This window comes from Mauremys mutica, unplaced genomic scaffold, assembly GCF_020497125.1.
Source record: "Mauremys mutica isolate MM-2020 ecotype Southern unplaced genomic scaffold, ASM2049712v1 000322F_np12_subseq_208620:291580_obj, whole genome shotgun sequence".
NCBI lineage: Eukaryota > Metazoa > Chordata > Testudines > Geoemydidae > Mauremys > Mauremys mutica.
Window position 1 is genome coordinate 1 of NW_025422911.1, and position 71,436 is coordinate 71,436.

Genomic DNA, 71,436 nt, shown 5'->3' on the forward strand with positions numbered 1-71,436 from the left:
CCTTCGTGGGTAAAAAGCCCACTTCTTCAGATGCATGGAGTGAAAATTGCAGATAGAGGCATAAATATAGATTGGAACATGAAGTGACGGGAGTTACCATACAAGAGGAGAACCAGTGTTGAAGGCTAATTCAGTCAGGGTGGATGTGGTCCTCTCCCCATAATTGATGGGGAGGTGTCAATACCATGAGAGGGAAAATTGCTTTTGTCGTGAGCCAGCTACTCCCAGTCCTTATTCAAGCTCAAATTAATGGTGTTAAGTTTGCAAATCAATTGCAACTCTGCAATTTCTCTTTGAAGTCTGTTTTTGAAGTTTTTTTGAATGGCTACTTTGAATTATTGGGTGTGAATGTGTAAATGTGCTATTGACTATACAAGTCCCATATGGTCTCGTGATTTGGATTCCTGGTTTTCACCCAGGTGGCCTGGGTTCAATTCCCAGTGTGGGAACAATGCAGAGCTTTTGCTCAGAGGGGAGGCAGGAAATGAAAGGAATGGGAAGGGATCCTGCCAGCAGGGGAGTTGGACAGTGTTGGAAGGGGACCCCAGAAGTGGGGGTGGGGCAGTGGTCTGGGGAGAGATGAGGGAAGGATCCCAGATCTGTGGGAAGTTGACATTCTGGATAACAGGCCTGGCATGGGGGGTGGGAAGAGTGAGTGTGTCCCTCTAAACTCACCACCAGCAGACTAGGCAGGCTTGGAAGAATTATGTATTTGTTGGTAAATGTCAATTTCTGTGTAAACACAGAACCCAATGGCAAAATCTTTCCATCGATAATCATCAAAACTAACACATGGGCAAAGTAAGAAACATGTTGCTCGAGAACTTATCCTATTCTAATCCTCTAGGGTTCCCTTTTGCCTTAGGCACCACCACGTGGGCATTTCATATCCCTCCTCATTTTCACACAGACACACAATTTCCTTTGCACAGATCCATGAACAGCAAAACCTCCCTGTGTCTATTGTCTGAGCCAGGGCATTCGATTCCAATGAAACCTTCTCTCCTGCAATGGCAATGGTCAGACAGAGGGGATGCGTCCACGTTCCCCCCGGGAGTGAGATATTCACTCTCCTCTTCATGCTGCTGTTGTTATTCCATGAGTCATCAAGGATGGAATAAAAAGCTGAGTTTACTCCAGGATGAGGAAAGGAAGGAGCCACCAACGCCCTCAAAAATCTCAGTGCCCAGAGAAAACCTGCCTCTGTTATTGGACTCACAGATGTGCTGGCGATACAACGGGAAAAGGGACTGTCTGAATTGCCAAGGCAGGGAATGAACAATCTACAGCAACATCATTAACCACAAACACACTCTAATCATGCTCCAGCCAGTAGGGAAATGGGCAGGAATTCTTGCTGTTCAGCCATGGCCACACGTACAGAGCTGCACAGCAGTGAGTGTGCTGGGGAAGCTGGTCTGAGCAAACAATTTGTAATGACCCTTGAGTGAGAACAGAACCAGAGTGTAGAAAGGCCCCTCTGTTAACTGGTTGTGGCTGAGGCCTTAGTTAGCTGGGCTAGAAAACCATGGGGGCAGTTCTGTGAAGGTTTGATCCTTGCCAGCTAGGCAAGGCTGGTGTGTGGTGTCTCCATGGCTGTACTTTCAGGGTCTGATCACAACAGTGCCACAGGGAGCCCAGCCTAGACATATTCAGAGGCTAAGGCCAGGTCAATGTTTCAAACAGTGAGTCTAGGCTGCTGCAGCTCAGTAATGGAGATGCTCTGTGCCAGGGTTTCTCAAACGTTCTTTCACTACAACCTCCTTCTGCCAAAATAACTTAATACGTAGCCCTGGAAAGAGGGACCAAGCCCCTCCACTCGGGATGGGGGGAGTGCCAACGACTGAGCCCCAGTGGGGGGAGGGCAAAACCAAAGCCTGAGGGATTCAGCCCTGTGGGGGGAGGGGCTCAGACTTTTGGCTTCAGCCCCAGGACCCAACAAGTCTAATGCCAGCCCTGGTGACCCCATTAAAACAGGGTCACGACCCACTTTGCGGTCCTGACCCACAGCTTGAGAACCACTGCTCCATGCTGAGGGGGGAGAGTTTTCCTGTTGGTGTAGTCAATCCACTTCCCCAGGAGGTGGCAGCTCTGTCAGGGGGAGAAGCTATATCGGTGGGGGTGCAAGCTGTGGTGTTTACCACATTTAAGAAGTTTAATCAAACCCCATTTTTAAAACCACCTGTGGTCTGGGAATGGCAAAGGAGCTTGATGATGCAGGGTCTGTCCTTCAAAATCCTGGAGATCATGATTCCGTATTCCTGTTGTAATGGGGGTACAGCTCAGTGGTAGAGTGTTTGATTGCAGATCAAGTGGTCCTTTATTCAAACCCAGGTGCCCTCTTAAAAAAAAGAAAAACATTTTCATTTCCATTCTCCATTATGTTCAGGAGCTCCACCATACGAGGATGCTTGAAATGAATGTGAACACTCAACATTTCGCTGTCCAAATGCCTAAAAACCTAGCAAACCTGTCCATCAGCTGAAATCAGTTCCAATCCTCTAAGTGTCTAGTTTATGTTTTCATCAATTAAACAAAGGGATCATTCCCTGAAGCAGAGCACAAGTTTGAAATACAGGCAGCATAGAGCCAATATTCATAATGTCAACTACAAAAAATGATATACATCTAGAGATAGCATCATTATAATCAGCCAATCAGAATCCTCTCCATAGACCCCTTACACGACCACTTCTCTGTAATATTGGCTGCAAATATAGAACAGTGGTCGCAATGGTGATCTATACAGTTACAGATTATTTCAATAATGTCACAGGAGGTGACACAGCAGCAGTGAGACTGATACTGGAATACTGCCTTCAGCTTTGGTGTCCTCGTTTGAAAAAGATGTTGTGAAACTGGAGCTGGGGCAGCAAAGAGCCACCAAATGTTGTGAGGTCTGGAGGAAAATGCCTTCTAGGGAGCTATTGAAAGAGCTCAACCTGTTTAGCTTATCAAAAGAAGATTGAAAGGTGACTTCACTGAAGTGTTGAAGTGCCTTAATGGAGAGAAAAGATTGGATATTAAAGGACTCTTTAAAATAGCAGAGAAAGGCCTAACAAGACCCAATGGCTGGAAAGTGAAAAGAGACAAATTCATATTACAACTAAGTCACAAACATTCAACAGTGAGGATGATTCACCACAGGAACAAGCTACCAAGGAAAGTGGTGGATTCTCCAACTCCTGATGTCGTTTAATGAAGACAAGATGCCTTTCTGGAATGTCTTTGCCTCAAAAGTAGCTCCTGTCCTACAGGAGGCCTGTGATATGCAGGGGGTCAGATTAGATGCTCTAATGGTCTCTTCTGGCCATAAAGTCGACTAATTTCTGAAAAACTGAGTGTAGCTTTGGGAGCAGCGTCTGATGTTTTCCTGTCTAGCCGGCTTGCTGCCTAGAACGAACGCTCCTTGAGTGGGGTGATCCACAGGGAGTAGCTCAAACCTGCAAAGTGCCTGGCCAGGGGCAGGACATTGGCACAGCAAGGGAGGGGTGTGGCAGTGACATCACAAAGGCCTTTTGCAGGACCTCAGCCTATTGGTCCAAGGTGGTGGGGAGGTGGTGACCTCACAGAGAGATGCTGACATCAGCCAGGCAGGACAGGGGCGAGGGGCCAGGGAAACCTCAGAGACCCCTGTGGCTTTGCTCCAGGAAGTCTCCTTCTCCAGGTCTCTCTTTGAGGACTGAGGGAGTATTCGGGTTCACGGACGTGAGCGCCAGGAGGAACCTCTTTCGAGTTTTCTCCTTCCCTTGTAGTGATTTTACTAGAAAACAGCCGCCCCTGTTTAGAAGGTAAGAGTCTCCTTTCTGAGCCTTAGCTTCTCCCTCTTTCGAGTAGGGATAATAATGATCTGCTCCTGCCTACCTCACAGTGGGTGGAGGCAGGGCCGGCTCTAGGTTTTTTGCCGCCCCAAGGATAAAAAAATTTGGCTGCCCCCACCCCAGCCCTGGGCTCCTCCCCACAACCCTGCTGCCCGAGCCCTGGGCTCTGCCCCCCCACCCACACCCGCTGCCACCCCAGCTCTGGGCCTCCCCCCCACCCGCTCCCCCCTGCCGCCCCAGCCCTGGAACTCCCCCCCACCTGCACCCCCCTGCCGCCCCAGCCCTGGGCTCTCCTCCACACACACCCCATGCTGCCCCAGCTCTGGGCTCCCCCTTCCGCACCAGTGCTCCCCAACCCACACACCCACTGCTGCCCCAGCCCTGGGCTTCCCCCACCACCTGCACCCTCCTTCTGCCCCTGCCCTGGGTCACTGGTAACTTGCTCCCAGGGCAGGTCATTCAGCAGGAATTTTGGATGTGCACAGAATACAGACAGGACTGGTTCCCGCATGGTTACAGAACTGCAGTAAAGTGGAACAATTTTCAGCTTGTGTGATTGGAAGAGATCTGGATGCATATTATAAGACTGTCCTCCATAAATGAGGAAAAGTTGAGGTGCCTTTATTATTCTTTGTTTCTATGGGGAATTTGCCAATGCAATTTCACTGTCTTCCTTTTAAACAAACAAAACTAGAAAAAAAATGGCAATGGCTGTTGAAAATAGCAATTCCAGTCCTAAAACCCCCTGGGAAGCATTTCTTGCTCAATTTTATCTAGTAGGATGCCCCATGGAACAAGGGGAGAGAGAAACCTGCATCGCTGAAAGTGCAGCCATGGAGACACCACACAGCAGCCTTCCCTAGCAGGGGCAGGGGGGCGAGAAGGGACGTCATCCGAGCTCCCTGCATCCAGGTCACTTTCCTCAGCCGGGCTGCATCAGGGGAGGGCAGAGAGCAGCAGCTTCTGATGCTCCCCTCACAGCCCAGCCCAGGTGGGGAAAGTGACCAGGACGCATGGGGCACATAGTGCTGCTCCTCGCTCCCCCCACCCTCTGTGGGGCCACGGAGGAGCATTGGGGCAGGAAAGAGCAGTGAGCACCTTTGCACGGCCACACGGTGCTTTTGTGTATTTGGTTGTCATGGTTTTGTTGCTATGGCAACTGAGTTAGATTATTATGGGTTAGCTCAACCGGTTTCAACCGGCTGAGGTGCTCTCTGTATATATGTAAATAAAATGGAGGTTTTGGTTAGCTGCCTGCTCTCTGGCCTCAAGTGATTGCTTCCTACACCGGCTGCCCCAAGGATATAACAGGTGCCCTTTGACCCCCTGGAGCCCTGGGCGGCTGCCGGGGGCCCCACCCCTAAGGCCGGCCGGGCTCCCCAGCACGAACAGCAGAGACACAGGGAGACTGGCCACCCACTGAGCAGAGGTAGCCTGGGCGGCTCGTAATGGAGGCTCGGGGGGGGCTCAGCCTCCCCAAACCTTGCGTCGCCAAGGGGGCAGTGGGGCCCATGACTAGGGGCCCTGGCCAAATTAGGCCCCCCTGGGAAAGTCTCCCCCATGTCAGCCCCAGGGCTGGAGGAGCTCCCACTCCCTGCTACGGCCTGGGGGCTGCAGCAGGGGCACAGAGCGTCTCTGGTCTCGGGGCCGCAGCGGGGCTGGGGTAGAGGAGTGACAGGGTGGGGCCAGTGGGGGAAGGGGTGGAACAGAGGTGACAGTGGATGGGGCCGTGGGTGGAAGGTGTGGAAGGGGGCGGAGCCACACACAGAAGTGGGGGGGTTCATGGTTCCAGTGCTGGGGCCCCCGCACTTGTTCTCCCTTTCCCTGGGCTTTGGCATCACTAGCCCCTGCTTAGCGAGTAGGGGTCAGTGGTCCCCAAAATGTGGGGTGTGACTCCTAGGGGGACACAGAGGAAGATTGATGGGGGCACCTCAGGGCCTGAGCCAGCCCCCATGGAGGGCAGGGAGGGGGCCCCACTCAGCCCCACTCTGTCCCAGCTCTTCCCCAACCCCACCCTCAGCCTGGGCCCCTGGCTCCCAGCCCGGCCTCGACCCCCTTACCCCTGTCCGCACCCCTCTCCCCAGCAAGCAACGGCCCCACTCCCAGCCCCGGTTCTCGACCGCGGCTTCCGAGGGACCACAGCCATGGACACGAGGGCGCAGTGTGAAATGTTTGGGGACCACTGGGTTAGGGTGACGTCCTCAATCACTTCTCTGCAGTCCAATGAAAGCGATTCCTCACCCACCCACCCCTCCGTCAGGACGGCCTAGGTACGTTCTGCTGCCCTTCACTCGTACAGGGAGGAGAATAACATTTCATTGCACTCAATCCTAAAGTGATGTGTAACCCACCACCACCCCAAACTGGTCATTTTGGGGAAGCGGCCCCACCATGCTGCATAGCTAGGCAGAGTAGGGGTGTCTATGCAAACACGGCCTGTTCCTGAAGTCTTCCCACAGCTCCTCACTAGATGTGACAGGGGAGCTCATTCAGCCCCTGCTTATGCTTAGTATTTAAAAACTCCTTAGTGGCCCTATCTCTGCCGGCCTTATATTTCTCCTCCTGTCCCAATCTTAGCAGCTCAGATGAGGTGGCCAAGTGGTTAAGGTGATAGACTGCTAATCCATTGTGCTCTGCACGCAGGGTTCAAATTCCCATCCTCATGGGCTGCATTTAGTCTTTATTCTCCTTTACAGACAACCATCTCCCCCCTTGGTACAGTGACAGATCAAACAATGTTGCTTCTTGCAAACAAAAACCTTCTCAGAATCTCAGCTGCCCCTCCCCCCTTGCTTCAAATAAAATGTCTAAATCCCAGATTTCTAAAAAAATTCTCTAGTCCTGCATTTCTTAGTTTTTATCTCAAAAGGGAACAGCCTCATAATCTGCCCCAAACACCCTGGGACCTCCCCAAATAATTAAAATACCCCCAACCTGAGCAAGGCCACAACAGTGAACCAGAGCTAGTGCCTAGGCCAAGCTGTTCTGAAGGAGACAACTCAACCATTTTCTCTCTGCTTCCCTTGGCAAAGTCTGACTGAGAAAACAAAATTCCCCAAACTGAAAATTTTCTGCTGAAAAACCACTACTAGTGTGTTTGGGGACTTTGGTTTGAATATACTATTATTATTCTCTTCTGATTTCTGAATCAGTTTTGTCATCCAGGTGTATTTCCAGCTGTTGAGTTGTGGGGGAGAGAGGCCAATTCATAATGTCTCTACCCCCCTTTCATACTTTCTTCCAACTTGCTAGGAAGTACCTTTGCTATGATGTGAGTCAAGCAGTGTCCATTGTCGCTGTGCTATCTCAGAGAAGTCTGCATTGTACCCGGTTCCTGGGATAGTCCTTGGGAGTGTGGCTCCCTTCAATGGGCCAGCAGCGGGTCTGGCTCCTCCATTGTCACACCTGAAAGGCTGGTGGCGGGCATTTCCCAACCTCATCTCAGTCACACACACAGAGCAAAACTTCCCAGCCAATGCTACACACACAATCCAACACAATAGTAATGTTCAACAGACCAAGCCTTTTGAAATGATACCTCACCAGGCAGACTTTGTACAAACCGTATCATCATTATATGAGAGCAGTGAATATGGGGCTTCCAGGGTGCTGCTTTGAGCACAGCGTGCCACCCCTGGGCTGACATTGCAATGGAGACGTACCCTTAGAGTCCATCTCTCCTGGGATAAGATGGCAGCAGGGCTGGCCTGGGTCATCTGACTTGGGCTCATGGAGCTAAAGCTGAGAGGCTAAAAACTGTGGGGCGGATATTTGTGTTCACACTGAAGCCTGGGTTCGGAAACCCTCACCCCTCGTGGGGTCTCAGAGACTGGGCTCAAGCCCATCTGTCTGCACTGTAATTTTATAGTCTTGCAGCCCAAGCCCCATAACCCTGAGTCAGCTGACCCGGGCTTTGCGACAGGTGCCCTGGGTGTGTTAATCGCAGTGCAGACATAACATTAGGCTACGTCTCCAGTGCAATGAAACACCCACGACTGGCCCGTGTCACATTAATCAGGGTCATGCGGCTTGGGCTGTAAAGTTGCAGTGTCCGTGTCTCGGCTCAGGCTCAGTCCCCTGCTCCAGGAGCCCAGAAGGTTGGGAGGGGGTTTAGCAAGTGGAAATGGTAAAACCGCAGGGGAGTATTACCCTGGACTCATGGCATTTCTCCATTGGTCTGTCTGCTCTGGGGCAGGGACAGAAACACGTCCTGCTGCTTTTGTTATTTCAAAGGGCGGTTTAGTATTTTCATTCTCAGACACGGTTCACTAAGCAGGACTCAATCCTCAGTGTAAATAAACAAGCCACCAACACATCAGGGATTCCAGTAACAGGGGCAGGTTTTCTCTGGGCACTGAGATTTTTCAAGGAGTTGGTGGCTCCTTTCTTTCCTCACCCTGGAGTAAACTCAGCTTTTTATTCCATCCTTGATGATTCATGGAATAACAGCAGCAGCCTGAAGAAAGAGGAGAGTGAATATCTCACTGCCAGGGGTGAAGGTGGCCACGTCCCCTCTGTTTGACCATTGCCATTGCAGGAGAGAAGGTGTCAATGGAATCAAATGCCCTGGCTCAAACAAGCGACACAGGAAGATTTTGCTGTTCATGGATCCATGCAAAGGAAATTGTGTCTCTGTGTGAAAATAGGGAGGGAAATGAAACACCCACATGGTGGCATCTAAGGCTGAAGGGGCCCCAATAGGATTAGAACAGGATAAATTCTCAAGCAGCATGTTTCTTACTTTGCCCATCTGTCAATTTTGATTATCATCAATGGAAATATTTTGCCATTGGGTTGTGTGTTTACACTGAAATTGACATTTACCAACAAATAGGTAATTCTTCCAGTCCTGCCTAGTCTGCAGTTGGTGAGTTTAGAAGGACAGAGTCACACTTCCCGGTCCCCATGCCAGGCCTGGGCTCTCCATGCTGCCCACTTCCCACAATGCTGGGATCCATCCCATATCTCCCCTCAGACCTCTGCCCCCCACCCCCACTTCTGGGATCCCCTCCCCACACTGTCCAAATGCCCTGCTTCCAGGATCCCTCCCCATTCCCTTCCTCTCCTCTGAGCAAAAGCTCTGCACTATTCTCACACTGGGACTTGAACCCAGGCCACCTAGGTGAAAACCAGGAATCCAGATCACTAGATCACATAGGAGAGGGATTGTGCTGTTTGTCTACTAAGCCAACCCCTCCTGAAAGCAGCACTGCCACCCAGCAGGGGTTGCACACAGGGCTACATTAACCCTTCAGGTGCTAAAGTTTCCCCTCTATCCATTCCCAGTGCCTGTGATCAGGAAACGGACATCAGGGCTCCCAGGTGCTGCACAGACCATGATTGAGATCAGGACCCCATATTGCGCTAGGTGCTGTACACACCCAGGCCAAGACTGGGACACCCAGGGGGTTCCTCTCAATTTCCCTGAGCCTCTGCTGCCCAACTGCTTCTGACTCCATCTGGATCACACCCCCCCCCCCGCATAGCCCGGGGGCGGGGCAGCTCCTGGGGGCGGGGCTCTGGCACATTGTGACGCAGGAGCCCGGGCCCAGCAGCTGCTCCCTGGTGGCCACGTGCTGCCAGCAGCGCTGGAGCCGCCCGGGCCGGAGCGGAGCCGCTGTTCTCAGCTGCAGCAGGAGCTGCCCCCGGCCCCGCTGGGCTCCAGGTGGGGACAGAGCCTGGGGCCCGGGGCTCCCCTGGGTGCGGCTGGCGGGGCAGGGGGGAGAGGCCGGAGCTGCAGGCGGGGAAGGGCGGGGGGGCAGGCGGGGGGTTGATCGGTCTCTGGGCACCAGGGGAGCCCCAGGGCAGAGTGTGTGTGTGTGAGTGTCCCGGGCCCAGGCGTGCACATGGGGGGAGCCCCGGCACCCCAATGCCCTGAGCCCCGGCTGGGGAGGCTGCTGCCCCCCTCCCGTGGGGGCTCCGCGGGGGGGGAGGCTGCGGCGGCTGCAGGCGGGTGCTCGGTCCCCCCGGGAATGACCCGCTGCCGGCAGCTTGTGGTGCCTCCTCCGCGGAGCTTTTCCCCGGGGGCGGCCTGGGCGCAGCTGCGATCAGCTGTTTGCTGGGCAGGCTCCGCTCCGCTGCTCCCCCCCCCCGCTCCTGGGGGGCTGAGTGAGCCCCCCCCAAACAGCCCCAGGGGTCGGTGGGGGGCGGGGCCAGCAGCAGCAGAGCCCCCCCGCTCCCCTGGGGCTGCCCCGCCCCGCTCGGGCTGGGGGCTCTGCCAGGGCCCCCGCGTGAATCACTGCTCCCTGCCCGCCAGGCTCGGCTCCGGCCACAGCAGCGGCGGGTGCCCTGGGGAGCCCAGCTGGGCTGGGGGAGGTTGGGGGGAGGAGAAGCTCCAGATACCGGTAGGAGGCGGAGGGGAGAAGCCGAGCTGGAGTGGGGGGAGGAGAAGCCCCAGACTGGGCTGGAGCCACGCTGGGTGGTTTGGGGGGGGGAGAAGCCCCGCTGGGTTGGGAGGTTGCGGGGTGGGGGGGAAGGCCAGGCCCCAGCAGGAGTCCCACTGGGAGGGTGGGGATGGAGGAGGGGAGGAGCCACCCTGGGGCAGGCAGGAGAACCCCGGACCCTGGCAGAAGATGTGGGGCTGAAGTCCCCGGCTCGGGAGCCCCAGCCACCTTAGTGGCAGAAGTTGCAGGGCTGAAGCCCTGACCCCCCTCTGCGTGGAGCTGGCCTGAGCCCCCCTCGCTCCCATCCCCCCAGTGGAGCTGGCTCCCACTCTCCGGCTGTGGAGAAATTCAGCCCCAATCTCCCCATGTTGGTATCTCCATTCCCCCCCACCCCATCACCCAGCCATGGATGGATTTAGCCCAGGAGGCAGGGTCAGTGTTGGCCCCATTGGGCAGGTGGGATCTAGGGCACAACGAGGTGAAGTGACTTTCCCAAGGCTAAGCAGTGAGTCTGTGGCAGAGCAGAGACTCAAACCCAGAACACCTGAGCCCTGTGCCTTAACCACTAGGCAACCTTCCCCCCGAAGGAGAGGGAACCTCCTCTGCCACTTTGAGTGTGTGGGTGGGAGCAGCCACTAGACAGAGCTGCCAGGAGGTGGGGAGGGGGGCTGGATAGTTGGGCTGGGTGATTAGGGGGTGGGAGGGTCCCAGGAGGGGGCAGTCAGGGGACAAGGAGCAGGGGGGGTTGGCGGTTCTGAGGGGGGCAGCCAGGGGGCAGGAAGTGGGAGGCAGTGGATGGGGCGGGGCTAGAACAGGGCTCCCTGGGTGCACACCCTAATGAAATGTGCTGCACACGCCTATGGTCACGGGGGGTGAGCTACTCGCATCCTTTTCCTGTTCGTGCCATTTCTTTCCATCTCAAAACCTGATAACAATTCTCTCTGGTTCTTCCCCTTCTCTCTCCCCTCCCCACATGTGGCTAGAAAATCCAAGGAGATTCCCTCGTTTTCCCTAAAATTACTGACTCTCTAGTCTCTCATTTTCCCTATTTTCTCCATAATTCTTCAGTTCTCCTCAGCTTTGGGATGTGAACCCAGCCCGTTTATCTGCAGCAATTTGTCCTTGGGTAGGTGGAATTTGCTGTCCTGTGTCACTCCCCCAGCGTGGGTGGGGGTTAGTAGGTGCTGGCTGGGGGAGCCCGCAGACGCGGCTGCCTCTGGGGGGGAGATGGGGGGGCCGATCTCTGCCAGCGACAGGACATGGCCGCACAGGAGGGGAAGGGAGGAGCCAGTGTCCCTATGGAACCTGCCCAGCCCCTTTGGTTCTGCTCCTTTTCAGCATTTTGTTCAGAGACTTTATTACTGGGGAGGCTGAAAAATCTCCCTGTGGGCTTAGCCTGGCAGGAGGGGCCAGGTCTCCCCGGCAATAAAGAGCTGGAGCATGTTCCCAGCATGGCAGAGCCTAGGCTGTGTCTCTGCAGGGAAAGATCCTGAGGGAATCGTGATGTGACATGAACTAAAGCCTGTTCTGAAACCTCCGCAACTGCCCTTCTCCCCCTGCCAGGCTGCAGGATGTCGTCCATGTTTCGCTCCAGCTCATCCCATCCTCCCATGGGACAGGGAAGGGAAATGGCTGCAGAGGAGCCAGCTCAGGTAGGGGTTATGGGGGGGTTGCTGGTGGGTTCCTGCTGGAGGGAGAGGGACAGCAAATGCACCGGAGGTGGGAGGCTTGGACAGTCTGGTTTGGAGGTTGGAGCAGGGCAGGAGATTCCCAGGGTGGAGAATGGGAGGAGGCCAGGGTGTAGCAAACTTGTTGGGACTTGTTCAATATGTGGCTTCCATTCTAGGAACAGACCCACGGGGTTAGAAGGTGGAAATGCTCTAATTTGTGGGACAGGAAACAACCCCCCTAGGTGGGGCTAGGAAAACGGGCCAGACTCCCAGGGCTGGAGCCCGACCTGATTAACCAGCGGCTGCTGTGAGATGTGAGGGGCACCCACCAGGGAGGCTTGAGGGGGTTCTTAACCTTTTTCACAGGCCTTGGGTGGCAGGCCAGTCCTCACCCACAGACAACTTGAAGCATATTCTCACTAGTAACTGCACACCGCACCATAGTAACTCTAGCTCAGGAACCAATCCATGCACCAAACCTCGATGCCAACTCTGCCCACTTATCTACACCAGCGACACCATCACAGGACCTAACCAGATCAGCCACACCATCACCGGCTCATTCACCTGCACATCCACCAATGTAATATATGCCATCATATGCCAGCAATGCCCCTCTGCTATGTACATCGGCCAAACTGGACAGTCTCTAAGGAAAAGGATAAATGGACACAAATCAGACATTAGGAATGGCAATATACAAAAACCTGTAGGAGAACACTTCAACCTCCCTGGACACACAATAGCAGATCTTAAGGTGGCCATCCTCCAGCAAAAAAACTTTAGGACCAGACTTCAAAGAGAAACTGCTGAGCTTCAGTTCACCTGCAAATTTGACACCATCAGCTCAGGATTAAACAAAGACTGTGAATGGCTTGCCAACTACAGAACCAGTTTCTCCTCCCTTGGTTTTCACACCTCAACTGCTAGAACAGGGCCTCATCCTCCCTGATTGATCTAACCTCGTTATCTCTAGCTTGCTTCTTGCTTGCTTATACATACCTGCCCCAGGAAATTTCCACCACTTGCATCCGATGAAGTGGGTATTCACCCACGAAAGCTCATGCTGCAAAACGTCTGTTAGTCTATAAGGTGCCACAGGATTCTTTGCTGATTATACCTCATTAGCATTGACGCACAACCTGTATCCTGTGGTTAAGGCACATTTGGAAACAGGGGTGCCTTTCCAGAATTTTTTTTATTTAAATTAATCTTCTGGCTAATTGTTCACTGTTGTATCGGGAAACAGAGACGAGACAGAGCTGCAGTGAGGCGTCTCTGGATAGTCCCAGACCGCTGTTTTTATTCTCTCTCTTACAGACCGGTTACTCAGTATTACATGATTGACATCACACAGGTTACTTATTACTATATGATTGATACACCTGTTTACTTCATTCTGATTGATTAAGGCTGGTTTCCCTCACCGGGCCATTGTCTTGTGTGACTAGGCTAGCATAGCAGAAAGTGCATAATATACTGTGCTAATAACATGGTTCAGTGCAGGGACAGCGTGGTTTGCCAACATCTGTACCTACACTGTACCTACATCTCCCTCTATTTTGTTTTGTTAACTATGACTAATACTTTCGGGGGGGCTCCGGGCTAGTCCATGGACAGCCCTTAATGAAGAGAGAAACAAGTGAAGGGATACACTGGATGCCGCAGCAAAACAGCACGAGTAACAGTACAGTGAGTCCCCCAAAGGTGACAAGTTGATGCAACCACCCAGTGTTAGGAAGCCATGAGGAGAGCCAATCCCACCATCCCGAGAAGGGGTCTGGATTGTATCTGATTTGATCTGTTAAATTTTTAATTATCTTGAGTTGATTTTCAACTGAATGATGATGATCAGAAATATTAAAGCAACACATATCATTAACCTTTTCACATCCATAATGATGCAGCATAAGTAATTAGCATTTAAGCTGGCTATTAGCGCAAGAAAATAATTTTCTGTAGTTTTATCCGCCTTATTTTGCTCTAATACATGTTCAGCCTGCCGTGATAAAGCTTTGACCTGCCCCCAAGTTATGGCAGTGTTAGGTGTGCCACGCTTTCGGGCCTTGTCAATCTTGTCCACCCTATCTGTCAGGGTTAGACTGAAGTCCGGAATGGGATTCTTTAGCCCCTGATGCCAGGCCATCTCTCCACGGCTTCACAAAGCGAGCGGGAACCCACACAGGGCCGGTTTCAGTTGACACTGCTGCGTAGCCCCGGCCCCAGGTGATGAGTGGCACAGGCAGGCTCCACTCTGGTCCTGGCAACTTGCGATATATCACCTTTGGCGCCGGAAGGGGCTCGGTCTGTCTATAATGGCGCTGGGCTCTAGATAAAAACTGATTATTAAACAAAGTTAAATTCAAATGATTCAGAGTAAACAAGACACGAGCCAGCCATTCTTCCTTATCTGGCAAGGATAGGGGCACTCCTCCTTTTTGTTTTTGTTTAGTAAGGGCCTCCTTTAGGGTGCGGTTAGCCCGCTCAACAATGGCCTGACCCCGGGAATTATAAGGAATGCCGAATTTGTGGAGAATGCCCCACCGGGCACAAAATGCGGCCATGGCGGAGGAACAGTAAGCAGGGCCATTGTCGGTTTTTAACTCAGTGGGGCTGCCCATTACCGCAAAACTGCGAATCAAGTGATTGCAAACATGTTTGGTAGCCTCCCCTTTTTTGGGCAGTTACCCAAGTGTAACCAGAAAATGTGTCGATGACAACGTGCAGGTATTTCCAAGGGGAGAAGGGGGGAAAAAGGGTGACATCCATCTGCCAAAGTTGATTGGCTCCGAGACCACGGGGATTTACCCCTATGGGAGGACCCTGTGGGTTAAGGGTACATTGAGGGCATTGTTGAACAATACCTCGAGCATCAGATAGAGGGATCTGAAATTGTTTAGCCAATGCCTTGGCATTTTGATGGTGTAGGGCATGACTTTCTATAGGGGTACAAGGGAATGCCCTGAGTTGGGCATCCGCCTGGGCATTGCCTTCTGTCAACATGCCAGGGAAAGGTTGGTGGCTTCGAATATGAGCAATAAAAAACTGATCGGTACGGGAATGAATGAGATGTTGCAATGCTAAAAACAAAGCTAGCAAATTTTTATCTAGCGCTGGTGATACATAGCTACCACTAATATTTGAAACAACATTGGCTACATATAAACTGTCAGTGATAATATTAAACGGTTGCATAGAAAAACGATTAAAGGCTAAAATTACTGCAGCCAGCTCAGCACGCTGGGCGGAGCTTTGGGGTAGGGTAAACAGAGAACACCAGTGGGTAGTAGATGGGTCACGCCAAGAGAGAACCCCACGGTTTGGACTCCCGCCCGTAAATACTGTAAGCACATCTGGCAGCGGGGTTGGGGAGAGTAAATAGCAAAAGTTAAGGGGTAATCGCTGCGTCATGCTGAAACGGGGGTCCTTCAAAGTGTGACAGGAGAAGACCCCAGTAAAGGCTGAGCATGCACACTGAACCTCGGGGTTAGTTTCACAAAGAGTTTGCCATAAATGCAAAGGGATCAGAAGTACTATTTCAACGGGATCAATGCCTAAAAGGACCCACGCTCGCTGGCGTCCCTTGGTGATAAGGGAGGCAAGCATGGAGGGAAGGGGAGTAAGGGTGTTTGCCGGGGTATGGGCGAGATAAAGCCATTCAAGGATTCGTACCGTCCCAGCCTCGGGTGCTTGAAAGAGGGCGGCACAAGGCTGGGTCACCCCTTGAAGACAAGCGAGACGTGGAGGCTCGTTATCCACGGCACGATCCACCCAAACCTTTGCGAGAGATTGATTTACCTGCTCAATGGCATCTAATTGTGTTTTTGTGAGAGAAATGATATCGGAGGGGTGACGCCCCTGCCGAAGAGCATCAAATAATGGACTTAACATGTTAGTATCAAGGCGATAATAGGGACGTACCCAATTAATAATGCCCAGGACTTGTTGAAGGGTGACGTAATTAATGTTGGTTTTCAAGGCAATTTGCGGGATAATCGGAATGGAATAAGCGGCCATCATTTTATGTCCCAGATAAAGGAAGGGCTCTATACATTGTACCTTTTCTGGGGCTATTTGAAGGCCGTATTCCTGGAGCATATTTTGCAGGTCAGTTTGCCATGAAGGAGGGAGTTCTGGCCCTGCTATGAGGATATCATCCATATAATGGTAAACCTTAAGCATAGGGTACCGTTTGCGAAAGGGTAAGAGAGACTGATTCACATAATACTGACAGAGGGTGGGGCTGTTTAGCATACCCTGGGGAAGAACCTTCCAATGGTAGCGTTCTGTTGGCTGACTATTATTCAAAACAGAGATAGTAAAGGCAAAGTACTTTCGATCACGGGGGAGGAGAGGGATAGAGAAAAAACAATCCTTAAGATCGATTACTGCTAACTGATAATCATGTGGTATAACATTCGGATTCGGGGTCCCACATTGAAGGGCTCCCATAGGTTCCATAATTTTGTTTATAGCTCGGAGATCATGTAATAATTGCCAGCGTCCAGATTTTTTCTTAATAACAAAGATTGGAGTATTATATGGGCTAGTAGTAGGCTCAATATGTCCCTCGGTTAATTGTTCCTGAACTAATTCCTTAAGGGCTATTAATTTTTCCTGAGGGAGTGGCCATTGCTCAACCCACACTGGGACATGGGTTTTCCATTCCAGGGGGAGGGCAGTGTGTAAAAAGCACTGATGTGTCATGGCACCACTAGGGAGGCTCCCAGCTGAGACAATAGGTCTCGCCCCCAGAGATTAATGTCAATTGGCAAAATGCACGGACGAATTTTTGCAACCTCTCGCCCTTCCTCACTATCCCATACTGAGAGCCAATTGGTGCTTTGTCGGGAAGATTGCGGGCCTCCCACTCCCCAAACAGAGGGGGAAACTTCGGAAGGCCAGGAAGGGTCCCAATGCTTTTGTGCAACTACTGAAACATCCGCTCCAGTGTCTAGCAACCCATAGAGCTCCTTACCGTTGATGATATACTTACGGGTCGGTTTGTGGGTTCGGATGTGTTGTAATACTGCAGCAATCTGTGGATGAAAAAGGAGACCTTGCTCCAGATTAACGCGAGTAGAACCAAATCCGCCGGCACGACTCGCTTGGCTGGGTCCGGCCGGCGCTGTGTAAGGTAAGATTAGCAGTTGAGCCCAAGAATCTCCCGCCTTTAGCTGAAGGGGAAGATGACTCCAAATTTGAACATAAATAACTCCGGTGTAATCAGAATCGATAACTCCGGGCACAATCATAATAGACTGACTACTGGCAGAAGAACGAGGCAAAATTAACCCAAATGTGTCTGGGGGAAGCGGACCAGAAAGCTGCGTAGGCATGAGGAGTACGTCACCAGGGAGAGGGGATTGCATATCTACTGCATTAATAAGATCCAAACCAGCACTGCCTTTTGTGGCTGGTCGAGCAGCTGTGGCAGGCAAAGCTCCCTCCTTTAAACCGGGGCTGGAGGGGGGCCCGGTCGAAAGTTTCCCGAATTATCTGGGGTTGAGGAGCGACATTGATTAGCCCAATGATATCCTTTATTACATTTTGGGCACTTTTTAGAAGGACGGCCCCCGGTGGTGTTAGTTCCGCCCTTATGAGCACCACCTCCTGGGGCCCGGCACTCCTTTTTGAAGTGTCCAGGTCGCTGGCAGTTAAAGCAGTTACCTGTAGGTTTGTTACCTTGACGGATTGCTCCCGCCAACAGTGCCATAGCGTGGGTCTGAGTGCCCACTTCGGCACATGCCTGCAACATGTCAGCGAGTGTGTAATTAGGGCGGTGAATGATAGTTTGGAGAATTTTCCGACAGTCAGCATTGGACTGCTCATACGCTAAGCGTAAAAGGAGTTCCGTCTGAGCGTCCGGATTGTCAATTTGGCGTTGAACAGCCTCCTTGAGGCGATCAACGAAATGATGATAAGGTTCAGTAGCTTGTTGTTTAACATTTGTGAATGATCGAAGGGGCTTGCCAGAGGCTGGAACACGCCGAAAGGCTCTCTGAATGCACATTGCCGTGCGGTGAAAAGATTCCATGGGCAATATAGATTGTTGCTCCATGGTGGCAAAAGCTCCTGTCCCATATATTTGCTCAGCAGTATTCTGCGCGTTACCGAGTGCTAGGGCTGCCAACCTAAACTCATTATCCCATACCACGTACTGTGCAGGGGAAAGGATCATACGAAATAGATGTTTCCAGTCCTCCGGGATCATAGTATAACTATTAGCGATCCCTTCTATCATACCCTGCACATAAGTGGAACGCAGCCCAGTCTCACGTACCGCTTTGTTAAGCTCCCGAAGAATTGAATACGGGAGGGTGGAGTGCCGAGCTACCACCTCACCTGCCTCATTGGGAGGGTCATAAGACAGGGGAAACATCAAAGGGATTTCTCCCTCCCATTCTTCCAATAAGGGGTCCTGCCCGCTCGCCCGCACCGCTGCAAGGGCGGCACAGACAGCACCCTGATGAAGGGACTTCTGCCCCAGGGTGTCCACCACTGGTGTAGAAGTTTTTGGTGCTAAAAAAGGGGCTGGTGGGAGCACTCGGGGATAGGCGGGAGGTGCCTCTACCGAGAGCAAGGGAGGTGCGGAGGGGGACGCCTCTTTTCGTAATCTCCCCACCGCAGCTGAACAGTGCTGCCACAACAGAATATGTTGGATCTCGGCTCGAGGTTCCCTAAACAATGCCTCTCCGATCTTTATCCAATCGGAGTGATCTAGGGAGCCTCGGTTCGAGTACCATGGGCACTTATACTCAATCACTCGGAGCAATTCCTCCAAGTGCCGTAATGATACTGCAGTACACCCGTCCTGTTTGATAAGCTTCAATAATTCTTTTGCATGATCTTTTTGCTCAATGGATAAATCCCCCCCCATTACTCACGAGGGAGCGCGTTGCGCTGTGGTGCACCAAGGCTAAGCCAGCCGATGAGTCGGGGGTCCTGTGTCTGGATCACGTCGGGGTCACCAGATGTTGTATCGGGAAACAGAGATGAGACAGAGCTGCAGTGAGGCGTCTCTGGATAGTCCCAGACCGCTGTTTTTATTCTCTCTCTTACAGACCGGTTACTCAGTATTACATGATTGACATCACACAGGTTACTTATTACTATATGATTGATACACCTGTTTACTTCATTCTGATTGATTAAGGCTGGTTTCCCTCACCGGGCCATTGTCTTGTGTGACTAGGCTAGCATAGCAGAAAGTGCATAATATACTGTGCTAATAACATGGTTCAGTGCAGGGACAGCGTGGTTTGCCAACATCTGTACCTACACTGTACCTACAGTTCACCCTGTTACCACTTGGTACCTCTTTTCCCATCATCTTAGGGCATCGGGTTATTCCTCGGCCATTTACTTCTGTCAGCATTTCTTAGCTCCAAGGCCTAAAATAGCGAAGCTAAAATCTTGCAGGTCTCAGCCTACAGGCCTTGCCTGTCAGCCCTATTTACGTAGATACCTAATACATGATTATTCTCGCTACAGACTGATCAATCGATTCTCTATTTAGCACACAGTGATTCCATGTGACATAACATGTTAGTTATTTATAACACCACACAATAAATGAACAGTAAACTAAAATCACTGGCTGCCATTCCCACCCTTACTCCTACGCTGCTGCTGTATCCTGTGGTGCCCGGCGCTCTGCCTGCAACTCAAGCCGGGCTTTGCGCTCTCACACGGGGGCTCCATCTTGCCGGAGCCCCAGATACCCTGTGGCCGCTCCTGGCTCACCAGGGGCCATTTCAGATTTTGGGGCGGGGGCAACTTTAACTGTGATTCCAGGGGCTACTGAGGCACCTGAAAACTGTAGGGTTTTTTGCAGAAAATAACTTAGAAATTCACTGACGAGCTCTGTATCTAATTGTTATATAAAGAAAGATAAATATATACTGACTCCAATTACAGCCACATATTCAATTTAAAATGTAAATTTAGAACAATCAGGAGATAATAGAGTAGTAATAACTTTATACCTTTATTCATCGTACAAGTTTTGACAAGTTTCCTTGTCCGTCCCCCCCTTTTTGCCTTATCTCCCACCCACTAGAATAATTTTTAGACATTTGTCATCAGTCATTTTGAAATTGCATTTAATGTATCCTTATTGGCTACATTAGCAACTGTCGCTTTCATGCCTTTTCCTCATTTTAAGAGGAAAATATGCCACCTATAGAATTCTAAATTGAGTAAATAGGTGTGTGACCGATGCATGGCTTGTGTGACAGTCAGATGAGCTCCTGTTTTGATAGGAGAGAGTATAACGTTGTCATTCAGGAGCCCAAAGGTGAAAGGAGAACAGAGCCATGTGAGACGAGGAGAGGAATGGGGGAGTAGCTAATTCTGGGGTGCCAGGACATGGGGAGGGTGTGTGCAGGGTTAGAGCTAAGAAGCAGCAGGGAGAGAGGAGGTTGTGAGAGACGAGGAGGGAACACAGGAATCTCCCAAGGTGCCGGGAGGTGGTGCTGGCTGAGAGTAATGGGAAGAAGGAGAGGGGAGTGTGGGGGAAGGGCACCCAGGAAGTGGGCTGGGTGAGTCAGTGGGAGGGAGGAGAGGTTTGGGGATCTAGAGCTGTGGGGGATCCCAGACCTTTAACCCTGAACCCCTCCTATTCTGACTGACAACTGGCAGCAGGTCCGTCCCCGATCTCACTTTCCCCTGAGAGTTATGGTGCAATGAGGACCCAGAACTGATGCCTTCCTCTCTTCTCTGTGGAAGGGTTTGGGGAAAATCAGCACCTGATAGGTTTGATCTCTCCCACATATATTTTGGTTTGTTCATCCCTTTTTCCATTCCTCTCTCTGACATTTCCTTTTTCTCAGGCACAGGGAGTGACCTATGTCTGGATTCTCTCTGTCTCCCATCAGGTGATGGGCTGGTGAGTGAGAATGGGGAGGAGAAACCCCAACAGGAAGATGCTGAGCAAGGAGAACCACATGGAACGTTATCAGGAAGATCCAAGAAAAAGCAAAAGCCTGTGAGACTCTGCACAGGGCAGAGGAGAACTTCAGTAGCCACTCAGACCTTATTACCCATGAGAGAATCAACTTGGAAGACACATGCTACACATGCCATGAGTGTGGGAAAAGCTTCAATCGAAGCTCAAACCTTATTACACATCAGAGACTCCACACAGGAGAAATGCCCTACACATGCTCTGACTGTGGGAAAAACTTCCATCTGAGCTCAACCCTTCTCACACATGGTAGAATCCATACAGGAGAGGCGCCCTACACATGCTCTGAGCAGAGACCTAGCGAGCACCCTCCGTACCCTCCGACCGGAGGGGGCCCCACAAGGAAGGGGGCCCCTAAAAGTGGCAAAAAAAATGTAAGGTATAACTAGGTAAGTGACCTTTATTGACGCTATTGCACAATCCATGTCGGTTTTACTGACAAAACCGTGAAGTCATTATGACACATCATAATGCTATTGGCTACATCAGTTGTCTGTCGGTCAGTTTCGAATTTTAGTTGGACCCATTCAAAGAATGTGTATTTGAGTTCATAATGGCGGTCGGCGGATAAATGTTATTAATTTAGTTGTTTTTTATCGTTTCCAATGCAGAAGCGTGCTTTGTGATGTCTAAGAGAACGTATAAGAGCGGAGCTAGTAAACGAAAGGCAGCAAAAGATGCCGAGAAGGAACTTGAGAAAATTCCAAAATTGTCAACGTATTTTGCGCTGCAATCCAACGTACAGGTACAGGCACATGAAACTGACAGCGCTAGCAGCGACGAATCGTATCCAGAAGTATCCAGAAGAGCTTCAAGTGAGGTCGAAGGTGAAGCCAGTTGTTCTACCAAACAAACTGTGACAGATATTCCAGCTGCTGCCAGGAAAGAAGTATCTGAATCTGAACCACTGACTGATGATCCAGGAGATTGGCCGTCTATAATATCGCACAGGCAAGTGTGTGACATTGTTGCACGTGGCCCACCGCAGCAGAATGAAAGTTACGAATTTCTATTTAACGAGGAAAGACGGAGGTTCACAAGTACTCATTTCTATCGAACCATGGCAAATGGCGAGAAAATAAGACGTTCATGGTTAATGTACTCAGTTCAGAAAGATGCCATTTTTTGTTTTTGTTGTAAATTAGTTGGCACTGGCGACATACCGCTACGTCGTGGAACGTCTGCTTGGAAAGCACTGTCAAAAAGACTTCAGCAGCATGAAACAGGCAAAGGTCATCAAGACTGTATGGTGAATGGTTTGACCTTCGGTCAGGCATAGTAAACCGTACATCTATTGACCAACTCGAATTGCAGGCTTTTCTGAAAGAAAGAGATTTCTGGAGAAATGTTGTCAAACGCATGGTTGATGTCGTTATTTTCTTGTCCGAAAGAAACTTGGCATTTCGAGGAAGTAATTAAAAGCTCGGCGATCCTTCAAATGGCAACTTTTTGGGACTGTTTGAATTGCTTGCAAAGTATGATACTGTCCTCAGCGAACTTTTACAGAGGATTAAGAAGGCAGAGACACATGTTCAGTACCTCAGTCCACAGATCCAAAATGAGCTGATTCAACTTGTTGCCAGTAACATTCAAGAGGTGTCAATATTCGTGAAGCATTTGTTGGTTTTCTTAATGTTCATGATACAACTGGCGAGGGCTTATTGGAAGCGTTTCTTGAAAAGGCAAACAACTTAGGAATAGACATTGCTGACATGAGAGGCCAAGCTTATGATAACGGCGCAAATATGAGAGGAAAGAATAAAGGAGTTCAAGCCCGCGTGCTAGAAATAAATGACCGTGCCTTGTATGTACCATGTGGAGCTCACACTTGGAATCTTGTGATCTCAGACGCGGCAAAGTCATCGAAATATGCCGTTGACTTTTTCGGTCCGATTAACAGAATATACGTTATCTTTTCTTCGTCACCTTCACGTTGGGATATACTTCAAGAACATATGCCAATATCTGTTAAAGGGTTATCAGACATTCATTGGGAGTCGAAAATTGATGCTGTGAAGCCATTGCGTTATCACCTTGAAGAATTGTGCAATGCTTTGTCATCTTTGCGAGAATATGTGCTCGAAAAGAAAGATGGCAATACAGCAACAGAAGCCGGTGCGCTTTTAGAGCATGTTACTATGTGGCCTTTTGTTCTGACTGTGTACACGTGGTACGATATACTATTTCACGTCAATAAAACCAGCACATTAATTTAGTCACCAGATGTGTCAATTGACGTACTGCAGGCAGAAGTTGGTACTACAATGAAGTTTTTGGAAGACTATCGAAATACAGGATATAACTCTGGTCACAAATGCATGTGAAATAGCAGAGCATATGGGTATTGAGCAGGTGTTTCCAGAAACCATGGTGCGACGTAAGAAGAGAATGTTTGATTACAAATGTGCTGATGATTCGAGTCGCCTTTCTGCCGAAGAAAAATTCAAATCACAGTTCTTTCTTGTTCTCACTGATCAGGCCATATCTTCTGTTTCGTCACGATTTGACCAACTCGTGGAGTGGTATAAGTTGTTTGGATTTCTGTACAACGCTAACAGCCTGAAACAGTGTCGCAGAGAAAATGAACTGGAGAATCACAGCAAAAATTTTGAAAGAAAAATGGGAGACATTGATGCCAACGAACTCATAATGGAATTGAATCGTTTTATTTATGTCATCGAGAAAGAGAGAGGACTTGTCATGGCAAACAATTTTTTAACGTACATATACAAGAACAGGCTTTAGGAGATATATCCGAATCGTTGCATTTGCATCAGAATTCTTCTGACCATACCAGTTACTGTCGCCGGTGCTGAAAGGAGTTTCAGCAGTATGAAACTGATCAAGAATATCCTGCGCTCAACCATGACAGATGACAGGCTTTCTGCACTTGCAGTTATCTCAATCGAAAACAAGATTGCCAGATCTCTGGACTATGACGCATTGATTAACCAATTTGCGGAGAACAAGGCTGGAAAGAAGCGCTTTGCGTAAATACGGAATACATGTACACTGTAGGCCTATGTATACATAATATGAACCCTGTATATTGTATAAAATAAATACCGCATTCCAGTATCTGCATTGTAAGGGGCCCCGGACATATGTTCGGAGGGGGCCACGTTCTTTGTTGCTACGGCCCTGGCTCTGAGTGCGGGAAAAGCTTTAGTTACAGCTCAGTCCTTATTAGACATCAGAAAATCCACAAACGCCTTGACTAGGGCTGGCCAAAGATTTTTTTTTTAATCACATTTGTTAATTCCGTCCTAGTGATCTTTGCACCATCTTCACCGTGGTGTCTCAGCTCCCCCAGATGAGTTGCCTGTTTCTGCCTTGTGTGCAGCTCACCCTTCTTTGGGGTCAGGCCTGTGATCTTCTCTATCAACTCCTTTCCTTTGAATTGAAGGAGTGTGTGTCCCTCCAGCCAGGAATTTTCATCAGCTCCAGGTGACGTTATTGATATAATCTGGGACCATATAGAACATGGTTCTAACCAAGGTCCTGTAGTGGCACCAAATCTTAGGTAAAGGGGGTCATATAAGGTGTCTAAGACCAGGTTATGGGTTGCTGGTTATAATTATGGTGTCTGTGTGCATGTGTCATTTTTTAGTTGAAGTTATGACTATTGGCTCTATCCTGTCTGTATTTCAAACTTGTGCTATGCTTGTGGATGACACCCCAAAAAAGTTGGTGTTAGCTCTGCCTAGCCTGCTTGATGTCCCGTTAAGGACCATCAGCTATTCAACTGACCCATGGAGAGAAGGCAGATATGCCTTGTAACTCAGCAAAGTATGCAGGGACTTGCCCATGTGACTCCAGACTCCATTTTGCTGTAATTTTCCACAGTAAGAACAAATAAGTGTTCTTACACCTGGAAAAGAGACTATAAAAGGCTGATACCTCATCTCCATCTTGTTTTCAATCCTGCTTTTTACCTCTGGAGGGAGTTTGCTACAAACTGAAGTTCTGCACAAAGGACTGAATGACCCATCCCAGCGGGGGATGTTCTCCAGAGACTTGATTTGAACCTGCAGTTTACTCCATCACTGCTACAAGCCTGAACTATGAAATTTGCCATTACTGTATGTAATTGATTCCATTTAACCAATTCTAACTCTCAGCTCTATCTTTTTCCTTTGATGAATAAACCTTTAGATTTTAGATTCTAAAGGATTGGCAACAGCGTGATTTGTGGGTAAGATCTGATTTGTATATTGACCTGGGTCTGGGGCTTGATTCTTTGGGATCAAGAGAACCGTTTTCTTTTATTGGGGTGTTGGTTTACATAACCATTCATCCCCAGGACGAGTGCACTGGTGGTGATACTGGAAGACTGGAGTGTCTAAGGAAATTGCTTGTGTGACTTGTGGTTAGCCAGTGGGGTGAAACTAAAGTCCTCTTTGTCTGGCTGGTTTGGTTTGCCTTAGAGGTGGAAAAACCCCAGCCCAGGGCTGTGACTGCCCTGTTTAAGCAATTGGTCCTGAACTGGCACTCTCAGTTGGGTCCCACCAAGACCGCATCGTCACACCCAACAAGCTACACTGAGGCAAAAACTACCTGAGCCTTCCATCCACTAGGGCTGTGCATGGCGTTGGCTGCTCAAGTTAGTGATCTTGGTGTAAAAAGGAAATTTTAGTTGTAGAGCAGATGCGCCCAAGTGCAGGGGTTGGCATTAGCTTTTCCCTTGACCTAACCTAAACTCCATCACTTTGCCTAGTGTAAACAAACCCTGAGCATCACAGTTATACTGTTCCCCCATTTCAAAGCCATTGTTAGTCATCGAGTTCCCCCTTTAGGAACCAATTGTTTCATTCCCAGTTGCTCTGATGTTGCTTCAGGTTGTGCTGGGGAGCAGATATTTTTGCTACCGTTTTCCTCACTTAAAATATATTGAACTGTAACAAAAGTGCAGGAACAACATAGGGATAGGGGGAAAATGTCATTTCTCCTCTATAACAGCAGAAGAACATAGGGAATCCCTCTGATTTACCCTGATTCCTCATCACCATCCCAATCCCCCTTTTGTTCAGCTTCTTAGGTCAATATTTTTTTCTAAAAGGCTGGGAAGAGGATTCCCTCATAAATGACTTGTAATTAAACAAAGTACTCATGCATTTGGCTACTAAAGCCGCTGTGGCCCAGGCCCTGCAGGAGGTCGCTCCTGAAGAGATCTCCTTCCTAATCAGCTGCATGTTGCCTATTATTTGGGAAATACAATCCCTATCTAGGTAGAGATGGGAAACATGGAAGTGACATTTCTGTTCAGCTCACCCCTGGGAGATGCTGCAAATGTGTAGAAAATGGGATCCGTGTTGAATGTGCTATAGCTGCAGAAAAATACCTCTTTTTAATAGAGACCTGACATTTGGTGTCTTACAGGGATTCTAAGTTGCACCTGAATTTAGTCCCTAATTTAAATCTGTGCCACCAGATTAAAGAAATAAAAGGGCATAGTTGGGGGAGTTGTACCTCACTGTCGCTACTGATCTGTTGTGTGGTTGGTGAAGAATTCTACACCAGAGAAGTGTCAAATTACTCCAAGTAAGGTCAAAGATTTGACAAGAGCTCAGGTAGAAATTGCAGGTACTAGTCATTGATTTTCACCCCTGAGATGGAAGCTGTGGTGACCTGTGGCCCAGGTAAACTATTTTTAGAACCTGCTCCCTAGTTAAGTGGCATTGATCACACTCCTGAAGGACGCCATGATTAAATTGGGCACAACTGTCTTTTACCATTTGGATCCAAAGTTAGATGAAGCACAGAGAGAAACAGCTGATTCCTTCAGAGCCATTCCGTGCCTACGGGTCCCAATCTGGCTGCCTTGTTGGACAAGAAGCACTTCCCTGCTGGCCAAACAGTGGTAGCCAATGAGGGAATGTATCAGATGCGAAGTTCAGACTGCAGGATACTTGAATGTGAGTCCCAAGGCTGTGGTTTAGTCCAGTCCTGCACAACTTGTAAAGTGGCGAGGGCAATATTACTCCAAAGAAAACAGCTGAGGGATGAAACCGCCCTGGCCCCAAAGAACCCCCCCCAGTGCCAACCAGCCACCCCAAAACACAGCCCCCCAGCACTGCCTAACCTGCGAAAACAACTCCCCCAGTGCCGCCCAGCCCCCCGAAACAACCCCCCCGAAGTGCCGCAACCCTCCTTCCCCAGCACTGCCCTGACAAAACAGCGATATTGAATCTTGTTATATGTTATAGGGGGCCCCTAACGTAGTATAATTAAGGTAAAAGAAAACTGTCTTTTTCCTAGAATTAGAATAAGATCTTCCCCCCCCTTGGTAATCAGTCGCCCTGTGGAGTGAATGAGGTGGGACTGAGGAAGGCAGCACCTCCAGACAGCTGCAACCCTTGGAGAGGGAATGGGAGCCAGACCAGATCAGTAGAAGAGGTCAGCCAGCGACTCATAGCTCGTCTCCTCCACCCCCAACTCTCCTCCTCATCCCCTCTCCCCCACTGCCTGCCCGCTCGCCTCCTCAGCCTCCCACCCCCCTGGACAGTGATGAGCTGCCAAAATCTTAACTGGTTCCCTCCTCATCCCACATGGGGGTCGTGGCCCACCCCCACACCCCCGGTTCTCCTGCCCCATCCAACCCCCCATGTTCCTTGATGCCCCCCTGTGACCCCACCCCATCCAACCCCTCCTCTCATTCCTGATGGCCCCCCTGGGCCCTTGCCCCATCCAACCACCCCTTCTCCCTGTCCCCTGATGGCCCCTGGAACCCCTGCCCCTGACGGTTCGCGCGGGAAGCCTGGGAGGGCTGAGAAGCAAATGGCGGCTTCGTGCTCAGGCCCAGGGAGGCAGAGGGGAGGTAGGTGAGCTGGGGTGGGGAGCGGTTCCCGAGTGCCCCCCCCCCGGGTTACCTGCTGCGGTGCGGGCGGCCCCCCCCGCCCCAGCTCACCTCGTCTCCGTCTCCACCTTGCTGGGCCTGAGTGCGAAGCCGCCACATGGCTTCTCTTCCCTCCAAGGCTTCCTGCGCGAACACCTGATTAGTGGGGGGAGGGGGAAAGCGAGGCGGGGCATTCAGGGGAGGAGGCGGAGTGGAGGTGAGCTGGGGCCAGCCACCGGCTCACCTGCCCCCCCCCGCCACTGCCTGCCCGCTCGCCTCCTCAGCCCCCGACCCTCACCTGCTATTGTGTCCTACAGGAGGCCTGTGATACGCAGGGGGTCAGATTAGATGCTCTAATGGTCTCTTCTGGCCATAAAGTCGACTAATTTCTGAATAACTGAGTGTAGCATTGGGAGCAGCGTCTGAACTTTCCCTGTCTAGCCGGCTTGCTGCCTAGAACGAACGCTCCTGGAGTGGGGTGATCCCCAGGGAGTAGCCCAAACCTGCAAAGTGCCTGGCCAGGGGCAGGACATTGGCACAGCAAGGGAGGGGTGTGGCAGTGACATCACAAAGGTCTTTTGCAGGACCTCAGCCTATTGGTCCAAGGTGGTGGGGAGGTGGTGACCTCACAGAGAGATGCTGACATCAGCCAGGTAGGACAGGGGCGAGGGGCCAGGGAAACCTCAGAGACCCCTGTGGCTTTGCTTCCGCAAGTCTCCTTCTCCAGGTCTCTCTTTGAGGACTGAGAGAGTATTCGGGTTCACGGACGTGAGCGCCAGGAGGAACCTCTTTCGAGTTCTCTCCTTCCCTTTTAGTGATTTTACTAGAAAACAGCCATCCCTGTTTAGAAGGTAAGAGCCTCCTGGAGGTTTGAAACCTGTTCAGTCTGATCCAGCTGGTGACAGTTGAATTCTAGGCATGGAAAACACGAGCTTAAGGAGGCAGAATTTTATTGCACACCTGGGATTTTGTCCCTTAGAATCACTGGGGATAGTAGGGTTTGTTCTATGTGTTTCCCCTTTTCCTCCCTCCCTCCTTTCTCTTTGTCTCTTGCTTCTTTTGTCCTTTCTCCTGTTCTCCTCCTAACACCAGGAGGTAGGTGTGTGTGTGTTGCGGGGGAGTGCACTGTTGTTAGTCTGGAGCTCATCTGAGAGCACTTTATTCAGGTCATTCAGTGTCTGAAAATCAGGGCTCTTCGGTCCTATTCCCAACTCTGCCCCTGACTGGCTGTGTGACCTAAGACAAGTCCATTCTTCTTTCTCAGACGTAGCTTCTCCCTCTTTCAAGTAGGGATAATAATGATCTGCTCCTACCTAGCTCAACACACTCACTCTTTCCCAACACACACACTGTCTCTCCCAAGAACACAAACAGTCTCCACCCAGGCACGCACACTGCAGTTGAAAAGCAGCTGGTAATCTAGTAAGATGCCCATGGAACGGTGGGATAGAGAAACCTGCATCATGTGATGCTGTACCAGCCCATGAGGCATTGCAAACCCTTCCCAAAACACCCTGCAGCCAGTTGCACAGTGGGATAGTTACTCACAGTGCACTGCTCTCTGTTGCCATCCAAGAACTGCTAGCAGGGATGTGCTCTGGTGACACAAGGGGCATAGGGAGGACATTCAATAGCTGTTTAGTTAAAACACTTTAACTAAAGCAGCAATGCCAGGGGGTTGGTGGCTCCTTTCTTTCCTCACCCTGGAGTAAACTCAGCTTTTTATTCCATTCTTGATGTTTCATGGAATAACAACAGACGACCGAAGAAAGACGTGGACAGGGTGGGTCTCAGGGGAGGGGCAGAGAGGTTCGAGCGGTGGGCAGAGCAGGTCTTGGAGGTGGGGGCAGTGGGCAGGGCAGGTCTCAGGGGAGGGGCAGAGGTGAGAGAAGTGGGCAGGGTGGATCTCCAGGGAGAGGCACAGAGGTGTGGGTGGTGGGCAGGGTGGGTTGCAGGGACGGGTCAGAGAGGTGGCGGCTGGTGGGCAGACCGTGTGGTAGGGGGTGGAGAGGCACGAGCAGCAGGCAGGAAGGCCTTGGGGGAGGAGAGGAGCGAGCGAAAGGTGGCTCAGCCGTCCTCAGCCAAAGAGGAAGAGCGGGGGTGGGAAGTGGCCAAACAGGAGCAAGGGGGGAGCACAGGTGGGGCCTCAGAGAGAGGAGAAGTGTGGGGGGAGCAATGCCATGGTCTGGGCACCAATGGGCCCCCCACTTCTAGGGAGCTTCCAGCGCTCACACCCAGCCTCCCCAAATGCAAGAGCCATGGGCCACCTATTCTCTTCATCTTCACTAACCAAGCCCCTCCCCAAGCTATGCTGATGGGAGAAGCTCTCCTGTTGGCACAGCGCTATCTGCACCGGGGTTAGGCTGATATAACTGCATTGCTTAGGGAGGTAAATTTTTTACACCCCTGAGTAATGTAGTTACACCGATCTAATTTTGTAGTGTCGACCTGTCCAAAGAACCTTGGGAGTAAAACTTCCCCTGCTCCTCTGCTTTACTGAATCCAAACACAAGCAAAGCTTGTCAGGCCCAGATGGGGGTTGGCAGAGAGTCAGGTGTGTGCAGACATGATCCCTTCAGCAGCTGTAGGCACCATGGCTTAGCTGGCTAAAACCACTGTTTTGTATACAGGAGATCCTGGGTTCAAGTTCCAGTGGTACCTTACTGAGTTGCTTTTGGGGCACCTGGTACTGGCTACTGTCAGAAGACAAGATTCAGAGCTAGATGGACCTTCGGTCTAGCCTAGTGTGGTTTTTCTTATGGTTTGAATTACACTCACAGGCACTGATGATAGAGTTACTGAAAGTTTGGGAGTTAGGAGCTGATAGGTCAGTGGTCCAGTCCCCTCTCAGACGACCCCGTCCCTCTGGGACAGGGGCAGGTCTGAGCTCTCACACCAAATGCTCATTGTGGCTACCAGAATCTGTGGGCAGCTCGTTTCGTTTATGCCGAGGGTTGAGTCCTGTTTTGTGCACCGTGTCTGAGAATGAAAATCCTAACCTGCCCTTTGAAATAACAAAAGCAGCAGGACGTCTTTCTGTCCCTGCCCCAGAGCAGACAGACCAATGGAGAAATGCCATGAGTCCAGGGTAATACTCCCCTGCGGTTTTACCATTTCCACTTGCTAAACCCCCTCCCAACCTTCTGGGCTCCTGGAGCAGGGGACTGAGCCTGAGCCGAGACACGGACACTGCAACTTTACAGCCCAAGCCGCATGACCCTGATTAATGTGACACGGGCCAGTCGTGGGTGTTTCATTGCACTGGAGACGTAGCCTAATGTTATGTCTGCACTGCGATTAACACACCCAGGGCACCTGTCGCAAAGCCCGGGTCAGCTGACTCAGGGTTATGGGGCTTGGGCTGCAAGACTATAAAATTACAGTGCAGACAGATGGGCTTGAGCCCAGTCTCTGAGACCCCGCGAGGGGTGAGGGTTTCCGAACCCAGGCTTCAGTCTGAACACAAATATCTGCACCACAGTTTTTAGCCTCTCAGCTTTAGCTTCATGAGCCCACGTCAGATGGTCCAGGCCAGCCATGCTGCCATCTTTATCCCAGGAGAGATGGACTCTAAGGGTACGTCTCCACTGCAGTGTCAGCCCAGGGGTGGCTCGCTGTGCTCAGAGCAGCACCCTGGAAGCCCCATATTCATCAGTCTCATATAATGATGATACGGTTTGTACAAAGTCTGCCTGGTGAGGTGTCATTTCAAAAGTCTTGGTCTGTTGAACATTAATATTGTGTTGGATTGTGTGTGTAGCATTGGCTGGGAAGTTTTGCTCTGTGTGTTTTACTGAGATGAGGTTGGGAAATGCCCACCAACAGCCTTTCAGGTGTGACAATGGAGGAGCCAGACTCGCTGCTGGCCCATTAAAGGGATCCACACTCCCAAGGACTATCCCAGGAACCGTGTACAATGCAGACTTCTCCGAGCTAGCACAGCGACAATGGGCACTGCTTGACTCACATTCTAGCAAAGGTACTTCCTAGCCAGTTGGAAGAAACTATGAAAGGGGGGTAGAGACATGAATTGGCCTCTCTCCCCCACAACTCAACACCTGTAAACACATCTGGAGGACAAACACTGTTAGGTGTGAGAAGTATAAACTGTTCAATATGTTCAGTTAGTTGGTTAATAAGATGTTTATGAAGTAAATTGAAATTTAATGTGGATAAATGTAAAGTAATGCATATTGGAAAAAATAACCCCAACTATACATACAACATGATGGGGACTAATTTAGCTACAACGAGTCAGGAAAAAGATCTTGGAGTCATCGTGGATAGTTCTCTGAAGATGTCCACGCAGTGTGCAGAGGCGGTCAAAAAAGCAAACAGGATGTTAGGAATCATTAAAAAGGGGATAGAAAATAAGACTGAGAATATATTATTGCCCTTATATAAATCCATGGTACGCCCACATCTCGAATACTGTGTACAGATGTGGACTCCTCACCTCAAAAAAGATATTCTAGCACTAGAAAAGGTTCAGAAAAGGGCAACTAAAATGATTAGGGGTTTAGAGAGGGTCCCATATGAGGAAAGATTAAAGAGGCTAGGACTCTTCAGCTTGGAAAAGAGAAGACTAAGGGGGGATATGATAAAGGTATATAAAATCATGAGTGATGTTGAGAAAGTGGATAAGGAAAAGTTATTTACTTATTCCCATAATACAAGAACTAGGGGTCACCAAATGAAATTAATAGGCAGCAGGTTTAAAACAAATAAAAGGAAGTTCTTCTTCACGCAGCGCATGGTCAACTTGTGGAACTCCTTACCTGAGGAGGTTGTGAAGGCTAGGACTATAACAATGTTTAAAAGGGAACTGGATAAATTCATGGTGGCTAAGTCCATAAATGGCTATTAGCCAGGATGGGTAAGAATGGTGTCCCTAGCCTCTGTTTGTCAGAGGGTGGAGATGGATGGCAGGAGAGAGATCACTTGATCATTGCCTGTTAGGTTCACTCCCTCTGGGGCACCTGGCATTGGCCACTGTCGGTAGACAGATACTGGGCTAGATGGACCCTTGGTCTGACCCGGTACGGCCTTTCTTATGTTCTTATGTTAAATCACTGGCTTTAAAATAAGATCCAATCTGGAGCATATGAACTATTGACCCCTGGACTCCATCTCTGAGAGGGGACTTGTTTACCATCAGGACACAGGCTCAAACCAGTCCAAACCGGTTTTTCCCGCCAAAACCAGCCCTCAGCGTTCCATCTCCTCAGCACTTTTCCCGCCACAAAAGTGATATAAGGACGTGCTCTGCGCCTGCGCGGGGCCGCCCCCCGCCCCCCAAGCGACGGCCCCTCCACGGTCGGGTCTACCCAGTGCTCCCGAGCCGGAGAGTGACGAGCCCCCTCGGTCCCGCCGTGAGACTGAGGAACAGGAGGCCTGTCACCACCATTCCTGCCGTCCTGCATCCCTGGTGTCCAGCCTCCCACAGGGCCTCCCTGCCAGCAACGAAACCCACCCGTCGTCTGGACTCCCCAGTGCTCCTCCTCAACGGCTCTAAACCAGCAGGAGAGTGGAAGGTCCTGGGCCTCGCGCCGGCCCGTGGGACCCGCTGCACCTGCACAGGGGGGAAAGGTTTCTGTGCTGGGACATCGTTTAGTGTTTTCTGGTTTCCAAGGGAGGGTTTCTGGGCCTGAGTGTTAAGCTCCCAAAGCCAGTCGCTGTTTGATTGGATTCATTAAGTTTGCATTTTCCCTTCTTCCCCCAGTTTTCTGTACCTTTACCCTGACTACACTGACCTTTGTTTGTGCTAAACCACCTTGTTGCCTCTTTATTTTATTGACAGCTCACAAGGAGGGAGGCTAAATCCACTGGTGATAGAGACAGGAGGGAGTCGAGTTTGTATCTCCTGAGAAAAGGGGCGTTTTCCTTTCCTATTTCTCCCCTGCCACTTCTAACGTTTTCCTTTGAAGCGCTGCCTTATTCCCCTGGAGATCACAGAGGGGACGTGGCCACCTTCCCCTCTGAGAGTGAGATATTGGCTCAGCTCTTTCTTTACGCTGCTGCTGTTAGTCCATGAAACATCAGGGATGGATGCAAGGCTGAGCTCACGCACCAACTCCCTGAAACATTTCAGTGGCCCAGAGAAATCCTGCCCCTGGCTATTGGCATCATCTGGTGGCCTCTGGGTGACTGGGCACTGCTAAGATGTAGCCACTTCTGGGGTGGATCCAGGGTGGCCATTATTTGCTAGTGACAGGCCATGGACTTTTCTTACCTATTTTGTCCCTCCAGGCCTTCCATTCTCCTGTTCAAGAGACATCCCCCAGGGCTCCCTCTGCCCCTGTGACTGGCCAGCAGGGGGCGGTGGTCACTTTCTATCCACTTCTCAGGCACTGTGAGGTAACAGTGTTGCTGGGTGGGGGTGGGGCTGTGTGGGGAGATAGCAGCTGAAGGGGGATTGTGGTGGGGGGAGGCCTCTGGGTGGCTGGGCAGGGGGTACCCTAGTGAGGTTGGTGGGTTCTGGAGATTTGGGGTTTCAGGGGGTGGTTGTGATGTGCCCAGCCCTGAGGCTGTGGGTCCTGGAGGTGGGTATCGCTGGGGGCCTGGTGGCTGCAGAACAGCCGGGGTGGGCGTCTCTTGGGGAGGCGGGACAGGGGGTTAGAGGGAGCCTGGTGCTGTGCCAGGGGCTCTGTCTGGGCTTCCCCCGCAGACTCCTGGGATCGCTGCCCTGCCCAGTGCACAGAGTGTGTGTGGGAGAATCCCCGACGCTAGGCCAGGGGGTGCCCCTGTAAAGCACCAGGGGATCCCGCAGGCGGGAGGAGGGGGTGCCAGGCAAAGGGCAGGGCAGATCCTGCTGTAGGGCAGGGTGGGGGGGGATCCTAGGCAGGCAGTGAGGGACTGAGTTCCCAGTGGGGGGGGGTCCCTTTTGGGGGGTCTCTGGCTGTTCGGGTCTCCTGGTGGGGGGAACCCTTTGGGATTCCCAACCTGGCAATGAAGGTCTGGTGGGGGTTGTCTGGCCGGTGGGGCTCTGAGGGGTATCTGAGGTCCCTGGCCAGGGACTCTGGGGGCTGGGTCCCAGGGAGTATCTGGGGGGGGGGGGGCTGGCTGGGGCTCTAGGGGCTGCTCCTGACCCCTCTTCTTCTCCCTGATTAGCTTATGCCAGTATCCTGGCTCCAAGCACTGCCCGACATTCCCCAGCCAGGCCCAGTCACCGTGATAACTTTCTAGCCACTTATCAGACACTGTGAGGTGAAATCACAGATTTTTGCTCTGCTCCCCTCTTGAAAACTGCAGGAACTTCCAGTTCCATTGTCCTAGATTGTCCAGTCCTTGTCCTGGATCTGGGGGTGAGGGAGGAGGGAAGGGGGTCAGCGCTGCCACACAATGGTCTCTTCCACAGCATTCTGGACTCATTGTTTCTGAACTCTGGTTTCATTGAGACCATTGTTAATCCAGAGTCACTGTATGGAAAGACAAGGAGTGACTCCGGATGGACAGTGGGGCAAATGAGATCAGCAATTCTCCCTGTGAGGAGGGGCTCTCATTAGCTGCTCTCCCCAGAGAGCTAAAGGAGGGAAGCTGCTCAAACGCTCTGTCCCTCTCTGCTCAGGATATTGGGGTTCAGCTTCCTGGGTCAGAGGCTGCAGCCTCCATTGTGATTGGGGAGACCAGGCTTAGCAGCTGCTGCTCCCCCAGTGGGGTTCTGTGCTGGGAAGTGACCTGAATTAAAGCTGCTTCTCTGCCTGGCCCAGGGGATGACTTTCTCCAGCTGGTCCTAGCCCCCTAGGGCAGCCCTGGGCCCTGTTAATACTAAATTCTGAGCCAGAGTCTCCAGGTAACTGACAGACCTCAGGGAAAGTGCTGGGGACTGGCAAGAAAGTGACTCTGCACAAACAGCCCCTCCTCATTTCTCCTCCCAGTAGCAATTGCCAGGAGAAAATCCAGCCATGGGAGAGCAAAGCCCGCAGGAATGGGACTGTCCCAGCCAGAGGACAGGAAGGAGAGACTGAAAGGGGCAGTGGTAGAAATGAGGGGGGAGAGATTTCCAGCTCTCTAGTCCACCCAGACACATGTATTGCTGCATCTCTGGGCAGAACCACTTTCCAGTGGACAAAACAAGGATCAGACAGAGGAAAAGCCAGTTCCTGACTCCATATTCCCCCTGCTGGGGTGTGGCTGCCATGGGGTCAGTGTCCGAGGGAATCCCCCACAGTGACTACTTTGGTTCTGCTCTTTTCTAGCCTTGTGTTCAGAGACTTTGTTAGGGGGTGAGGGGAGGGAGAAGGGAGGTTAAAAATGTGTCTGGGCTTAGCCTGGCAGGAGGGGCCAGGTCTACATTGTAATAAACAGATTGAGCATTTCCCAGCATGGCAGGATCTAGGGTGTCTGTCTGCAGGGAAAGGGCCTGGGGGAATTCTGATGTGAAATTAACTAAAACTGGTTCTGAAACGCCCACAACTGCCCTTCTCCCCCAGACAGGCTGCAGAATGGCATCCATGTTTTGCTCCAGCTCATCCCAGCCTGGCGTGGGACAGGGAAGAGAAATGGCTGCAGTGGAGCCAACTCAGGTAGAGATTATCGGGGGATTGCTGGTGGGTTCCTGCTGGAGGAGAGGGAGAGCAAATACACTGGAGATGGGAAGGTTTGCACAGTCTGGTTTGGAGGTTGGAGCGGGGCAGGAAATGCACAGGGTGGGGAAAGCAGGAGGCCAGGGTGTGGCAAACCCGCTAGGAGTTATTTAATAAGTGGCCTAGATTCTAGGAACAGACCCAGGAGGTTGGGAGGTGGAAATGCCCTAATTTGTGAAGAAAGAAAATAGCCCACCTACATGGAGCTAGTCAAACTGACCAGACTCCCAGTGCTGGAGCCTGAGCTCACTAACCAGCGGCTGCTGTGAGATATGAAGGGGGCACCCATGAGTCAGGCTTATTGGAGCTGCCTCTCCCTTCATATCCCGCTCCCCACAATGAGGAGGTTATTGGGCTTCCTACCAGGGAGCTCTCCCTGGACCCTGCTAGGGGCTCCATCTCCTGTATCAGTCGGTGGCCAGTAGGGGTGTGATGGATCTGCTGGGAGAGACAAGGGGCTCTCTCTTCGTCCCGTCACCCTGGTATTTGCTGGATACGCTGAGCGGGGTGGGGGTGGGACTCTGTTGAGTGGGATCCACCCAGAGCTTCCATTTGATTCGCTCCTCTCTGCCACAAATAGTGGGGCTGTGAGTGGGGAAAGAGGTCCTGAGTGTTGGACTCTTGCTCTTTCAGGGGCCGGTGACCTTCGAGGAGGTGGCTGTGCATTTCACCAGGGAAGAGTGGGCTCTGCTGGACCCGGCTCAGAGAGCCCTCTACTGGGATGTCAAGCAGCAGAACTATGAGACTGTGACCTCGCTGGGTAAGGGTTCCTGTCCCCTCGGTTCTTGGAAGGGGAAATGAAGAGTTACGGTTCACGCCAGCCCCACAATGCCACCTCTACTCTGTCCTGTTTCTGCATCACCCCAATATGCCAGTGACACACACACTACCAGAGACCCTCCCATGCTGCAGAACACTTCGGGAACACAGCAGAGGAGCAGTATCACACAGTGTCAAATAGCTCCTCTTTACTCAAGTAAAACTGGGGGTTAGGTCCATCATAACGAACAGAAGCTTCCTACCCCCAGCCTTCTCTCAAACCCTGAGCCTTCTCTACCCAAACCAGAATGTGCTTGGAGTGTAACAAGCAGGCAGCTGGAGTCAGAGCTGCTGGTCCAGGGTTACTTATCACACAAACACTCTGTGCGTCCTTGAATGCTGGCTGAGGGTATCCAGACAGGGGATCTCCAGCAGCAGAACACTGAATCTCACCCAGGATTACAGATGACACAACTCCTCACTGCTCTGGATTGCACCCCAGCATGTGAAAATGGCCTAGGTTGGTAGTGACATTTCTTGAGACATGCAGAGTCTTGCTCCCATATCACCAGGTGTAATAACAATAACAGGAAAGGCCGAATATGGAAAACTGATTGTTCAGCTTGCTTTTGACCTGCATCATATTTTGCAATATATTCCAAATAAGGAAATTAACGTGCAACGTATGTGTCATTGTTTGTGGTTTTAAGCTTTAAAAGGCTTGTGTGATTTTTAGCTCAGGGGGACAGTATTCCAATAGCTGTTGCCCCCTGCGCACTTTTAACCAAGAAAAGAACCTCAGGCTGAGCTGATTCAAAATCAATCGTGTGGTCTTTTTCCACAACAGCTTCAAGAGTTCCCTGTGATGGAATGTAAATGTCTTCTTCACACCTTCCCCCTGCAGGAGAATGGCTGTTTGACCAGCTGTTTGCCTTGCTGTCTCTGAGGAACTGCTCTGTGGGTGTTCCCCAGAATTGTAACTTTTTCAGTAATATCATACTCTAAAATCTCATAACTTTACATACAGTGTTACTACACATTTTAACAGGAGGGTAATATTCAGTAGATTATGCGTTTTCAAATGATACCTCACAAGCCATACTGCGTACAAAATTGATTATAATTTTCTAGAAGAGTGAACACAGGGGTATAGACTGACACAGTGTCTGTGTGTGTGTGTTCCCAGCAGATATGTGGGTATTTCAATCCCTCATAAGCACAGTGTTCGGCATCTTCAAGAACCTGGGGAACTGGTCCTGGGAATTCACTGGTTTACCAAGTGTGACGCTGTATGGAATTGTGAGACACTTTGGTATTAATAATAAAAATAATAATATAATCTGATAAATTTGCAATGAATTGTGCTAGATATGCCATGCCAAGTGTCAGTGAAAATGTTATGATTTGCCAAGTATGATAATTTTGTTTCTATGTTTGTATCTCCTTTGTATTGTAAGTTATAGATATGTGGGGTATATTTGTATTTCCAGATTTGTGCAGTATTTCTGGGTGACACCCCCAGACATATTGGCATCAACACTGCTTAGCCTGTTTGATGGCCCATTCAGGGTCATCAGCTGTACAATGAGCCCATGGAAAGGACCAAGGGGATACACCTATTGAGTCAGCAAGACATGCCGGGCTATGCCTGTCTACTGAGAACTTCAAGGCTTTTCCATGCCACGTGCTGTGAAGCTTGTGTTTGGGACACAGGAAGTACAGGCCACATGGCAAAAGGAATGTAACGGGCAGCTGCATCATCTCCATTTTGTCTTCAATCCCCCTTCCTACCTCTGGAGCAACTTCTCTACAAACTGAACCCTGGAACAAAGGACTGAATGACCCATCCAAGCTATGGATGCGTTCCAGACGGACATTCAAGCCAGCAGCTCACCAATACTGCTAAGAACCTGATATATCCATTTTGGAATGTATCTGACTGCTTTCCCATTTAACTTCTTTCTGTCTTTCTTTCGTTTAAACCTTTAGTTTAGATGCTAAAGGATTGTCTGGAAGGATGGAATTTTGGGTAATATCCAAACCTATACTGACCTGGTGATGTAGCTGACCCTTTGGGGTCAGAGGAACACTTTGTTTATGTGAGCAGAGTTTTTAAATAACCTCTCACTGTACTGGACCTAGTTGCTGATTGGGAGTCAGAGATCAGGGATTCAATAATGGGGGCCGTGTGATTTCTTTTTTCAGCTTCTCGATAACCCATGTGGGGGATCAGAAGCACAGTGTGTGACTGGTCAGTGAGTTTAACTTCAGTGTTAACCAGCAGTTTTGGGAGCATCTGCTCTCCCTTTTTCAGCCTGCCCTAACTTTGGCATTTTCAGTGAGAACTGCCCCTGGCCCACCAGGTCACACTAAGCACCGAAGTTAAATGAATAGAATGTTTTTTTATGACCAAGTCTTATGAAATCAACTGAACTCCTTTGTTTTCTTTCATCTGAGCAGGGTTTCTAGTTTTCCAGCGTGATGTGATCTCCCAGCTGGAACAAGGGGAAGAGCCATGGGTCCCAGACCTCCAGGGTTCAGAGGAAAGAGAGATCCTGAGATCTCCGTGCACAGGTGAGGAAACATTAAACCACCCAGAATCTGTAAGTGCCTGAAGGAAACATCTGGGATACCCAACAAAGCCCTTGGGGAGGTCTCTCAGTTCATTATTATCCCTAGCAGGGGTCGTATCCTCAGGGTAAATATAGTTCATGGATTCCTATAGATCCTAGCAGACACCAGGCAGTAGCTTCCTCCCTTCCCCCTGCGTATTTGGATGGGATGTGAAGGCTGAATTCATCCCCCTCCTCTCTCCTACTTGGGAGAAGAGTTTGGGGGAGTTCAGCGCCTGATTTTTATTTGACCTGTCCTCAGCACTTGTTTTTGTTTGGTCTTCCCCTTTCCATCCCTGTTTGAGGTTTCTGTCTCTGTCACAGCAGGTGATGTAATGGCTTGTGAGAAAGAGGAGCAGAATTCTCAGCCTGAAAATGTTGAGCCAGTGGGTAAAAACAGAACATTATCTCAAAGATCGAAAAGGAATGTGTCCAGGAGTCATGAGCAGGGAAAATCTTGGGAGATTCAGCACAGACCACAAACAGATCAAGGAAACCAGCCAGGGAAGAAAGTGGATAAATTTATTTCCTGTTGGGGAACTCGGAAGGTCCTCATGGAAACCACAACACAGCAGGATATTCTCAGGCGAAAGAGAAAAAATACATGCAGTGAGTGTGGAAAAACCTTCTCTCACAGCTCAGCCCTTTCTGTACATCAGAGAATCCACACAGGGGACAGGCCCTATGAATGCCATGAGTGTGGGAAAACCTTCAATCGCAGTTCGCACCTTTTTAGGCATCAAACAATCCACAGAGGAGAGAGGCTCTATGAATGCCGTGAGTGTGGGAAATGCTTCATTAGCAGCTCAAACCTTTCTCAACATCAGAGAATCCACACAGGGGAGAGGCCCTTTGAATGTAGTGAGTGTGGGAAAACCTTCAGTCGCAGTTCGCACCTTATTAGGCATCAAACAATCCACAGAGGAGAGAGGCCCTATGAATGCCGTGAGTGTGGGAAATGCTTCACTAGCAGCTCAAACCTTTCTCAACATCAGAGAATCCACACAGGGGAAAGGCCCTATGAATGCCGTGAGTGTAGGAAAACCTTCTCTCACAGCTCATCCCTTTCTGTACATCAGAGAATCCACACAGGGGAGAGGCCTTATGAATGCAGTGAGTGTGGGAAAAGCTTCACTAGCAGCTCACACCTTTCTCAACATCAGAGAATCCACACAGGGGAAAGGCCCTATGAATGCAGTGAGTGTGGGAAAAGCTTCACTAGCAGCTCACACCTTTCTAAACATCAGAGAATACACACAGGGGAAAGGCCCTATGAATGCCGTGAGTGTAGGAAAACCTTCTCTCACAGCTCAGCCCTTTCTTTACATCAGAGAATCCACACAGGGGACAGGCCCTGTGAATGCACTGAGTGTGGGAAAACCTTCAATCGCAGTTCGCACCTTATTAGGCATCAAACAATCCACAGAGGAGAGAGGCTCTATGAATGCCGTGAGTGTGGGAAATGCTTCACTAGCAGCTCACACCTTTCTCAACATCAGAGAATCCACACAGGGGACAGGCCCTATAAATGCTGTGAGTGTGGGAAAACCTTCAATCGCAGCTCAACCCATGTTAGCCATCAGAGAATCTGCAAAGGAGATAAACATTGTAAAAATCTCTAGGGCTATCAAGACTTTCTTTTCTTTAATACTTTTCCTGATTCCCACATAGTAACTTTTAAAACTCTTTGAACTGTGTGCAGAACCATTATCCCTCAGCTTGTCCAGATGAGTGGCCCATTTTTGCCTTTTGCAGTTCACCCTCTTTTGAGATGGACCTATTTGTCCTTTCTATTGTCCCACAAGTAATTGGAGTGTGCCCTTCCTATGAGGAACCAGGGAGCATCACGTTTATACCATTCCTCCTATTGCAAAGTTATTGTTAGAGTCACCAGTGATCCAGATTGTATCCTTGCCAATTGTTCTCATGTTGCTCTGGGTTGTGCTGAAGAGCAGTTATGTTGGGAATTTTTCAAATTATATGTAAATGAAGAGGAGCAGGGGCAGGAAAAAAGTATAATTACAGCTTCTGTGACACTGGAAGGAGATGGGGTGAGTCAGAGATTCCTTCCTTCCCCATCACTGCAGAACTGTTAAACTCTGCCTGGCTCAGGCAAAAGGTATCTTCATCACATTCTATCCATCCACTTCATAAGTGTCATGTGATGAAGTATTCTCCATTGTCTGTGCTTGCAGATGATGTTTTGACTTCTTTAATCCTATATCAGAGTCGCTATGACTGGAGATGAAAGTGTCAAAGACCTGGGAGGGGAATTCAAATGGATCCCAAATATAGTGTTATTGGAGTTTAAATCCCAGGTTCCATCTATTGTAAAGCCACTTTGGCAAGGTGGCTGTTTTTCCCTCATTATGGGGATGCTAGGATACTAAAAATGTTGTAAATAACATAACTGACTATTGAGACAGGGATGAGGGAAGCAGTTTTGAATGGATCAGAGGAGAATGTGATGGGAGAATCTCTTGTCCCGATACTGAATAATCAGATGTAACCTGCTCTTGAATTTCACTTGACGCTTTCTTTGTCATGTATTGTCTCTCTGTGATGTGGGTTTCTATCTTTCCTGAAGGCTGTTTGGTCACCCAATTGGATATTAGTTCAGTTTGATAGGATGTAGCTCAGATTTATTGAAGAATTTAAGACAATGACCCTTTGCTAAAGTCCTCATTTATGATTTCAGCTTTGCTTTTTCCCCATCCCTCCATGATGACATGGAGAAAGTTGAAGTGCAGTTCTATCAACAGGAGAGAACTCTCTAATTTACTGGACAGGCTCACAAAGAAACAGCAGTGATTTAAAATCTCCACTCAGAAATGGTGAACAACAGCAGAACCCCAACTAACTGAAGGAAGTGCATCTGATCACAGTGTATTTCAGTTGTTTAAGGCAATATTCTCTCCGATGATCTGGGAAGAGAATTCCATGGTAAGTGGTTTTGAACTAGGCAAAATGCCCATGTGTTTGGTTCCCAAAGCATTTGTAACCCAGGCCCTACAGAAGATCTCTCCTAGCTAATCCTATGCTATGGGAAATGCAGCCCCTCATGCCACAGATGTTGAGGAAATAGAAGCGGAGTTTTTGTCGAATTTATCCTTTGTAGGTGCTAAAGATGTGTATAAAATGAAACCAGTGTTGAAAATGTAATATCGTCAGAAAAATAGCCATTTTTTAATAGAATCTCCAGCTCTGGTAACTAACGAAGATTCTGATCCAGGCCTGTATCCAGTCCCTTCCCTGGACCTGTGCCACCGAATTAAAGAAAAGCTGGGCATGCTTCAGGAAGCCATTCCTCATTCACACTGCTGAGATTTTAAGTGGTTTTGTAAAGGATTCTACTTCAGAGAAGTGTAAATTTACCCCATCCAAGACCAAGGATTTACCCCATCCAAGAGTCCACACCCAGTTCTTGGTTTCCACCCCAGTAAAGGAAGCAATGGTGACCCAAGGAAAATTGTTTCTACAACTCCACTTCCTAGTTCAGTGTCACTGATTACACTTCCAAAGTATGCCAGGGTTAGATTGAGAACAGTCATCCTTCACTGTTTGGATGCAAAGAGAGAGTGCTTCATAGGACAGTCCTTCCCTGTGATCCCAAACTGGCTGCCTGGTTGGGTAACAAGGACTTTCAGGCTGTAGAAATTATGATAACCAATAAGGCAAAGAATGTGTCAGCCTCCAATTTCAGATTTTCAGATACATGCATGTTGAGTCCTGATTCTATGGTTTTGTGTCTGACGCTGTGGCTACACAATTAAGCTGATGTTGGCACAGCTCCACCAATGTAGCTGTGCTGCTGTAGCACTGCAATAACAGATGCTGTAAGCCAATGGGAGAGATTTCTCCCATCAGACTTGATTACTCCAGCCCCCGCAAGTGGTGGTGGCTATGTTGGCAGGAGAAGCTCTCCTGCTCATGTAGCACTATCTACACAGGCGGTTAGGGCTGTGTAACTACATTGCTCAGCTGTGTGGATTTTTCACACCCCTAAGCAATATAGTTATCCCAATAAATGTCTTTAGTCTAAACCAGACCTTAGTTTTCTCTTGTGTTTTATGCATTTACATTACTTCTCTACCTCCTCCTACTTTGAAAGATTAAAAAGTGTGAAAAGAGAGGTATTTTTCTCCATGATGCAAACATTCCGACATAGAAGACCCCCTCTACCAACACACATGGCAGAAGATCCTGAGATATATGCACTCACAGAAGTGGTTGGGACCTATGTTGGGACAAACCACAACAAGAACCAGGGTTCAGTTGTTGGCAATGGGGATTAAAAGCAAACTAACATATATGACAAGAATTTGTGATCTTTGAATATGTTATTGTTACCAATTAAAATGAAATGATAAGTGAAGTTATTGGTTAAAGAGTAAGAGACTGTGTGATAATCTGAATTATTTTGGAAAACTGAAAGTAGTCTTGTTTTTGTGATTTGTTAGTCGTACAGGAAATGATGGCTAATCTTGAAAAGTTAATTAGATTTAATTTACCCTGGTTCCTCAACTGTTGCTACAGCTCTACTACCCATCAATCCAAAGACTGAGAGAAATGGAGAGTTCCAATCATTGTCCTTTTAGTATCTTATTGTTCCTCTCTCTGTTTTTTGTGCTGGCCTTTCTATACTATCACTTTCTGCATTTGTTTAGTGGTAACAGTTAGTTTCCATCACCCATGTACATTTGTTTAAATCTCTATCCATTGTTAAATAAATTTTTTGCTTGTTCGATAACTGTACTCAGGTGCTGTGTGAGATACAGTAGCAATGGTCCACAGTAAAACTAGTAACCTTGGGGAAGAGAGGATCTGGGATTTCACTGAGTATCTGGTGATCCAAGCTGGACCCCAGAGGGGGACACGTTGAAGGAACTCAGGGTTAGGGTGGCTGCTGTAGCTCAGAGGAGGGTGCTTGAGTTCCAGCAGGCTGGTGAGTTTGGTCACTAACATCCAAATGGAAAACTCCCTCTTCCTTGTGGCAGGTGGCAACAAGGAGACTCACAGCCCTCAGCACCCTGAGAAGGGTCATAATGTGTCTCTATGTTGATCCACCTGTCAAATTCACACAGGGAAAGCTCCCTATAGCATAAAACTCTGCCCTATGAAATCATGGAACATGTGCTTTTCGCTCTGTGGGTACGTCTAGACTACCCGCCGTATCGGTGGGTAACGATCGGTTTCTCGGGGATCGATATATCGCATCTCATCTAGATGTGATATATCGATCCCCGAAAGTGCTCCCGTTGACTCCGGAACTCCACCAGTGCGAACAGCGGTAGCGGAGTCGACAGAGGGAGCCGCAGATGTCAATCCCACGCCGTGAGAGCGAGAGGTAAATCGATCTAAGATACTTCGACTTCAGCTACGCTATTCACGTAGCTGAAGTTGTGCATCTTAGATTGATCCCCCCCAGTGTAGACCAGCCTTGTGAAAGCATGTAAAGAATCCCAAGTGCTGGAGGACAGGCTTTGGGTCCAGAGCGACCTAGACAAATTGGAGGATTGGGCCCAAAGAAATCTGAGGAGGTTCAACAAGGAGAAGTGCAGAGTCCTGCACTTAGGATGGAAGAATCCTATGCACTGCCACAGACTGGGGACTGACTGATAGCAGCCTTCAACTACCTGAAAGAGCAGCAGTGTGGGCTTTCTCCTGGCCACTTTTGCTGGGCTGGGCAGAGAGCCTGGAGGCCTTTCTAGAAGACCATTGGGAACTGAGTTAGAAAAACCAATGTGAAAACCAGAACCTCGGGTTTAGACTCATTTATTTATAATATTAAATCTTCAATTCTAGTGTCACAGTCAATACAATTGCTTCGGCCTGATAGTTGCCCAAAGGGAAACTTAATGTCTCTCCAAGGGGAGTGGAGAGAAAGCACTTTTCAGAGTCCGAGAGAGACAAGGCGGGTGAGGGTAAGAGCTTGCAGAGGACCAACCTCTGTTGGTGAAAGAGACAAGCTGTGGAGCTAACCCAGCACCCTTCTTCAGTTCTGTGTAGCCTGGAAGGTCGTCTCCTCCATAACCAGCAGTTAGAACATAAGAACAGCCACACTGAGTCAGACCAGTTCATCTAGCCCACTCTCCCGAAAGTGGCCAATGCCCGGCGCCCCAGAGGACCCCTGGGACCAACATGGATACAACACCACCACAAACAAGGTTAAAAGTCAATGCACAGGGGAGAAGGATCTTGTGTTTCATTCCTTATGTCATAGGGTACGTCTTCACTACCCGCCGTATCAGTGGGTAGCAATCAATTTCTCGGGGATCGATATATCGCGTCTCATCTAGACGTGATATATCGATCCCCGAACGCGCTCATGTCAACTCCGTAACTCCACCAACGCGAACGGCGGTAGCGGAGTCGACATGGGGAGCCATGGACGTCGATCCGGCGCCGTGAGGACGGTAAGTAATTCGATATAAGATACTTCGACTTCAGCTACGTTATTCACGTAGCTGAAGTTGTGTATCTTATATCAATTTCCCCCCGTAGTGTAGACCTGCCCATAGTCCCATCATGTGGCCATTTCCTTTTCTTCCTTTCTGTTAAAAGCTTTGGTGTTTTGCACAGGAACATTATTTCCCCAGGAGAGACCCAGGAGTGGGGGCTGCATTCCTGTGCCAAACAGTCACTGGAAAGGGGCAGACAAAGGCCTTTAGGACCAGGCATCCGTCACTGTCAAAAGATCATCTCCCTCCTGCAGGTCACTGGCAGCCTGAATTTGTTCCTTATCCTCCCAGAGTCTGTGGGCTGGAATCAGCACTACCCAGCCCCTCCGTATGTAGCAGGAACAAACACAAACCTGGTCTTTAAAACAAGCTGTCCCCTTCCTTCTCAGGGAAGATTTTTCTGTGATTGAAGTTGAGCTTCAGTTCCCCTCTCCTAGGGGCGGGGCTGGTGTGGGGCCAGCTCCCAGTGAGCTCTGTTTTCACCTTTGCCCCCTTTCAGTCACTCTGGGATGGTAACTCTGCCCCCAGCTGTCAGGCAGCTTCCAGCCCATCCACCCTACTCACTAACTCCATGGTCTTATGTCACTCCCTCTGCCAGCACACACAGCCTGCAGGAAAGCTACTCCTGCCAAATGCATTGGTGGTATAGTGGTGTGTGTAGGTGTCTTCCAAGCAATTCATCTGGGTTTGATTCCCAGCTAATGCGATAATGGCTTTTCTCTTCTGTTGTTTCCTCATCTGGAAGTGGTTTAATTTCACTCACATTGTGTTACAATCACATTATCTATAGAATGAGACAATAAATGTGTCAAAGTCATACAGGATGGAGGCACACAAGGGGCTGGAATGTGTCATCTGAGAAAGACAGAACACTTGGAAACCTGTATCTCCCATCCCCTGGCCTTGCGTGTTATGATTCCAGCTGCGTGAGCTGTTTGTAGGATGTTCCGGCATGATGGGGAAATAAAGTTTTGAGTCAGTTTTTGCTCCTGCAGGTTCCTTTGCTGTTACAGTTATAATGACATGAACAAAAGGGAAGCAAAATATACATAAACCCCAAATTGCAATACAGGTGGGGAAAGGGAAGATCATGGTTAAGCCAAACACGTCAAAATAAAAATTAATACTAAAAAGGTGAGGAGGGAAGAGATCAGGTATGTGGAGATCCCCTTGATATTTCAACGCACTTTGTTAGAATCTAAGTTCAGACTTGACACTGGAAAACCTGCAACTACCTGTCTCTCTGAACACCTGTGATGAGCAAGATGGAGTTGGGACACCTGTTCTGCTTCAATCATTTATTGTCTCTCTGTTCTCTCCATCTTCTCCCCCCAATTCCTCATCTCCAATGTCTCTGCCTTTCTCCTCTTGCTCCCTCTCCCCTGCCCTTTCCAGGAACTCACACTCTACAGCATTTAGGACAAGCCAGAGCTCCCATGTTCTGCACATGATCCTGTGTCAGAGGACGTGGGACCCCGGTCAGAACCAGTCACCTGATCAATATGACCCTTTATGGGCGACTTCTCTGCCTGCTCTGCAATTTACACACACCCCCACTGAAGGGGGTGGGGTACAGCTCTGACTGAGAGGCCCCACAGGAGAAACTTCAGCCCAAAGACAAATTTGTGTGAAATGTTGAGAAATGAAGAGCCCCCCAAATCCCCAGAACTCTAGTGTCACCCCCATGGCACCAGCACAGGGAACCCAGTGAGATGGGGTTACAGAATACAAGGGGGGAGGCAGCAGGGAGAGAGGTGACAGGGACTCTCTCTTTTTCCTTCTCTCGTCACTTTCTGTTCTTCTCTTTCCTTCCAGGAACTGCAGTCACAGCAGGGAGGGATTTGTCTCCGTGTCTGTCACGGAGGTAGTGGAAGTGATGGATTCTGTGACTTCCTGCCACCTCTGTGACTTCTGCAGTGGCCACAGTGGCTGACTCCAGGGCCACTCAATCAACTGGCTCCAGGGAGCGCCCAAGCAGCGGCCAATACGGCTGGCCTGGGGACCACTTGACCAGTGGTCCCAAGGGCAGCAGGAGCAGCCACAGCTTGGTGGCCTCTGGCAGAACTTCTGGGGTGGCCAGAGCAGCAGCTGGCCCCCTGGGGCTCCCCCCTGCCCTAGCAGCAGCTGGAGTGGCAGCGACTCTCAGGGCTTCTCCCCTGGTAGCTGGTGCTCATTATCCATCAAATAAATCAACACGCTTCCCCCTGCAAGTGGATTTAGCCCGGGACCCTCAGAGTCAGCAGCTGTTACGCCCCCACTGAGCTCTCTAGCCAGGTGTCCTAGTGCTGGGAGCCTCCGATGTAGATCCTAAAATACCGTTTTTGCACCAGGGGCGGCTGAAATTTTGGACCAGACATTGTAGCTCCACCGTTATTTTACTGAATTGCTTCAAAACAGCAAGTGTAGAAAGTCTCCTAAGTGCCAGGCTCTCTGCCATGGAAACAGCTGCCCCTGCTCTGCAGGAGTCTGTGCGTTCCACACAGCAACGTACACACCTGCTCCGCACTAAAGGGGGGTCAGACAGTGACGGTAACGCAAATCTTCCAACTAGTAACCCAGGTCCCTTCCTTTCTTTAACCCAGGATGTGCCAGTCACCTGTTAGCCATGGTGTTATCTTCATCTTCAAATACCTCTCAGGACATTTAACAGAGGAAGTGAAACCCCCTCCCCCGAATGGCTCCCTGTTGAGGCGTTGTACCGAACCTGCCCCTGGAGACTGTCTGGTTTTATACTCTTAGAGCTTTTTCTCTTCAAACCCCTTATCCCAATCTCTGGGCCAACCTCCGCGTTTCAGAGTTTAGAATTTACTCTCATCACCCTCCTATGGCACTTTCCATGTGAATTGGGCAAAGCAAGTGGGGGAAGCTCCGTGGCTAATGAAAACCAACGCTCTGGGTGAGGCCTGAACTCACACCCACAGCTGTATTTCCCCCTGCATGAGCCACTATAGGTGCTTCTTAGACAAACTTGGGCTGTCGGTGGTTATGTGTGTCTGTGCTTCGCCGCTTTGGCTGCTCTGTGAAAAGCTGATGGTTCAAACAGAAGCTGGTGGGTTTTTGTTTTGTTTTAAGCAATTAGAGTCTAGTATATTTTAACAGGCAGAAAATGTCCTATTCTGGTCTAGCCCCATTTGACTCCTTCTGTCCATCTTCTTCCTTCCCCCTCAGTGTCTTTCCTTCCCCATTGGGGACATGCAGAGATGAACCCCAGTCAGTCTGTGTCACAGAGAGTCTGTATCTCCTAAGGAATGTGGGTGAAGGATTCCAGCTGAATTAATTCCGCTCACCTGGGTTAGAAACATTTGTTTCTTTCGAGCACATAGTGGGAAATGGGACATTAATTCAGACCCAGGAGGCAAGGCAGAGGCTTCATGCTCTTGATCTCCATGAAGTGAGAGAGGATCCCCAGGAAGGAACAGAGCTTCCTTTAGATTCAAGCTGGGGTCTCCTGGAAGTTGGAAAAGACCCTTGGTCACTGAGGATCTCATGGGATCGTGCTGCTCCAGAGGCTCGAGAGTCCTGGGTGCGGGGAGGGTGTCACTGCACAGTCTGAAATGGAAGGGAGGACCCTGGAAGGGACGGGGAGGAACAGAAAATGGAGAGGAATGAAACAGAATAAACACCTCTTCTCTCTCCCCTCCCCGACCCAGCAAGAACTGTTATCAGTGGGGAAACTCCCCACCATGAACGGCAGAGAACACAGAGACATTTGCCTCATGCTGAGAAGTAAGGTGACCAATCACCAAGTGTGAAAAATCAGAGACTTTCACCAGATGCATTGGTGGTATAGTGGTGAACATAGCTGCCTTCCAAGCAGTTGACCTGGGTTCGATTCCCAGCCAATGCAATGATATGATGATTCCTCCACTGGGAATTGGTTTAATTTTAGTCATGTTGTATCAGTTTATCAATGGAATGAAAGAATCAGTGTCCCAAATCCCAACAGGTCATTAAACACCCTGTGGAGGAAGAAAGGGGTGGGACTATATAATGAGCAGTTGGAGTCATCCTGGTATTACAATGCTTGGTTTATTTTTTTTTTTTAATTTCCTTTACTTCCCTCTCCCTTTTAGACTCAGAGCCTTTAAGGTCAGAAGGGACCAGTGTGATCATCTAGTCTGACCTGCTGCACCTTGCAGGCCAAAAGACCCCACCCACCCACTCCTGGAATAGACCCAGGAGGGGAGGGAGCTCCGTGCTCTGCCCCTACCCCAGGCAGCACATGGAGGCCCTCTGCTCCCCTCCCCCCACAATGTGTGTGCAGAGATGTGCCAGCAGCACTAAGGTGGCTCCCTGCCCACTCTACCTCCGTCCCTCCGTGCCGCTCCCAGAAGTGGCTGGCATGTCCCAGCATCCCCTGGAGTGGGGGGAATGTCTCCACGTGCTGCCCCTGCCCCGAGCACCGACTCTGCAGCTCCCATTGGCCAGGAACTGTAGCCAATGGGAGCTCTGGAGGCAGCACCTGCAGACAGCAGCACATGGAGATCCCCTGGCCCCACTCATCTAGGAGCTGCTGCCAGAGGGTTGTGTGTACCGGTCACTTTGGGAGCTGCACCACCCCTCCTGCACCCCACCCCCACCCCCAGCGCAGAGCCCACACCCAAATTTCCTCCCAGTGCTTTGCTTGTCTTCCTTTCACCAGAACCATCCTTCTTCTCCTGGGCTGCAAGTAGCCACCCCTGGGAAGCCAAGAGGCAGGCACAGGATTCTGCCAGGTAAGTGTCCCACAGCGCCGTGATGGACAGTGCGATGAAGGTAAGTCTTCCTGAGGCACAATGAACTGCAACGCAGCGAACCACTGGCCAGGCGGTCCGGGCGAAGGGCATTCACTGGAGGTACAAGCTTGTGAGTGACTCCTGAACACAGGGCCCCTTCCCCTTTTAAGGACCGCGAGCAGCGGCACAGGAGGCAGCAAACAGAGCTGCTAACAGGGGAGTTTGCGTGGGAGTTCCCATTGGAGGAGCAGTGTTTGTCTCCCTCAGTAGAGGCCCGGAGGGGCAGACTGCTGAAGGGGCAGCCGAGCCTGGATTGGCTGAGCCCTGATTAGGGGATGGAGCCAGGCTAGGAGGGGCCTATAAAAGCGGCCGCCCAGCCAGGCAGCGGCACAGCTGCGAGCAGCGGCACAGGAGGCAGCAAACAGAGCTGCTAACTCGGGAGTTTGCGTGGGAGTTCCCATTGGAGGAGCAGGTGAGTGTCTTTGTGTCTGTTTGTGTAGTGTTTGTCTCCCTCAGTAGAGGCCCGGAGGGGCAGACTGCTGAAGGGGCAGCCGAGCCTGGATTGGCTGAGCCCTGATTAGGGGGTGGAGCCAGGCTAGAAGGGGCCTATAAAAGCGGCCGCCCAGCCAGGCAGCGGCACAGGAGGCAGCAAACAGAGCTGCTAACAGGGGAGTTTGCGTGGGAGTTAGCAGGGGGAGGAGGAAGGGGGCGGCGCCGTGTCCCCTGTGTCTCTCTAGGTACAAGCACCGAGCGAGGCCAGGACAGCAGCAGCCATGAGCCAAGCAGCAGAGGACACACCAAGGATGAGAGCATGCAGCAGCTGCGGTATGTACCTGGTTCTAGCAGGGGACCCAGAGCAGTACTATGTATGTATGAAGTGTCGCCTAATAGAGCTGCTGGAGGAAAAGATCCAGGGCCTAGAGCTGCAGGTAGAAACCCTGATAGAGAATAGAAGGGGGTTCGAGCAGCTGATGGAGCAATGGCAGGCAGTAACTGAAGGGGAACGCCCAGGGGCACAGGTGGGAGCAGGGGCTAAGGCCAGTGAGGGGGGACCACCAGACGAGGAGGATGGGCGGTGGAAGCATGTGACTGTGAGAAGCAGGCCAAGGAAAAGGAGAGCCAGTGAGGGGGAAATAGAGCTAAGGAACAGGTTTGAAGGATTGGAGAATGAGGAAGGGGTAAAGAATATGGTAGCTGATGGTGGGAGGCCAAGGAAAAAGAGACGAGCGGCCAGTCCCATAGATAGAGGGGAGGAGTCTATGGAGGCAACACCAAGTTTGGGTCAGGGGAGATTACAGGATGGCTTAAGGGGAACCACAAGGGAAGATAGGAATGGAAGGAGCTTGCAACCAGGGGGAACGGGGGATAGGTTAGAGGACCGCACTGTCCCCAGGCAAAGGCAGGTCTATCTGATTGGGGATTCCATACTGAGAAGGTTGGACAGGCCTGTGACCAGGGCCGATCCGGAGAACAGAAGGGTGTGCTGTCTACCGGGCGCTAAAATACGGGATGTGGACCTGAGGTTGAAAAGGATCCTAAGAGGAGCAGGTAAGAACCCTTTGGTCATCCTTCATGTGGGAACGAATGATACTGCTAGATTCTCACTAGACAGGATCAAGGGAGACTATGCCAGGTTGGGTAAGACGCTTAAGGAAATTGAGGCTCAGGTGATCTTCAGTGGGATCCTACCTGTCCCTAGGGAAGGGCGCCAAAGGGGTGAGAGAATCCTGACGATTAATAGTTGGCTGAGAGAGTGGTGTTACAAGGAGGGCTTTGGGATGTATGGGCACTGGGAGGCTTTTGGGGACAGACAACTGTTCTCACGGGATGGGCTCCACCTAAGTAGGGAAGGAAGTAGACTTCTAGGAGGGAGGCTGGCTCATCTGATTAAAAGAGCTTTAAACTAGACACTGGGGGGAGACGGTTGGGAGAGGCCCTGGTGCACTCCACGCCAAATTTATACATTGGGAGTGGGAACAAGAAGATAACAACAGATATAGCCAGAGGGGGACGGTTAGGTGTAAGGAAGAGGGGGGGGACAGATACTAGATCGACAGGTCATACTGGTAGTACTGTGTCCCTACCGAGCGGGTGAGAAGAGTGAGAGGAGCCCAACAGCAAAAGGTAGGATGTTTGTTCACCAATGCGAGAAGCTTAGGTAATAAAATGGAGGAACTGGAGCTCCTGGTCCGAGAATTGAAACCGGATATCATAGGAATAACCGAAACATGGTGGAACGATAGCCATGACTGGAGTACAGGTATGGAAGGGTATGTGTTGTTTAGAAAAGACCGATGCAAAGGTAAAGGTGGGGGAGTAGCATTGTATATCAATAATGAGGTGAAATGTAATGAAATAACTAGCAATGCAATGGTTAATACGGAGTCTGTGTGGGCAATGGTCACATTAGGGAAGAAAACTACCAGAGCCTCACCCGGGATAGTGATTGGGGTGTGCTATAGACCGCCAGGATCTAGCTTGGAGACGGATAGAGAGCTCTTTAATGTTTTTAAGGAGGTAAACACTAATAGGAACTGCTTGATCATGGGAGACTTTAACTTCCCAGATATAGATTGGGAAACAAATGCTAGTAATAACAATAGGGCTCAGCTTTTCCTAGACGTGATAGCTGATGAATTCCTCCATCAAGTGGTTGCTGAACCGACGAGGGGGGATGCCATTTTAGATCTGATTTTGGTGAGTAATGAGGACCTTGTTGAGGAAATAGTTGTAGGGGACAACCTTGGCTCGAGTGATCACGAGCTAATTCGTTTCAAAATTAATGAGAGGATAATCAATATTGCATCTGAGACTAGGGTTTACGATTTCAAAAGGGCTAACTTTACTAAATTAAGACGACTAGTTAGGGAAGTGGACTGGACCAACATATTTAGGAATCTAAAGGTAGATGACGCCTGGGGTTACTTCAGGTTGAAATTGCAGGAGTTGTCAGAGGCATGTATCCCGAGAAAGGGAAAACGGCTCATAGGTAGCAGTTTTAGACCGAGCTGGATGACCAAGCGTCTTAGAGGGGTCATTAAGAAAAAACAGAAAGCGTACCGGGAGTGGAAAATGGGAGGGATCAGCAAAGAAACCTACCTTATTGAGGTCAGAGGGTGTAGGGATGCAGTGAGAAAGGCAAAGCGACGGGTGGAGATGGACCTAGCGAAGGGGATTAAAACCAATAGCAAAAGGTTTTTTAGCCATATAAATAGGAAGAAAACCAAGAAGGAAGAAGTGGGACCGCTTAAAACTTTAAACGGAGTGGAGATTAGGGATAATCTTGGAATGGCACAATATCTGAATGAATATTTTGCCACGGTCTTTAATGAGGCTAATGAAGGGCTAAGGAATAGTGATAGAGGGACCGATGGGAATGAAGATATGGGGGTAGACATTACGGTATCTGAGGTGGAGGCCAAACTTGAACAGCTTAACGGAAGTAAATCAGGGGGCCCGGATAATCTTCATCCTAGAATATTAAGGGAATTGGCGAGTGATATTGCTAGCCCGTTAGCGATGATTTTTAATAAATCTCTAAATTCGGGGATTGTACCGTTGGACTGGAGATTAGCTAATGTAGTTCCTATATTCAAGAAGGGGAAAAAAAGTGACCCGGGTAACTACAGGCCTGTTAGTTTAACATCTGTAGTATGCAAAGTAATGGAAAAAATTTTGAAAGAGAGAGTGGTTAAGGAGCAGGAGGCCGATGACAACTGGGATAGATTACAGCATGGATTTACGAAAGGTAGATCGTGCCAAACCAATCTGATCTCCTTCTTTGAGAAAGTAACAGATTTTTTAGACAAGGGAAATGCGGTGGATCTAATATATCTGGATTTCAGTAAGGCGTTTGATACGGTACCGCATGAGGAATTATTGGTTAAATTGGAAAAGATGGGGATCGAAATGAAAATCCAGAGGTGGATAAGGAGTTGGTTAAAGGGGAGACTGCAGAGGGTAGTACTGAAAGGGGAACTGTCGGGTTGGAGGGGGGTTACCAGTGGAGTTCCTCAAGGTTCGGTTTTGGGTCCTATTTTATTCAATCTATTTATTGCTGACCTGGGAACCAAGAGTAGGAGTGGGCTGATAAAGTTTGCGGACGACACCAAGTTGGGAGGTATTGCCAATTCGGAGAAGGATCGGGATATCCTCCAGGGAGATTTGGATGACCTTGTAAACTGGAGTATTAGTAACAGGATGAAATTCAATAGTGAGAAGTGTAAGGTTATGCATTTAGGGATGACTAACAAGAATTTTAGTTATAAGCTAGGGACGCACCAGTTGGAAGTAACGGAGGAGGAGAAGGACCTGGGAGTCCTGGTTGATCGTAGGATGACTATGAGTAGGCAATGTGATGTGGCCGTTAAAAAAGCTAATGCGGTCCTGGGTTGCATTAGGCGGGGTATTTCTAGTAGGGATAAGGAAGTGCTAGTCCCGTTATATAAGGCGTTGGTGAGACCTCATTTGGAGTATTGTGTGCAGTTTTGGTCTCCCATGTTTAAGAAGGATGAGTTAAAACTGGAACGGGTACAAAGAAGGGCCACTAGAATGATCCGAGGAATGGAAGGCCTGTCGTATGACAGGAGACTTGAGGAGCTCGGTTTGTTTTCCTTAACCAAAAGAAGGATAAGGGGAGATATGATTGCACTCTTTAAATATATCAGAGGGATAAATACCAGGGAAGGAGAGGAATTATTTCAGCTCAGTGCTAATGTAGACACGAGGACAAACGGATATAAATTGTCAGTCAGGAAATTTAGGCTTGAAATTAGACGAAGGTTTCTAACCATCAGGGGAGTGCAATACTGGAACAGCCTACCGAGGGAAACAGTAGGGGCGAAGGACCTCCATGACTTTAAGCTCAAGCTAGATAAGTTTATGGAGGAGATGGTATAATAGGATAACGGGCTTAGTCAATAGGTCAATTAAGTGCCAAAACTGGTACTTAATTGGGTCAAATTGGGTCAATGATATGATATTCTTAACCTCTTTCAGAGGGTATGGCTGGAGAGTCTTGCCCGCATGCTCGGGGTTCAGCTGACCGCCATATTTGGGGTCGGGAAGGAATTTTCCTCCAGGGCAGATTGGCAGTGTCCCTGGAGGTTTTTCGCCTTCCTCCGAAGCATGGGGCAGGGGTCGCTTGCTAAAAGAGTGGGTAGATCGGCTAATGTGGCCTGCATCTTGCAGGAGGTCAGACTGGATGATCATAATGGTCCCTTCTGATCTTGAATTCTATGATTCTATGACCTGCTCCTCATGGCCTGCGACTAGAGATGACTTGGCTGCATCTGGTGGGTCACACTCCACCTCAGCCAGTGTCCATGCTCTGGATGTGTGATCGCTGCCTAATTAGAGTCCCAGACACCTTGTATATCTAGGAGTTCTTCTGATCTTCCAGCTGTTCAACCAGCCCCTTCATCCCACAAGCATTCCAGGAGGGAGTGGGAGAGGGAGGGGGAAAGCCACTACACAGGCATTCAGAGAGGGAGAGGAGACAAAAATGGGAATGGGGGAAGTATAACAGACCTATTGAGCATAGAAATCACTGCTGCTCCTACAACAGCAGGGACAGGCCACTAGGAGCTGGGAAAAATTAAGCCATCATGTTTCTGCCTGATTTTGAACCAGGGACCTTTTGCGTGTTAGGCAAATGTGATAACCACTACACTACAGAAACTCTGTTGCAGGGCTCTGCCCCTCCCTTCATAAGAATAGAAGAATGGCCAGACTGGGTCAGACCAAAGGTCTATCCAACCCCATATCCTGTCTGCCAACAGTGGCCAATGCCAGGTGCCCCAGAGGGACTGAACCTAACAGGTAATGATCAAGTGATCTCTCTCCTGCCATCCATCTCCACCCTCTGACAAACAGAGGCTAGGGATACCATTCCTTACCCAGGCTGCCTAATAGCCATTAATGGACTTCACCTCCATGAATTTATCTGCAAAAATAATGAGGAGTACTTGTGGCACCTTAGAGACTAACAAACTTATTTGAGCATAAGCTTTCGTGGGCTAAAATCCACTTAATCAGATGCATGCAGTGGAAAATACAGCAGGAAGATATATATATACACAGAGAACATGAAAAAAATGGGTGTTGCCATCCACACTATAATGAGAGTGAGCAGTTAAGGTGAGCTATTATCAGCAGGAGAAAAAAACCTGTAGTGACAATCAGGATGGCCCCTTTCCCACAGTTGACAAGAAGGTGTGAGTAACAGTAGGGGGACAAATAAACATGGGGAAATAGTTTTACTTTATGTAATGACCCAACCACTCCCAGTCTTTATTCAAGCCTAATTTAATGGTGTCCAGTTTGCAAATTAATTCCAATTCAGCATCTCTCGTGGGAGTCTGTTGTTGAAGGTTTTTTGTTGTAATATTGCGACTTTTAGGTCTGTAATCGAGTGACCAGGGAGATTGAAGTGTTCTCTGGCTGTGTTTGAATGTTATAATTCTTGATGTCTGATTTGTGTCCATTTATTCTTTTATGTAGAGACTCTCTGGTTTGGCCAATGTAAATGGCAGAGAGGCATTGCTGGCACATGATGGCACATATCACATTGGTAGATGTGCAGGTGAATGAGCCCCTGATGGCATGGCTGATGTGATTAGGTCCTATGATGGTGTCTCCTGAACAGATATGGGGAGAGAGTTGGCAATGGGCTTTGTTGCAAGGATAGGTTCCTGGGTTAGTGTTTTTGTTGTGTGGTTGCTGGTAAGTATTTGCTTCAGGTTGGGTGGCTGTCAGTAAGCAAGGACTGACCTGTCTCCCAAGATCTGTGAGCGTGAGGGATTGTCCTTCAGCATGGGTTGTAGATCCTTGATGATGCACTGGAGAGGTTTTAGTTGGGGACTGAAGGTGACGGCTAGTGGGGTTCTGTTACTTTCTTTGTTGGGCCTGTCCTGTAGTAGGTGACTTCTGGGTACCCTTCTGGCTCTGTCAATCTGCTTCTTCACTTCAGCAGGTGGGTACTGTAGTTGTAAGAATGCTTGATAGAGATCTTGTAGGTGTTTGTCTCTGTCTGAGGGGTTGGAGCAAATGCGGTTGTATCTTAGAGCTTGGCTGTAGACAATGGATTGTGTGATGTGGTCTGGGTGAAAGCTGGAGATGTAGGTAAGTATCGTGTTCAGTATGTTTCCGGTACAGGGTGGTGTTTATGTGACCATCGCTTATTAGCACAGTAGTGTCCAGGAAGTGGATCTCTTGTGTGGACTGGTCCAGGCAGAGGTTGTAGGTGGGATGGAAATTGTTGAAATCATGGTGGAATTCCTCAAGGGTTTTCTTTTCCATGGGACCAGATGATGAAGATGTCATCAGTGTAGCACAAGTAGAGTAGGGGCATTAGGGGACGAGAGCTGAGGAAGCGTTGTTCTAAGTCAGCCATAAAAATGTTGGCATACTGTGGGGCCATGTGAGTACCCATAGCAGTGCTGCTGACTTGAAGGTACACAATGTCCCCAAATGTGAAATAGTTATGGGTGAGGACAAAGTCACAAAGTTCAGCCTCCAGGTTTGCTGTGACATTATCGGGGATATTGTTCCTGACGGCTTGTAGTCCATCTTTGTGTGGAATGATGATGGAGGGTCTACATAGCCAGACAATCCTGCTGTCAGGGTGCCAATGCCTGAGATGATGGGGCATCCAGGATTTCCGGGTTTATGGATCTTGGGTAGCAGATAGAATAACCCTGGTTGGGGTTCTAGGTTGTCTAATTGCCAAGGGACAGAGAAACTCAGCCAGCCGCAGGGGGTGCAGAACACCGCCCTAGTGTGGGGGTGACAGCGCCTCCGGGATCCTGACACCCCTATTGGTTCCACTGCTGGTTGTTTTCCTTTTCCGGTGGGACTTTGGGCAAGTTGCTCCCGCCTTTAGGGCTCCGTCCCCAGCAGGCAAATGGGGATTTCGTACCTTCCCGCTATTGGAAAGTGCTGGGAGAATCCCCCAGCCAAAGCTGCTCTGACAGCGCTAAGCAGCATCTGACCGAGGTCGGAGCGCACTGCCCAGGAGGAGGAGTGTTTGGCTCCGGGGTTTCACTTCAGCCCAGTCTAGAGAGAGGGGCCCAGCCATGGGGTTTGGCTCAAGAGGACCAAGTCTCCAATTTTTTAAGGGTGTTTTGAATTCCAATCCTGAGCTCCAAAGTGCTTGGTGTCAGTTGCACATTTTAGAACTATACTCTCCACTCCATTTTCCAAATCATCATTCATACTGTTTACCTACCTCCACTAGGCCCGGAACCCTGCCAAAGAAGGAAAGAGGCTGGGTTTGGAATGATTTGTTTTTGACAAATCCATGCTCACTTGTCCTAAGAATCAAATTATCCTGTAGGTGCTGCTGACAAACTGAGTGTTTAAGAATGTATTCCAGTATCTCTCCAGCTATGGAAGTGAGGCTGGCTAGTCTGTAAGTCCCAGGGGTCTCTTTGTTCCCCTTTGAAAGATAGGTCCTGTCTTGTTCATGGATGGGAAGATGTTCTTTTTCAGGGATCTCAGACGAGAACTGGGGCACAACACCTGGTTTGTTAAGGCCACAAAAATGGAGGCAGGAACCTCTTCTCTCCTGCTGGCAAAGAACCCCAGGTACCGAAAAGACAGGGACTCACACCCCTGAATGGGCTTTAGAAAAGGCAGTGGTTAAAAAGTTTGGCCCCGACCATTTCTTTTTTCCACAGACTAGACATTTTAGCAAACTTTAGAATTCCTTGGTGCTAAACACCGTGAAACTCCCCTTTCTCCTTCACACAGGGCTTTAACGCCCCTTATCTCACTCAGGCTCACGACTGCCCAGAGTTCGAGAACTGTCCCTGTTCCCATTGGGCAGATGGGGAGGAGCCTGAGGTATAGAGAAGGGAAGTGACTTGTCACCAGATGGATCAGACTGAACAGGTTTCAGACCTCGAGGATGCTCTTACCTTCAAAACAGGGATGGCTGTTTTCTAGTAAAATCACTAAAAGGGAAGGAGAAAACTCGAAAGAGGTTCCTCCTGGCGCTCACGTCCGTGAACCCGAATACTCTCTCAGTCCTCAAAGAGAGACCTGGAGAAGGAGACTTGCTGGAGCAAAGCCACAGGGGGTCTCTGAGGTTTCCCTGGCCCCTCGCCCCTGTCCTGCCTGGCTGATGTCAGCATCTCTCTGTGAGGTCACCACCTCCCCACCACCTTGGACCAATATGCTGAGGTCCTGCAAAAGGCCTTTGTGATGTCACTGCCACACCCCTCCCTTGCTGTGCTAATGTCCTGCCCCTGGCCAGGCACTTTGCAGGTTTGAGCTACTCCCTGTGGATCACCCCACTCAAGGAGCGTTCGTTCTAGGCAGCAAGCCGGCTAGACAGGGAAACATCAGACGCTGCTCCCAATGCTACACTCAGTTTTTTAGAAATTAGTCGACTTTATGGCCAGAAGAGACCATTAGAGCATCTAATCTGACCCCCTGCATATCACAGGCCTCCTGTATGAAACAAGAGCTACTTTGGGGGCAAACACATTCCAGAAAGGCATCTAGTCTTCATGAAATGACATCAGGAGATGGAGAAATCACCACTTTCCTTGGTAGCTTGTTCCTGTGGTGAATCATCCTCGCTGTTGAATATTTGTGCCTTAGTTGTAATATGAATTTGTCTCTTTTCACCTTCCAGCCATTGGGTCTTGTTAGGCCTTTCTCTGCTCGATTAAAGAGCCCTTAAATACCCAATCTTTTCTCTCCATTAAGGCACTTCAATGAAGTCACCTTTCAATCTTCTTTTGATCAGCTAAGCAGGTTGAGCTCTTTCAGTAGCTCACCAGAAGGCATTTTTCTCCAGCCCTCAGAACATTTGGTGGCTCTTTGCTGCCCAAGCTCCAATTTCACAACATCTTTTTCAAACGAGGACACCAAAACTGGAGGCTATTCCAGTATCAGTCTCACTGATGCTGTGTCACCTCCTGTGACGTTATTGACATAATCTGTAACTGTATAGATCACCATTGCGACCGCTGTTCTATATTTGCAGCCAATATTACAGGGAAGTGGTCGTGTAAGGGGTCTATGGAGAGGTTCTGATTGGCTGATTATAATGATGCTATCTCTAGATGTGTATCATTTTTTTGTAGTTGACATTATGAATATTGGCTCTGTGCTGCCTGTATTTCAAACTTGTGCTCTGCTTCAGGGAACGATACCTTTGTTTAATTGATGAAAACAAACTAGACACTTAGAGAACTGGAACTGATTTCAGCTGATGGACAGGTTTGCTAGGTTTTTATGCTTTTGGACAGCGAAATGTTGAGTGTTCACATTCATTTCAAGCATCCTCGTATGGTGGAGCTCCTGAACATAATGGAGAATGGAAATGTTTTTCTTTTCTTTAAGAGGTCACCTGGGTTTGAACAAAGGACCACTTGAGCTGCAATCAAACACTCTACCACTGAGCTGTACCCCCATTACAACAAGAATAGGGAATCGTGATCTCCAGGACTTTGAAGGACAGACCCTGCTTCATCAAGCTCCTTTGCCATTCCCAGACTACAGGTGGTTTTAAAAATGGGGTTTGATTAAACTTCTTAAATGTGGTAAACACCACAGCTTGCACCCCCACCGATATAGCTTCTCCCCATGGCAGAGCTGCCACCTCCTGGGGAAGTGGATTGACTACACCAACAGGAAAACTCTCCCCCCTCAGCATGGAGCAGTGGTTCTCAAGCTGTGGGTCAGGACTGAAAAGTGGGTCGTGACCCTGTTTTAATGGGGTCACCAGAGCTGGCATTAGACTTGGGTCCTGGGGCTGAAGCCAAAAGTCTGAGCCCCCCCACCCGGGGCTGAATCCCTCAGGCTTTGGTTTTGCCCTCCCCGCACTGTGGTTCAGTCTTTGGCACTCCCCCGAGTGGAGGGGCTTGGTCCCTCTTTCCAGGGCTACGTATTAAGTTATTTTGGCAGAAGGAGGTTGCAGTGAAAGGACGTTTGAGAAACCCTGGCATAGAGCATCTCCATTACTGAGCTGCAGCAGCCTAGACTCACTGTTTGAAATATTGACCTGTCCTTAGCCTCTGAATATGTCTAGGCCTGGCTCCCTATGGCACTGTTGTGATCAGACCCTGGAAGTACAGCCGTGGAGACACCACACACCAGCCTTACCTAGCTGGCAAGGATCAAACCTTCACAGAAAGACACCCATCGTTTTCTAGCCCAGCTACCTAAGGCCTCAGCCACAACCAGTTAACAGAGGGGCCTTTCTACACTCTGGTTCTGTTCTCACTGAAGGGTCATTACAAATTGTTTGCTCAGACCAGCTTCCCTAGCACACTCACTGCTGTGCAGCTCTGTACGTGTGGCCATGGCTGAACAGCAAGAATTCCTGCCCATTTCTCTACTGGCTGGAGCATGATTAGAGTGTGTTTGTGGTTAATGATGTTGCTGTAGATTGTTCATTCCCTGCCTTGGCAATTCAGACAGTCCCTTTTCCCGTTGTATCGCCAGCACCTCTGTGATTCCAATAACAGGGGCAGGTTTTCTCTGGGCACTGAGATTTTTGAGGGCATTGGTGGCTCCTTTCTTTCCTCACCCTGGAGAAACTCAGCTGTTTATTCCATCCTTGATGACTCATGGAATAACAACAGCAGCATGAAGAGGAGAGTGAATATCTCACTGCCAAGGGGAAGGTGGACGCATTCCCTCTGTCTGGCCATTGCCATTGCAGGAGAGAAGGTTTCAGTGGAATCAAATGCCCTGGCTCAGACAAGAGACACAGGGAGGTTTTGCTGTTCATGGATCTGTGCAAAGGAAATGGTGTGTCTGTGTGAAAATGAGGAGGGATATGAAATGCCCACGTGGTGGTGCCTAAGGCAAAAGGGAACCCTAGAGGATTAGAATAGGATAAGTTCTCAAGCAACATGTTTCTTACTTTGCCCATCTGTTAGTTTTGATTATTATCGATGGAAAGATTTTGTCATTGGGTCGTGTGTTTACACAGAAATTGACATTTACCAACAAATACGTAATTCTTCCAAGCCTGCCGGTGGTGAGTTTAGAGGGACACACTCACTCTTCCCACCCCCCGATGCCAGGCCTGTGCTCTCCAGAATGTCAACTTCCCACAAAGCTGGGATCCTTCCCTCATCTCCCCCCAGACCACTGCCCCACCCTCACTTCTGGGGTCCCCTTCCAACACTGTCCAACTCCCCTGCTGGCAGGATCCCTTCCCGTTCCTTTCATCTCCTGCCTCCCCTCTGAGCAAAAGCTCTGCATTGTTCCCACAATGAGAATTGAACCCAGTCCGCCTGGGTGAAAACGAGGAATCCAGATCATGAGACCATATGGGACTTGTATAGTCAATAGCACATTTGCACCCAATAATTCAAAGTAGCCATTCAAAAAACCTTCAAGAACAGACTTCAAAGAGAAATTGCAGAGGCTCAGGGAGATTGAGGGGAACCCCCTGGGTGTCCCAGTGTTGGCCAGGGATTGTACAGCACCTAGCGCAATGTGGGGTCCCAGAGCCGTAACTAGCTATTTTTGCACTCAAAGCAAGAATATAAAAGTGCGTCCCCCCGCTGTGCCACCCAGCCCCCTTGAAACAACGTCCCCAGCACTGCCCGCCCCAAAGAAACAAACCCTCCTTCCCCAGCGCCGCCCCACCAAAACAGGTGTGGGCCAAAAAGGAAGGTTGGGGGGAGGGGGAAGAAATGGCACCCATAGGGTGACCAGATCACAGCAGTAAAATAGGACCTGCCCCCTCCCCGCTCGACCCCATCATCACACCCCTCTTCAACCCCTAGCCCCCCGCTGGCCTGCTGCATCTCCTCCTAGTCAGTCCCCCACCCACCACTCGCCTCCTTTCACCTCCTCCCTCCCCGGCCAGAAACTCCCATCCCTGCCCCTTGAGCCCCTGCTGGCTCACTGCTCACCTCTGTGCCCACCTGCCACTTGCCCACCCGCTCGCCTCCAACTCGCCTGCCCCCCAGTATAAAGCCTCATTCAAAGCCCCAGGGGTCACTATATCACTGCACACAGCAGTCACTCAGTGCAGTTGTAGATAAATCTCTGCATTATGCATTTTTGTATAACTTGTCTATGACTTTGTATTGAACCTTGGTAATATGTTATAGGGGGCCCCTAAGGTCCCCTATTAAGGTAATAGAAAAATGTCTTTTTGCTAGAAGTAGAATAAGATCTTCCCCCCACTTGGTAATGAGTCGCCCTGTGGAGTGAATGAGGTGGGACTGAGGAAGGCGTGGAAGGCAGCACCTCCAGCCAGCTGCAACCCTTGGAGAGGGGCTGGGAGCCCGACCAAGGCCAATCAGACTTGGCAAGTGGGCTGGCTAAAGAAGAGCCGACACACTGATGGCCTCGGGGGTTAGGAGCAAGCACCTTCCTGTGGGAACCCCCTCTGTGCTGTCCAGAGCTCAGCAGGCTGCCCCGACAGAGAGAGACACGAGCACCCCAAAGACAGACGCAAACAGCCCAGAGAAAAGCAGCAAAAAGGACCAACAGACACTGTCCCAGATTTTGAATCTGAGAGATTTGCCCCTCTCCATCTGCCAACTCGTGGCTGACCTCCTCACACACACCCCCCCGAGTATGGACCCCCCAGGGGTCACTATATTACTGCACACAGCAGTCGATCACTGCAGTACCAAACATCAAAATACTGAAAATGGTGCCCCCCTCCATCCACCGACTCACCGCTCGCCTCCTCACCCCGCCCCAAGTATCAGTGGCAGCAGGTTTGTAGAAGTTTTGGTGGTGCCCAGACCACTCAGAGCCCGCACCCCACCCCCCGAACTCTTCCCCACACTTGCCTAAGGCTCTGCAAGGGAGTTTGGGTGGGGGGAGGAGGTCTGGGGTGCAGGCCCTGGATTGGGGCAGGGGATTGGAGTGTAGGATGGTTGAGAGGTTGCGCTCTGGGATGGAGTCAGGTGCAGGCTCTAGAATGGAGTTTGGGTGCTGGATGCAGGCTCCGGGCAGGGGCACAGTGTCAGGGTGGCTCTAGGCACCAGTAAAGTAAGCAGGTGCCTGGAGCAGAGCATTTGCAGGGGCGGCAGCCGGCAGGGATCGAGCCTGGGAGCTGAGAACCAACAGGGAGCCCTGAGAGCTGTAGTTCCTTGGTTAGCTCCCTGCCTAGAGCCAGCCCTGGAGCAGGCAAAGAACCAAATTTCCCAGCATTCCCTTGGCTGCTATCAACAGGAAAGGGAGCGGGTGGGAGTATGGTAGCTGAAACCTCATGCTGCAGCTTGCTGAGAATAGAGAGGGGGTGGCACTGTGAATGGGGAACAAGTGTGCCCAAGGAGTAGGCGGCTTCGGCCCAGAAGCAGCAAAATTCATCAAACATAGAACTGGTTCTGACTTATTTACTTGGTCTTAAAAGAGAACAACAAGGACCTGAGTCTCCTCCCTGTCAATAACCCCCTGCTCAGCCAATCAGGGTACAGACTGAGGACGGGAGGCTGAGGGTTCTCACCAGAGAGCCCAAAGGATGGGCCAGGTCATTGGTGGGGATCACTGCCTGAGCTCTATTTCAGCCCCACATTTTTGGGTGGACCTCCCACAGTGAGAGCTGCAGAGCCCTCCCCCGCAACACACACACACACACACACACCCCTCCTGGTGTTGAGAGGGGAACAGGAGAAAGGACAAAAGGTGAAACAAAAAGGACAAACCCCAATGTCCCCAGTGATTCTAAGGGACAAAATCCCAGGTGCAGAATAACATTTTGCCTCCTTAAGCTCGTGTTTTCCATGCCTAGAATTCAACTGTCACCAGATGGATCAGACTGAACAGGTTTCAAACCTCCAGGAGGCTCTTACCTTCTAAACAGGGACAGCTGTTTTCTAGTAAAATCACTACAAGGGAAGGAGAAAACTTGAAAGAGGTTCCTCCTGGTGCTCACGTCCGTGAACCCGAATACTCTCTCAGTCCTCAGAGAGAGACCTGGAGAAGGAGACTTGCTGAAGCAAAGCCACAGGGGTCTCTGAGGTTTCCCTGGCCCCTCGCCCCTGTCCTGCCTGGCTGATGTCAGCATCTCTCTGTGAGGTCACCACCTCCCCACCACCTTTGACCAATAGTCTGAGGTCCTGCAAAAGGCCTTTGTGATGTCACTGCCACACCCCTCCCTTGCTGCGCCAATGTCCTGCCCCTGGCCAGGCACTTTGGAGGTTTGAGCTGCTCCCTGTGGATCACCCCACTCCAGGAGCGTTCGTTCTAGGCAGCAAGCCGGCTAGACAGGGAAACATCAGACACTGCTCCCAATGCTACACTCAGTTTTTCAGAAATCAGTTGACTTTATGGCCAGAAGAGACCATTAGAGCATCTAATCTGACCCCCTGCATATCACAGGCCTCCTGTATGACATACGAGCTACTTTTGAGGCAAACACATTCCAGAAAGGCATCTAGTCTTCATTAAACGACATCAAGAGATGGCGAATCCACCACTTTCCTTGGTAGCTTGTTCCTGTGGTGAATCATCCTCACTGTTGAATATTTGTGCCTTAGTTGTAATATGAATTTGTCTCTTTTCACCTTCCAGCCATTGGCTCTTGTTAGGCCTTTCTCTGCTCGATTCAAGAGCCCTTTAATACCCAATCTTATCTCTCCATTAAGGCACTTCAACACTTCAGACATTCCCAGACCACAGGTGGTTTTAAAAATGGGGTTTGATTAAACTTCTTAAATGTGGTAAACACCACAGCTTGCACACCCACTGATATAGCTTCTCCCCATGACAGAGCTGCCACCTCCTGGGGAAGTGGATTGACTACACCAAAGGGAAAACTCTCCCCCCTCAGCATGGAGCAGTGGTTCTCAAGCTATGGGTCAGGACCGCAAAGTGGGTCGTGACCCTGTTTTAATGGGGTCACCAGGGCTGGCATTAGACTTGTTGGGTCCTGGGGCTGAAGCCAAAAGTCTGAACCCCCGCAACCCAGAGCTGAATCCCTCAGGCTTTAGTTTTGCCCTTCCACCCCGGGGCTCAGTCTTTGGCACTCCCCCCTGAGTGAAGGGGCTTGGTCTCTCTTTCCAGGGCTACGTATTAAGTTATTTTGGCAGAAGGAGGTTGCAGTGAAAGGATGTTTGAGAAACCCTGGCACAGAGCATCTCCATTACTGAGCTGCAGCAGCATAGACTCACTGTTTGAAACATTGACCTGGCCTTAGCCTCTGAATATGTCTAGGCTTGGCTCCCTATGGCACTGTTGTGGTCAGACCCTGAAAGTACAGCCGTGGAGACACCACACACCAGCCTTACCTAGCTGGCAAGGATCAAACCTTCACAGAAAGACCCCCATGGTTTTCTAGCCCAGCTACCTAAGGCCTCAGCCACAACCAGTTAACAGAGGGGCCTTTCTACACTCTGGTTCTGTTCTCACTGAAGGGTCATTACAAATTGTTTGCTCAGACCAGCTTCCCCAGCACCCTCACTGCTGTGCAGCTCTGTAAGTGTGGCCATGGCTGAACAGCAAGAATTCCTGCCCATTTCCCTACTGGCTGAAGCATGATTAGAGTGTGTTTGTGGTTAATGATGTTGCTGTAGATTGTTCATTCCCTGCCTTGGCAATTCAGACAGTCCCTTTTCCCGTTGTATCGCCAGCACCTCTTTGATTCCAATAACAGGGGCAGGTTTTCTCTGGGCACTGAGATTTTTGAGGGCGTTGGTGGCTCCTTTCTTTCCTCACCCTGGAGAAACTCAGCTTTTTATTCCATCCTTGATGACTCATGGAATAACAACAGCAGCATGAAGAGGAGAGTGAATATCTCACTGCCAGGGGGAAGGTGGACGCATTCCCTCTGTCTGACCATTGCCATTGCGGAAGAGAAGGTTTCAGTGGAATCGAATGCCCTGGCTCAGACAATAGACACAGGGAGGTTTTGCTGTTCATGGATCTGTGCAAAGGAAATTGTGGGTCTGTGTGAAAATGAGGAGGGATATGAAATGCCCATGTGGTGGTGCCTAAGGCAAAAGGGAACCCTAGAGGATTAGAATAGGATAAGTTCTCAAGCAACATGTTTCTTATTTTGCCCATCTGTTAGTTTTGATGATTATCGATGGAATGATTTTGCCATTGGATTGTGCGTTTACACACAAATTGACATTTACCAACAAATACATAATTCTTCGAAGCCTGCCTAGTCTGCTGGTGGTGAGTTTAGAGGGACACACTCACTCTTCCCAACCCCCATGCCAGGCCTGTGCTCTCCAGAATGTCAACTTCCCTCATCTCCCCCCAGACCACTGCCCCACCCCCACTTCTGGGGTCCCCTCCCAACACTGTCTAACTCCCCTGCTGGCAGGATCCCTTCCCATTCCTTTCATTTCCTGCCTCCCCTCTGAGCAAAAGCTCTGCATTGTTCCCACACTGGGAATTGAACCCAGGCCGCCTGGGTGAAAACGAGGAATCCAGATCATGAGACCATATGGGACTTGTATAGTCAATAGCACATTTGCACCCAATAATTCAAAGTAGCCATTCAAAAAACCTTCAAGAACAGACTTCAAAGAGAAATTGCAGAGTTACAATTGATTTGCAAACTTAACACCATTAATTTGAGCTTGAATAAGGACTGGGAGTAGCTGGCTCACGACAAAAGCAATTTTCCCTCTCTTGGTATTGACACCTCCCCATCAATTATGGGGAGAGGACCACATCCACCCTGACTGAATTAGCCTTCAACACTGGTTCTCCCCTTGTACGGTAACTCCCATCACTTCATGTTCCAATCTATATTTATGCCCCTATCTGCAATTTTCACTCCATGCATCTGAAGAAGTGGGCTTTTTACCCACGAACGCTTATGCCCAAATAAATCTGTTAGTCCTTAAGGTGCCACCGGACTCCTCATTGCTTTTAATTCTAAGCTGATCTTAACCCTTTCAGTACCCTTACAAACTCAGATGCTTCTCACCACAGGCTGGCTGGTGGCTTTTCAGCCAGGCTCTCCCCTTTCATCAGCGCTTCAGTTGCTTGGTGTGGGGGTGTCTGTAGACGCAGGTGGCAGAGAGAGATAAAGCCTGGCAAATGTCTCTCCTTTTATCATGTCCTTTCTTCCCTCATGGCTTTGCCCCCCCCTTCAGAGTCAGGTGAGCATCACTGCGTCTCTCCAAGCAAGTCTGAGCAATTCCCCTGGGGTGTCCTCGTGCAGGTGAGTCATTGCATTGTAGGTCCCTTGCTGGACAATGGCTGTCAATGGGTTGTTTGACACCCTGTCCGGGTGTTGGTTACTTTCCTTGCTGTTGCCACTGGGGAGCTAATATTTGGCTGACTCCCCAACCTTGCAGCACAGTGACAACCACACTGCACAATTCTCATAACTTCATATGCATGAATGGTCTACATCTATGGGTAGAGAAATGACTTTCAGCAGATCATATCCTTTCCCTTGATACCTTACAAGTCATGCTCTATATGTAAGATCACGATGATATGAAAATGAGGATTATGGGGGTTACAGCACGTTCCCCCAAAGGTATAGAATGTCACACTGAGATTCTATGTTCATTTGTTCTGTAACAGCATTACAGAGATCCAATGACTGACCAATGGCATTTCCAAGTGCTAAAATAGCAAGCGATGTTGGTCTCTCATTGGCCATCAGCAATTGAAGATGTGGTTTAATGAGCTGGAGCTTCAAGGCGAGGGTGGCTCTGTCCACTGCCTTCCGTTGCGCTGCTGGGCCCCAAGTCCCTGGTGGCCAATATGTGACGCTGGGAGAAGAGAGTGGGGTGGCAAGTGGCGGCAGGACTTTTGCCACCAGGGTCTAGCTGCCCAACTTCCTCCTGGTACTGCTGGCCCCCCGTTGCCTTCAGGTAACGCAGGAACTATGGCAGGAATAGGGCGAGGAAGCGAGTAAAGCCGAGCAAGGAAGGCAAAAGTGAATCTTGTCTTCATGGGCTGCTCGCAATGACGTCCTTTTTCTGTGCCACAGCTGACAACAACATCCCAGACAGAAAAGCAGGAGGCCAAAAAGAAACCGAGCAGCTGCTGAAGTAGTTCAGTTGGGAGCGTGCTAGACTAACAGGCTCTTCTATCCCCCTTTGTGCACGGGTGGGATGTTTTCTGAAAGTGCAGCAGTGCCTTTAACTGCCACGAGTCCCTCATTTCAGGCTATGCAGCAGGAAAAGGCAGCATGGGCTTCTGCACCGAGTTGGCCCACTTGACCTTTCATTCTTCTCTTGCTCTTTGTCAGCAAGGGGAAGAAAAAGAAGCTCTCCCTCAAACTGGAGTCACAAGGGTGACGTAAGGACGACTTCCTGAGTGCCCGCTCCAGTGCTCTGCTCTGCCAGCTGTCCCATCGAAGGGCTGCCACCACTTTCTTCAGGTTTGTCCATCGGTCTGTGCCAGGGTGAGCCACAGCCAAGCAGATGGAGTTTCTGTAGTGTAATGGTTATCGCGTTTGCTTAACACATGAAAGGTCCCTGTTCAAAGCCAGGCAGAAACATGCTGGCTTCCTTTTGCCAGATCCCCTTGCTGGTCAGGAAGATGCTCCTCCTTCTCCTATTGGCCTGTGCCTGGGATAACTCCAACCCCTGCATGACAGAGGGTGCTGACAGCAGTGGAGAAAGCACCTTGGCGTCAGGCTGGAGAACCTAGAGGAGTGCGGCGTGTTACCTTTTGGAGGCTTGTGGCTTGGCCTCCTCTGCTGTTGGAGGTTGGCCGGTGGAGGCCGGCTCTTCCTGCTGGCCGCCTCTGCGTGACTTGCCAAAGGAGGAAGTGAGGCAGGAATGGGGCAAAAGAGGAAAGTGGAGCTGAGGAAGGCAGGGCAGAAACTAAGCACCTCAGTGCGGCTAAGTGGGGTTAGTAGAGCATCACCATTTGTTCTGCAAAGCTGGGGGAGGTGCGGTTGGCTGCTGGGAGGCAGAATCCTGTGCCTGCCTCTTGGCATCCCAGGGATGGCTCCTTGCAGCCCAGGAGAAGCAGGGTTCTGGGGGGACGGAAAAGCAGCAATGGCGAGGCTGAGTTGGCTCCTTTCTGGCTGACATGGTGGGCTGTGGTGGGTCTGGGAGTTGCCTGTAAGCCATAAGTGGACTTGGTGGAGTGAAAACCGCTGCTCCATTCTGGCTGACCTGGGGGCGCCATTAATGACTTGGGAGTGGGGGCAGGGCGCTGGCTGTGAGCAAATGGGATCCAGGAAGCCCCAGCCTGCCCCTCCAGGGGCCAAGTCATCTTCTTCTCTCCTGCCATGGGGAGACCGGCCTAGAGCCTGCCCAGCATGCGCTGCAGCTCGAGCATTAAGCCTTCCTGTGCGCATAACCTAACTGCGGCCTAGTGTAATAAGGGGTAAAGTTTAGATTGTGAATTTAGCTTATTTCCATGGTAACTTACTTTGATCTTTTATGCCTACCACTTATAATCCTTAAAACTCCATCTTTCTGTAGTTAATAAATCTGTTTTAGGTAATAAAGGTAATAATTGGAGATATACCAATCTCCTAGAACTGGAAGGGACCTTGAAAGGTCATTGAGTCCAGCCCCCTGCCTTCACTAGCAGGACCAATTTTTGCCACAGATCCCTAAGTGGCTCCCTCAAAGATTGAACTCACAACCCTAAGTTTAGCAGGCCAATGCTCAAACCACTGAGCTATCCCTCCCCCCTAAGTTTTATGAAACTGGTGTATTTTGCTTGAAAGTTCTTGGGAACTCTCAGCTCCATTACAAGGC

At 49.9% G+C, this 71,436-nt stretch overlaps 1 long non-coding RNA gene and 2 other non-coding genes across 3 annotated transcripts; 1 reads left to right on the forward strand and 2 right to left on the reverse strand.

The window, feature by feature from the left end:
• Positions 1–14,008: 14,008 nt before the first annotated feature.
• LOC123357126 lies at positions 14,009–18,891 on the reverse strand. The gene is made up of 3 exons (XR_006575504.1): positions 18,762–18,891; positions 16,871–16,913; positions 14,009–14,213 (listed from the first exon to the last, which is right to left on the reverse strand). It is a non-coding gene; the product is annotated as an uncharacterized LOC123357126 (long non-coding RNA).
• Positions 18,892–49,869: 30,978 nt separating this feature from the next.
• TRNAG-UCC lies at positions 49,870–49,941 on the forward strand. The gene has a single exon. It is a non-coding gene; the product is annotated as a tRNA-Gly (tRNA).
• Positions 49,942–56,416: 6,475 nt separating this feature from the next.
• Positions 56,417–56,489, reverse strand: TRNAV-AAC. Its single transcript has one exon. It is a non-coding gene; the product is annotated as a tRNA-Val (tRNA).
• Positions 56,490–71,436: the final 14,947 nt, after the last annotated feature.